Source organism: Cucumis melo, chromosome 5, assembly GCF_025177605.1.
Source record: "Cucumis melo cultivar AY chromosome 5, USDA_Cmelo_AY_1.0, whole genome shotgun sequence".
Lineage (NCBI taxonomy): Eukaryota > Viridiplantae > Streptophyta > Magnoliopsida > Cucurbitales > Cucurbitaceae > Cucumis > Cucumis melo.
The window spans coordinates 23,877,103-23,932,342 of NC_066861.1; the positions used below are offsets into that span (position 1 = coordinate 23,877,103).

At 32.3% G+C, this 55,240-nt stretch overlaps 3 protein-coding genes across 3 annotated transcripts; 1 reads left to right on the forward strand and 2 right to left on the reverse strand.

Annotated features, from left to right (window-relative positions):
- The first annotated feature begins 7,633 nt into the window (after positions 1 to 7,633).
- Positions 7,634 to 23,446, forward strand: LOC103492868 (adagio protein 1). The gene is made up of 2 exons (XM_008453416.3): positions 7,634 to 8,561; positions 21,158 to 23,446. The coding sequence occupies exons 1-2, from the start codon at positions 8,335 to 8,337 to the stop codon at positions 22,764 to 22,766; spliced, it is 1,836 nt and encodes a 611-aa protein (XP_008451638.2). The 5' UTR covers positions 7,634 to 8,334; the 3' UTR covers positions 22,767 to 23,446.
- A 1,258-nt stretch (positions 23,447 to 24,704) lies between these two features.
- Positions 24,705 to 29,127, reverse strand: LOC103492873 (VIN3-like protein 2). The gene is made up of 5 exons (XM_008453421.3): positions 28,850 to 29,127; positions 28,608 to 28,685; positions 27,225 to 27,894; positions 26,437 to 26,756; positions 24,705 to 26,250 (listed from the first exon to the last, which is right to left on the reverse strand). Exons 2-5 carry the CDS (start codon positions 28,630 to 28,632, stop codon positions 25,067 to 25,069), a joined length of 2,199 nt encoding a protein of 732 aa, XP_008451643.1. The 5' UTR covers positions 28,633 to 28,685; positions 28,850 to 29,127; the 3' UTR covers positions 24,705 to 25,066.
- A 21,666-nt stretch (positions 29,128 to 50,793) lies between these two features.
- Positions 50,794 to 52,952, reverse strand: LOC103492879 (40S ribosomal protein S8-like). The gene is made up of 6 exons (XM_008453427.3): positions 52,862 to 52,952; positions 52,329 to 52,377; positions 52,161 to 52,233; positions 51,449 to 51,779; positions 51,106 to 51,275; positions 50,794 to 50,999 (listed from the first exon to the last, which is right to left on the reverse strand). The coding sequence occupies exons 2-6, from the start codon at positions 52,330 to 52,332 to the stop codon at positions 50,918 to 50,920; spliced, it is 660 nt and encodes a 219-aa protein (XP_008451649.1). The 5' UTR covers positions 52,333 to 52,377; positions 52,862 to 52,952; the 3' UTR covers positions 50,794 to 50,917.
- Between the last annotated feature and the right edge of the window lie 2,288 nt (positions 52,953 to 55,240).

Genomic DNA, 55,240 nt, shown 5'->3' on the forward strand with positions numbered 1-55,240 from the left:
TGGGGTTGTTAGTCAATTTTGAGTCAAGGAAGATAAAGTTTAAGCTGAAGAAAGGAGGAAAGGTCGTTCCCAAAGAGAATATGAGCAAGGTGCACTTTTCGAAAGCCACAAGACATATTCATGGAGTGTTGAGCTAGACTTTTGAGGTAAGAAAGTTAGAGAATTCTAAGAAAGTTTGTAGAATGAAGTTTTCCATTTTGGGGTTGGGATCAAAAGTTATAAGTGTCAAAAGTTGATAGTAGAATTTTGGAAATTTCATAGTTTTCAGTCAAATGCTAGGTGGCTGAGCATCATCGTAAGGAAAGACCAAGTGTGCACGTGCAAAAAAGGTATGGAGGTTATTTTGGTTAATTAAGACACTGTAATACGACCATGGTATAGTCGAGTGGCAAAGATGCGCTCAGGCTGCGCGCATGGCCATGCACGTAGAGGTTAGCACGCATAGGATGGTGCGTGCAAGACAAGATGCGCGAAAGGCATGCGGCCATGATGCATAAGGTGCAAGCCCAGGAAGCGCGCGACACCTCATTGTAAGGTTAGCACGAGGCAAGCTCTACCCATACCCTGGGCACGCGCAAAGCCCTGTCGTTGTGCCACTACAGGCCAACATGCCAAAATGGGTCATTTTTTCCTGTGTTTGCTAATTTTGGAGTCTCTTGATCAATTTTTGAATATTTTCCTTGGTTAAAAGGTTGATTAGGATTGAACTATAAATTTTTTAAGTCAAGGAGAATTTAGAAAAGATTCTAAGCCAAAAATCAAACAAAGTGTTGTGAGTGACACCTTGTTTAAAAGTTATTATTTAAGCATGGTTTCAAGCTACAATATTGTGAGTGATTAAATGATTTCTATAATAGTTTCTTAAAGCATGATTTATAAACTATTGCTCAAAACATGTTTTAAGAAAAATGTTTAAGCTTACCGATTCTTATTGAGTTTGCAAAAGTTGAGTGTAAGTATTTACATGTTGATTTCCAAAGTCTATGTTATGTTCAACGGAATGCTATGACTACATGTTATGAAAGAAAAAGTATGTTTCAAGATTTTCAAATATGTTTTATCCTAGCCCAAATATTCCATGAAACCTATTATGCATATGTGGTTAACTTCAAATTGATGGTAGAGGCCTACTTCAACTATGGGCCATTAGGAAGGGTATAATTTATATACCTTAAAGGAGGAGGATAACGGTGAAAGTTGTAACCTATCGATTGTTGCGTCTTAGGACGAAGAGGTTTAATACTGCATGTGACAATGGATCATGTCTTACGAAAGCTCTATGCAATGTTATTAAAAGTTCAACGTTTCCAAGTACCATGTCATAAAATGAATTTCTATTGCTAAATGATTCTTAAGCCAAGATTCTATGTTAAATTTTTTATGAAACATGTTTTATAAAACCGTCATTCACTAAGTCTTTTGACTTACCTTTTCCAAATATTTTCCTTCTTCAAGGTACAGATTGTGCATCCCCAAGTGCTGAATTTACTACTACCGAGCCAATCATGTTTAAAAGTTTAAAAGAGTTATTGGAGTATATTTTATATTATGCTAAGGAAGTTTTTAAAGTACTTTGCTAAAATTAAGAAGAATAATGGGTAATTTTAGGGGTTTCAAGATAATCTCAATCATTAAATGTTTCTGTAAATTGTTGAGATTATAAAAGTTATTTTACTAAATGGGTTGCATCTCAGTTTTGGGTTAATAATGATGTTATTGGCTTACACTTGCAAATTCTTTGAGATTGAGATTAAGGATCAGCTGGTGTCGTTTAGAGGGGAATGATATCGGTGGACATCATGCCGTCTCTTGAGTCTAGAGTAGGTAATCTGGGAGGGGGTGTGATAGAAACCTTCACACTCTCTACATTTGAGCTTTAGGAGTTGTTTGGGCCTCCATTTATCACTGTGCATTTAGGTTTCCATAACACTAACCCTTGTTTGGGGCCCAATTTATGGAAACCCTAGTTTTAGGGTTTCCATAATCCTTCAGAATCCTTTTCACACTACTTCTTCCCTCTCTCTTTGGCTCTAAGTAATACCCCCTTGAAATCGTGGTACTCCTTCCCTTTCTCTCTGCCTCTGCCTAATACTCCTTGAAACCAGTAATCTTTGTCAAAAAAAATTCATCCTTCCTTTCTTTGTCCAATTTTGTCTTCTTCCTCTTTCACCATTTCTATCTTCATTTTCTTTTTCCTCTCCAAACCACAAAGAAGATCTACTTCTCCTAATAAATCTTCTCCTCCATCAAAGTACTCTTTCTATGCCGACACCGTCGCCGCCGCTTAGGTTTTAAAAGAAACTCATTAGAACAACAAAAATAACGGGGAAGAAAAAGAAAAAGAAAGATATGTAGTTTGAGAATTTGCAAAAGGGGAAGAGATTTATGTGTGATTGAGGTGTTTTTCGTTTTTTTTCTTGATTTTTTGTTTTTTTAGTTTGGAAAACTAAAATCACTCTCTGATTATACATATGGAGTTTTAGGAAGAGGGTGACTAAATTTGTATCTAAAATGTGGATTTTGCCTCCTCTTCTTGTTTTTAAGACTGTATTTTCTTATTCTCTTTTTTTTCTTTTTTACCTTTAATTTTTTGGGTTTGATTTTGATATATTAGATGATAAATAACATTGAGATTTTACTATATTTCATCAATTTCTACAATGAGTGTGTAGAATTAGTCATTAATTGACACTAATCTACTTCAAAATGACCTTTCTTAACAAGTTTTTATACTTACCTTAATAAGTTTTTATATTAATTGACACTATTATACTTACCTTAATAAGTTTTTATTTAATAAAATTCCTATTTGTCATTTTCAGCTTTTCTTTGTCTAAAGAAATTTTGATTCATTCTTTTTTTTTTTTTTTTTGTTCATTTTATTTACAAAATTGTTTGAAAAAGGCTATAAAATTAGTTTACTGAACCATCTCACAATTATGTAATAAGAAATGCATAATCGATCGTTAATTTTGTTGACTGCAAAAGAAATTTGGAAAAAAATGTAAAGGATGAAGTTATGAGTTATTATTTCAATTATATATATTATAAACAAACATAAAGCTGAATTTAACAAATGACATTCAGAACTTAATGAAAAAATTAGATTAAAAATGTGAATGGGAGAGATTAAATTAAAACAAAATATATACAAATTTCATTTTCAATAATGAGGTTGTAACATTTATAATATCGATAAAAAAAAATACATTCCTATCGAATTAACGTCAATAATGTTGTAATTAAGAAAATTAAGACAAATGATTTTAAGAAAAATAAAATTATTTAATAGTTTATGTTTGTACCGACCTGGGTTACTTCTTATTTGCTTACTTTTTTTCTGTATGACGTTGACTGTTTATGTTTTTGCTATTGTAGACAACTATTTTTTCCTTCATAATGTTTATTTAAAATTAAGGAAAATAGTCACAATTTCACGCAAACGTTATAACAGGTAATTATATAGTTCAAAATAAGGGGACATCGCTATCGCCAATTACAAATAGGAAATAATTAATTTGTCTTCCTAAAAAATTAATTTTAATAAAATTTTCACAATATGTTCAGAAATTATTTCTAAATTGGACAACTGTCTTTACTAATTTAATAACATTACACATACAATAAATTATTTGCAATAAGACGGGTTCGACGTTTTCGTAAAAAAGTATGCAATAAGATTTTTTTTATCATATTTACAATCTCATTTAAAAAATATTATACTGCATAAAAAGAATTTATTAACTCAACCCATATAACACTCTCCCCAAATAAATTTTATCATAAATTTCACATAAAACTACCCACCTAACCCTTCCCCAAACACATCTTATCATAAAATCCCCATAACCCTTCTTACATAACCCTTCCCCCAAACATATCTTATTCATGACACTATCATAAACCTTCTCACATAACCCTTCCCCAAACACCTCTTATCATAAAACTACATTTCTAAATTCTTCCCCCAAACAAGGGTTATGATAAAACTAGGTTATGAAAACATAACACTAACCCTTCCCTAAATCAACCCCCTTCCCGCATACGCACCCTTAGTATTTTTGTTATTTGTTTGCTTATCATTATCTCTTGTTCTACTTGAGAAGTTGTTTTGATCTTTGTTGTTCTGGTTTCTATAATTGCTTGAACGCTTATTGAATCACTGAATAACTTTAGAAAATTGTTTTGCTAGCATAGCAATAGATTTAGTCAAATTTTCTTCAGCACATTTTTCTTTATTGAGAGGAAGCTATTCATTATTCATAGTGTGAAAGGCTATAGCTTTTCCTTTTTTATCTCCTTTGTTATTAATAGCCAGTTTGATCCAAATATTCATCTAATTTTAATGTTGTAATATCATGACCTTCTTCTATTGCAATAACTTTCATATCAAGATGCCCTATAGAGAAAGTAAAACTTTTCTAACAAGTTTTGATTCAGTAATATTTTCTTCTAAAGAAAATTACTCATTGGCAATATCTAAAACTCTAACATTGAATTCAACAATTGTTTCATCTTCTATCATTTTGAGTGATTCAAATTTCGAGCGTTTCAAATTTTGAGCTCAGAATCTTTAATCGTGAAGTTTTAACTTTTGATGTTCCTTCATAGGCGACTTCAAGAATCTTTTAGGCTTCTTTGGCAGAAATACATGTGTGTATTAATTTAAACACATTTTGATCAACTCAATTGAAAAGAGCATTTAGTGCACGAGAATTTTCGAGAGAGGTTTAATCTTCTGCATCAATATATTGATATTCTGCATCAGTCCATTCTAACTTAGGCTTAATAGTTGTTTTTCCTTCAACTGTTACACTAGGAGGTTCTCAGCCAATAATTGCAGCCTTCCATATATTTCTATCAATGGATTTAAGAAATGCGATCATACGAGCCTTCCAATAACATTAGTACAAATTTGGGTTTTAATGACACTAGTAATCAAAATATTGTGTCGTTAAAAATAAAAAAAAAGGTGGGGTGGAAGTAAAATGTGTCGTTAAAAATAACAAATGTGAAATTTTTAACGACACATTTTTTGCGTCGTTATTTAATTTTTCTTGACAAAAATTTTACGTCGCTAATTAATGACATAATTTATGTATTATAAAAAGTTATTCGAATAAAAAAATAATTTTACTATTTCTTGACACAAATTACAAGTGTAAAAAAAAGCCATAGTTTTTTATCATTTACGTCCTCTCTCCACCCTATCGAAAATATTCCGCCGCCGTCGTCTCCCTTCGCTATCCATCGCTCGCATTCGATTTTCGGCCGCCGAATCACTCGAACAATCCAACTGATCGCTATTTCTCTTCAAAAGGCATTTAATCTTTAACTATTAATTTGAATTGTTAATCCCTTTTTCCATTTTCCTCTTCTTTAAGTTTCCCTTCTTCCGCTGGTTACAAGTTGTCAAAACATTTTAATTTCATCAAGTGTTCCTTTTAGTTTGATTTGCATCAATCTCCTTATCGGTTTAGATTCTTCTTTATGTTTTTTCTAGGCACTGGAGAAAGTCAGTCGATAACTAGCTGAGGCTGAGGCTGCAGCTAAGATGCACCACAAGCTTGCTGAAGAAACAAACCCGAAAATTGTTGGTGGAGGACTGGTCCTCAATGAATGGGTGAGATAATTGATCTATTGTCCACATCTTCTTCAAACCTTACTAAGTTTTACCTGATTGTTAGTGTCGTCTAGTATTAGACGCCTGATTGTTGATCCACCTTCTTTGATAAGATTCATCATACGTAACCTTGCTTTGATACCAAATGAAAAAAGAAAAATAGATTATGTTTCCAAAAAGTTATTACCAAATTCAAAAGCAAGTTTGAAACTAAAGGAACAGTAAAAGGAGAGAAGCTTACCACAACAACTTCGATAATCCATTTCGGTAAAAATCACCTACATTTGGAAAGCTTTTATGCTTTTATAAGATTCAAATGAGTACAAGTTATAAGAATATTAAAATAAAATAGATATTTAGCATAATATTTGAAATCAATCTAGGTCTTCCGACAATGCTCCCCAAATTGGTGCTCTTAGTAACACTTATATTACTAGTTTTTAGGGTCCCCTAACATCAATAATTGAATTTTCAGATCGACTAAGTCTTCTTTAATCTCTTGTCTTTCTTCATATTCATGAATAGAACTGAAGTGTTCAACACGACATATGATACATTCTGCAATTAAAGGTAATGACTTACCTTGTAACTGAGTATTTTGAACGATAACTTTTCTTCTTGATTTTCTCGATCATTTTTTCATGGTAGTCGAGAAGTTGTTTATAGGAAAGGTTCGTGACAAACTAGATGTCTTGCTATGATTAACGCCAAAGATTTCTTCATTTTATTTTCTTGGAATGTAAGCTACAAATGAGGGAGTTTTGTCTTTTGAAATGGGCTAAAGGTGAAGTGGGCCTTGGACCATGTATCACAGATGAGCTGTACATATTGATGAAGCCCAACTTTTCTTTCAAAACATCAAATGGGTATTCACTTCCACAACCTTATTCAAGATGTCTATTTTTGTGTTATTTTATCCCTTTTGCATATTCTGTTGGTAATTCTGTTGCACTTAGAGGATTCCACTTCCAAAAAAAACCATTTATATGCACAAGTACATTTATTGTCACTATCTTCTATTGCCTTATATAGCAGAAGGCACATTCCATTTGCAAATTTGGCTTTGTTTAAATTCTCACTTTTGGGTTATATATAGTCTTTTAGAGTAGTTAATGATAAAAGGGTGATATTGCATCATTTTAACATTTTCCTTCAAATTCCTTTTGTTGTAAGTGCAAAATTCACATGCTAAAGTAGTAGACAGTATTTCATAACTTTACCATGTTAATGTTGCAAACGCTTTCTTTTCAATTATGTATATGTATATATATATATATATATATTAAAGTCCACATTTAATTTGATAATGATTTAGATTCGGTAGTAATTTTGTATTTATATTTTCTTAAAACATATTTCTTTTCATTTTCATGCCCCGGTTTTCATATTTATTAAATATTGGAGTTAAATTTTTAACCGAATTTAAAAAAAAAAACAAAAGAAATATAAAAACATCAGTAAAAAGTAAATGACAAATAAAAAATTTAGAGGTGAGATGAGTTTATAGATTTAATTTTCAAAAACTAAAAACTAAATGGTTTCCAAGAAAACCTTTGTTTTCATTTTTCTTTTTTTTTTCTTTTGAAATTTATATTTGTTACCTCAAATAAGTTACCACGTTGTTTTAAGAAAATAATCATTTGAATTTTTAAAGAAAATTATAAAAAACAAAATAACTTATAGATACAGAGGCAACAACAACATTTGAATTTATTATTATTTTAAAAAACACAATTTATTGACAGATGGTATCTTAATTAACTAACGGTTCAAAAGGTATATGGATGTTTAGTTACTCATATTCAAATCCCCTACCTCCAATTGTTTCAAAAAAAAGCATTTATCGAGTACATAATTTATTTTTTGTTCATAACAACACGTAGAACTAAAAACATTCTAATTTATATTTGGTATCATATTTAAAATTTATATTAATAAATTTATCCTTGAGTTATATTCATATTGTATTTGTGATGATATATTCACACAAAACAGCGAACTAAAATTTGGTAAGACATTAATTTATGGTCAATTACCCCACATGTGAGAAGTGGCGTTTGAGTAGGAGGACCCCAAACATCCAGCGTGGGAAAATGAAAGCAAGAAAAAGGAAAGAAAAAAAATGGTGGAATGAAGATAGAAACAAGAACACAATGAGATGCCCTTTTTTCTTCTCAATCTCAAACAAGAGTTAGCGTAGACCTAAAGCTCAATGAAAGCCAAGCCAAGCCAAGTCAAGGCTTGCGTTGTGTAGCTCGATTCTTTGGTCCTTAGCCACAGTAAAATCCAGATTTCATAAAGGCCGTTCCTTTGCTTTAAGCCTTAACCACCCAGTTTCTCGTCATCCTTCTGATTTTTGTTCCATCAGAGGGCGGTGAAGAGCGAACACGAAAGACAAAATCAAGTTTTTATTAACCCCATCAAAACCCAAAATCAACTTTCTTCTTCTATCTATCTATACCAGAGCTGAACTTTTAGCTAAAATTGTCGAACCCTTTTCAACCACTCGTTTATCTTTTTTTCCCTCTGCGAAACCGTCTCAACTTTCTTCAATTTCGGTTGTCGAGTGTTCCCACCTTCTAATTGGTCGTTTTTTTAGCTAAAACCCTGTTTTTTGGGCTCCGATCGCCGGAATCTTTTCTGGGTTTTCTTCCTAATTGGATATCTGTAAATGGGTTGAAGATAATATTTGGGTTTTGGAAGAAAGGAAAATGGAGTGGGATAGCAATTCGGATCTGAGCGGAGACGAAGAAGAGGAGGGATTCTTACTCAACGATGGTGGGCCTCTACCTTTCCCTGTTGAGAACTTATTTCAAACAGCGCCATGTGGGTTCGTCGTTACCGATTCTCTAGAACCTGACCATCCCATCATTTATGTCAACACCGTCTTCGAAATGGTTACTGGATATCGTGCGGAGGAAGTGCTTGGTCGCAATTGGTTAGTTTATTGTAAAATTAGTTGTGTTATATTGATTCAGTGCCTTTTTTTTTTGTTCTAATTCTAGAGCTTATTTAGCTGTTGAATGCGTTTTTTTCCTTCTTCCTTGGGTAAAATTGAGATAGGATGGCATTTGTTTTCTATGTGTCCTGTAGTTGTGTCTTGTGGTTTCTTGGGCGGATAGGAAGTCTTGGAACTAGTTTTTCTTTAATTGGTTTAAATTGGTCAGTTAGCTTAATATTGGATTGGATGAATTGGCAAGTTTTTGGTCTGTGTTTATAGCTGATGGGCAGGTTTCTGGAAACCATAGTGTGTTCTCTGGAAGGTATGATCGATATTTATGCAACGTTCTACGTCTTTGCATTTCATTTCTTGTGACAATTTAGATTCGTTGTGAGTTTTTTTTTTTTTGAAAAGTAAATAAGTCTCACTTATTATAAAAAATGAGGCATTGTAGAACTAGAGATTAGTAGACGAGTCCAGACATTTCAACTAGGTTGGCACCCCCTTAGTGTCCTTATTCTGGAAAATAGAGATATGAAATGACATTGAGAAAGTAAAAATGGTCCAAACTTAAAGACCTTTACATCAGCAGCCTCTCATTAACAAAAGTAAAGACAACTCTAAACCGGGCAGAAACAAGGCCCTTGCTTAAATCTCCTTAGGTGGACTCAAAATGATCAAACAGTAAAAGCTTGCCAGTTGGACTCGTTGTGAGTTTTTGTAATCAGTTTGGCAAAATTCTACTCATACATGTTTCCATAAAGTGTCTCTTTGCTCAATATGAGATGTATCTTCAAAGAATGGAGATACTATCACCGACGGATTTAGTATAGGCCCAGGGGTCGAGCCCCCAACTTTATCGTCTTTATATAATATATATAAAGATAACTATTAAATTTTTATTACTTGTAGGTAGCTTAGTGGTTATCCTATTTGTTTGTCTCCTTCCAACCTAGGTTCGAATCTTACCTATGTAATTTATTCCAAATTTTCCTTTTTTCACCGGATCCGCCACCGGATACTACGATAGGGTGCATGGGTAATATTGTGCCTATGTAAATGAGCACTCCTTTACAAGTAGAGCAGAAGTATCATAAATAAAAGGCTTTCCGACAATTATGGATATTTTGTTCTCTTACCATGAAGTGATCGACTCTGAAAGGAATTGATGAAGCTAGTGCAAGTTTCTTAAGAAATCATCCTGCGCCTTAACATCCATATTGCAATTTCTATCAAGTTGTTGCATCAAAGAATGACCTTTTTGTTCTTGTATTCTATTATTCTCATTTTAGCTAAGCAATCCCATTTAGGTTTCCCTTCTCTGTTGACTTGACGGAGGTGTTGAATATTGGCGCTTATTTTAATGCTTTTTCCTATCTTGCAATAACTACTTTCTACCCCCAATTATATGGCTAAATTTGTAAGAATGTCAAATGGTTTGCATGGATAGTGAGAAGCATATCATAGAAATCTTTTGAGGCTAAAGTTTTTCTATTCGCTAAAATTTAGAAGTTTGAGTTTGAATTGCATTTGAGGTATTAGGAAGCACCAACCACAGGATTTTGTACTGTGACAGTATTCTTGGAATGAAGGATCAGGCTTATTGTTGTAATTGTACTTGTGCTGCAAAGAGGGGGAGGTATTTTGACTGCTTGTGAGGCGGTAAAAGATGCAACTTTTAGGATTCTTATGATTTCGAGGTGCAAGCTTTTAGATATTTTGGAGATCTAGTGTGTATTGCGCTCTGAAGGCTGGACTGTGATCTTCAGTGCTGTAAAAGATGCAATTCTTAAGATTCTTATGATTTCAAGGCGCAAGCTTTCAGATATTTTGGAGATCTAGTGTGTATTGCACTCTGAAGGCTGGACTGTAATCTTCATGCTTAGTTTGGAATCTTCGGTGCTTGAAGTTGGTAGAATGAATTATATAAAAAGAGGCAACTTTAATACTTGATTGTAAAATGGTTCAAATAAAATACATGAACTGGAGTCTTCAATGATTGGTTATTGAATTTCAAGAAGTCTAGGGATGACCAACTTGATGAATACTTCTTGGTATGTTTTTGGTTGAGGACAGGGAGAAGAGAATCATTCTCAAATAGAAATTTGTGGAGAAGTCACAAAGAGGAAGTCTCTTTTCCAAAAAGTCAAAAAGGGGAAGTTAGATTTCTACAGTGGTAAAAAAGTTGGTTGACTTAGTGAGATGACAATTTAGCAACTTTCCATTGCTTATGATGAAGTTGTGTCTTTCTTTAGCAAGCTCTACACTACAAATAGATAGTGCAAATTTATTTGGGAAATGGTGTTGGCACCCAAGCTTCTAGAATGAAGTATTTGGCTCTTACCTTTTGAAGCAGGTGATGTTTTATTGGCTTTGAAGAGTTTATACAAAATCATTGATCAAGATGGGTTCAACTTTCAAGATGACATTTTTCACAAAAATTTGTTTTTTCCCCTCAAGGATGAGGTCATGGAGGTGTTAAAGGATTTTCCAGTGAATTGTATTTTAAGTTCCCCCATACGAGGACTTCAATTGCTAAGGAGTAACAAGAAGTAGAAAAGGTGGGAATTTTTGGCCAACCAACTTGGTTATTAGTATATTGAAGATCAGACTCGAACCCGTCTCTCACTCAATCAATATTAGTATATTGAAGATCTTTCTTTAGTGAAGAATCAAACTCATTCAGAACAAATAAAAGAATACAAGGCGTACTAGAAATTTAGTTCACAGAAAGTGAGCGAAACTTAACAAATGTGCTCCAGTCAAGCACATAAGACTTAAAATGATGATTACTTGAGTCCCTATCGACACCTTGAAAGGCCTTATTATTCCTCTCTCCTCAAAGGGTTCAAACCTCCCGTTCATTTTTGTTGGAGAGGTCAGGGCCAAAACCCTCTTTCTAGGTAAAAGAAGCTGAATGGCAGCCTTAAAGGTAATGTAATATCCGATTACCTTGTAAATAGGGCAGTGCCCACATGTTTATAAAGGCCTTGAATCCATTCTGGTATGAGTAATTCCAAGTCTGAAAAATGGACCCACCAGCATGGACCATTGCGTACCATCTGTGCTTGAGAAAAAAATGTTGAGATATTCAAACAAATCAAAGAAGAGCATGAAATAGCATTTGTATGTTGGATGAAGCAATCGAGAACACACAAACACAAGAAGTGTATATCCTATTAATTCATCTTACGTGTTCAATTACAAGGGAAAGTAAGATTTGTGATGAATGTTTGAAATTAGTTGAATATTGAATCATAGAGGTAGAAAATAGAGAAACGGAATGAGACCTGGATGGAAGGCACAATAAAGTGCAATTGAAGGAGATTCGTTCTGATCAAGTAACATAGGGAAAATTACAGGAATATAACAAAGACAAGGCAACTTTCCTTTCTTCTGAAAAGGCGGATGGAAGAGGAGCACCCTAGATCATCTTTTTGCAACCACTATGTCTGGCAAACTGGAAGCTAAATGCCTAAAACAAACAACTCCAAACCGCTACAGTTCCAAAAATTATGATCAAGTTATTCTACTACCCTCCAACAGAGAATTTATCAAACCAACTTTTGCTAAACTGGGCAACTTTGTCATTAACCCATCCACGGTGTAACTTTTTCTTGAACGCCCATCACATGACAATTTTAGAACTTTTTTGAGGGGAGAATTTCACCTCTGAAACCATTAGAGGGACAGATTCCCTAGACATCAAAAGAGGAATCTACTATGAGGGATTTGGACTTTTGAAGACAGATGTCTCTTCTTGCTCAACTAATCCTCAAGTCCTTGATCAAGAATAAAGCAACTGTAATGTCTCGTTTCCTATTGGACAATAGGCGACAAAACTCCAACTATAGAGAAAGAGAGCTCGCAAGATGAGAGTGGACATCTGCCACCTAATTTCTCATACATAGAACAAAGATCTTCCAACCACTTATCCCATCAATAATAAGTATCCCTCCCATCACATGTGGAACATTAAACAAATTGAAAAAGAAGGGGAGCTCATTGGAAATATTTTTTTCAAAGATTTTGACCATCTACTCCATGGTGAGGATCACATTTGGTTGAGATATTTTTAGTAGAAGAAATATCTTATTGATAAGTGAAATTAGGGGAAAGTCCAAACACGTAAAGGTGATTACAGAAGAGATTGCCAATTACCGACTAAAAAGGATAAGCTAAAATGAAAGAAAGGGTGTTTTGTTATACACCATTAAAAAGCAGTAGAAAAAGCATAGTAATATGGCAGATTGTGACTTTTTGTTTATGATTTTCAAGGAAAAACAAGTTTCAGGTGAAATGGATTCAACAGCTTAAAGGGTTGCACTTTTAACACAAAATTTTCTGTTTTTCTTAGTTCTAGTCCAAGGGATGGGCGAAGGACCAAAGGTTACACCTTAAAGATGTACTCTCACCTTGTTTTTTCTTTTTTTGGAATTGTTGGCGACATTTTGGATTAATTGAACACGAACTCGATACTTGGTTTATAATTGGTTTGCAATGGTTTTTCATAGCAAATAATGGAATAAACAAGGACATGTAATGCAGAGGGATCCATCCTATCCCACGGATCCTCCTAGAAATTGAATTGCACGAGGGTTTTCTTTTGGAGTTTTCAGTTTGAGTGAAATGGTCGTATCTTCAATGACAAAAGCACGACACTTAGATTTTTATAGATTCTATAACCTTAACTTGATTTTGAAGTGAGTTCCTTTTTGTAATTACAACTTAATTACTTGTTAAAAGCGGTAAAGTAAAGTAGACACCGAGTTACGTGAAAACCCAAGTATTGGGAGAAAAATCATGATTGACTTTCTTATTAATTTCTCATATTAACAAAAGATACAAGAGGGAAGATAAATAGGTTACAACTTATGATAAAAAAGGAAAGAATATTATGGTAAATCCTTCCTTAGGCCAACCCATTATTTCTAACAGTCCCCCTCAAGGTTAGACGTAGATATCAATAAGACCTAGCTTGCTAACACAAAAGTCAAAGTTCAAGCCCCTTATTGAGAACATCAACAACCTGTTGGCTTAAGGGAATGTATGGAATGTGTATGCTACCATTGTCCAATCTTTCTTTAATGAAGTGTTGATCAATCTTCACATGTTTAGTTCTGTCATGTTGAACAGGATTGTTGGCGATGCTAATAGCTGCCTTGTTATCACAAAATTATTTCATCGATACCTCACAATCCTGATGAAGATCAGATAAAATTTTATGGAGCCAAATTTCCTCACATATCTCCGAACTCATAGCGTTGTACTCTGCCTCAACACTACTTCTAGCCACAACTCCTTGCTTCTTACTTCTCCAAGTTACAAGATTGCCCCATACAAAGGTACAGTAACCGGAGGTGGATTTCCTGTCAACAACAGACCCTACCCAGTCAGAGTCAGTATAGGCCTCAATAGCTTTGTTGTTTGTCTTTCTGAGCATCAATCCTTTATCAGGAATTGTTTTTAAGTACATTAGGATCTTGTTGATCACCTCCATGTGTTCCTTATAGGGAGCTTACATGAACTAGCTAACGACACTCATAACATAGGAAATATTTGGTCGAGTATGAGACAAGTAAATCAACTTAACCACAAGGTGCTAATATTGTTCTTTATCAATTGGAACGACCTAAATTTCTCAGTTTACAGTTGAATGCAATGGGAGTATTAGCAAGGCGACATCTCAGCATACTTGTCTAGGTCTACAAATCAAGGTATACTTCCTCTGGGATACGAAAATACCTTCTTTAGATCTAGCTACCTCCATCCCAAGGAAATATTTCAAATTTCTCAAGTCCTTGATTTCAAATTCGTCGCCCATCCTCTTTTTCAGTTGGATGATTTTAGTAGTGTCATCCCTAGATATAATGATGTCATCAACATAAACAATTAATACTGCAATCTCCCCAGCCCTGGAGACTTTTGTAAACAAAGTGTTGTGAGAGTGCCCCTGACTTTATCCTGGGGACTCGACAAAGGTAGTGAATTTATCAAACCATGCTCTTGGTGACTGTTTCAGTTCATATAAAGATTTATGAAGTTTACAAACCCAAAGACCAAATTGGGTTTCAAACCCTGGGGGAGGGAGGGGGTTCATATAGACTTCCTGTTTCAGATCTTCATTCAAGAACGCATTCTTAACATCTAGCTGATATAGAGGTCAATCTTTTTTCATAACAACAAATGTATTTAGTTTAGCAACTGGGAAAAACGTTTTCGAGTAATAAACACTATAGGTCTGAGTAAACCATTTTGCAACTAACCTCGCCTTGAGTCTGTCAAGGGTTCCATCTGCCTTGTATTTGAGTGTGAACACCCATTTACATCCCACAGTTTTATGTTCCTTAGGGAGAGCAGACTAAGGGTATGGTTTTGAAACTCCCGACCATTATCACTCCGAAGAATCACAACTTTTGCATTGAACTGTGTTTCAATGGCATGATAGAAGTTATGAAAAACAGAGGAAACCTTGGATTTATCGATGATAAGAAAGACCCAGGTATGACGGGTATGATCATCATTAAAAGTCACAAACCACCGTTTCCCATAAGAGGTGGTGACCTTGGATGGACCTCAAACATCACTATGGATAAGGGTGAACGACTGGTTGGCCTATATGGTTTTGAGAGGCCTGATGTTGTTTAGCCCGATTACACACATCACAAGATAAAGAGGACATCAACTTTAGAGAAGATATGAGGAAATAAATACTTCATATATGTAAAGTTCGGGTGGCCCAACCGAAGATGCCACAACATACAATCTTGTTTGGAAATAGTAAAATATGAAGACGATAAGCTAGACCTAGAGATACTACTAGCAGAGGTATCATCATCAAGGAGTTAGAGTCCCTTGCTATGTCGGGCAATGCCAATCATCCTCCCCGAGCTTAAGTCTTGAAAAGAAACAGATCCAGTAAGAAAGTAGCTTTGTGGTTCAACTCACAAGTGATCTTGCTTATAAATAGCGAATTATAGGAAATCTTAGGCACATGCAAAACATTCTGGAGGGATAGCCTTCAAAAGTAAAAATTTGTCCCTCCCCAGCAACGGGAGCTAAAGAACCATCAGCTATTCTGATCTTTTCATTACCAGCACATGGAATATAAGAAACAAATTTCTCAGAGGAACCTGTCAAGTGATTTGTAGCCCTCGAGTCTAGGATCCAAGGATTCTTCCCATCAACACTGATAAGACTAAGAGACCGAGGTATACCTGACTGAGCAATGGCTTTTAGAGTGGAGGGTGGATTAGGATCGTTCTAGTTTGCATTAGGGCCAAATGGTTGAGAAGTGCCAGCAAACACATTCATATAAGCATACTCTGAATTATGTTTATCATTGGAGGAACGTTTCTTACCTTTGGGGGGACGACCATGAAGTTTCCAACCCTGATCCTTAGTGTATCACTATTTCTTGCAATGCTCACAGATAGGGATTGGTTTTCCGTTATTCTTCTCACTGTCATGGTCGAGGATCTAGCACTGAAGGCAGCGGAGTTATTAGCAGAAGTAGTCAGAACACTCATGGCATTCGTATGGTCTTCTTCAAGACAGACTTCATAAGATACTTACATTAAGGAAGGAAGAGGTCTATGTCCAGGTATACGACCACAGACAATGTCAAACTTGGGGTTGAGATCGGCAAGGAAGTCATAAATCTGATCAACTTCTTCAAGTCTAGCATACTGTATACCATCATTCAGAGTATCCCATATTGTCTCTCTGCATAGTTCCATCTCTTGCTAAAGTAGAGAAAGTTTATTGAAGTAAAATGTTACATCCAGAGTTCCTTGCTTGCAAACATGGACTTATTTCCTCAGTTTATACAAAAGAGAAGTATTTTGACGCTTTGAATAGAGTTTCTGAGTTGTGTCCCATAGATCCTTCGCAGGTGCTGCATAAAGTAAAGGCTTGCCTATTTGTGATTTCTTACTGTTAATCAACAGTGATCGAATAAAGGAGTCCGCTCCTCTCTAGAACCGTTCCAGGGCATCATGGGTGGAGATGGAGAGTCTCTCCTGTCAGAAAATCGAATTGGTGATGACCCTCAAGAAACATCTTGATTGATTAAGACTGAGAAAAGTAATTCTAGCCATTCAGCTTCTCTCTTGGAAAGGCATTTGTAGATGGTGCCAGATAACTAGTTATATAATTTGAGGGTAAGTTAGGGAGCAAAGGTACCAAATTCTTGAAATACATTGGCAAGTCGGTTGGTTTGTATAAGATTCACCAACTTCAAACCTAGATCTATCATGGACTTGATTGATCCACGGTACCATGGACGTGCAACTGCTATAAACAATCAAAGAATATCGGTGCATAAAACAATGGCAGTCCATAAACCAAAGGCGGCGGCGGCGCGTGGAGGTGCGGCTAATCAGAAGGGTATTGCAGCTGGACTTGGGAAGACAGGTGGGAGTACATCGGCTAAGCAGTAGAGGTGTCGGGTGGCGACGTGTGAGCGTACGTGCCTGGCAGCTTCGGCGGGTGGATAGTTAATTGAAGCGTGTGCCGCTGGTTTCCGCCACTAGGCTACAGGTTGACTCCAATGGTAGCCTTACTATGACTGCTAGCATCTTTTGAAGCCGGTGGAGCAGCTTTTCCATGGTGGCGACAGCTGCAGCATCCACAGTGGTGGCGCTAGCGGCGACCATCTCTGTTTGGGTTTCATCTACACCTGTGTCTAAGGTTCCGTCTTTACCTCGCTTTGATATCATGTTAAAAGCAGTAAAATAAAGTAGACACCAAGTTATGTGGAAACCCGAGTACCAGGAAAAAAACAACGATTGACTTTTTTTTGTTGATTTCTCATATTAACAAAAGATACAAGTGGGAAGATGAATGGGTTACAGCTTATGATAAAAAAGGAAAGAATATTGGGTAAAACCTTCCTTGGGCCAAGCGTACTACTTCTAACACTGCTCACAATTGATTTCCTCCTTTTATCTGTAAGTGTCCGAGTCAATTTGGGCACATAATCTCATAGGATAACCTATTTGACACCACAATATTTGGATATCAAGGAAACACGTAGGAAATTAATTCTCAGGTAGGTGGCTACCGTGGATTGAATCCATGACCTCTTAGTTAGTTATTGAGGCTATGTCACATTTTTTGTTACTAGGCCAACTCAAGATGGTTAATTGGTTCCTTTAGTTGGATTTCTTTTTGTTTTTAGACTTGTCTTTTTGTATGTCCTTGTATTCTTTCGTTCTTTTTTTCCTCAATTGTTTCTATAAAAAAGAATAACTTAACTATTCTCACTATGCAATGGACTAGCTTCTTATAAATACCTCTTGACAGGACCTTGTGTATTTATTTCACCACACCCATGAATTGTTTTTGTTACCTATCAAAAGGAAAAAAAAAATGATCACTTCTCCAACTCTCACTAATTGGTATCGTTTCAAGACTTCTTCCATAATGCTTTTGTTAATTGCCAATTCAATGAAAAGCTTGTTTCAAAAGAAGAAGAAGAAGGAAATTTGCTAATGAGTCGGTTGAGGAGTGGAAGAGAAAATGGACGGGGTTTGTCTTCAACTAGAACCTCAAGTATGCTTTGTGGATGGGGATAATGATTTATTTGTTGCCATCCTCGTAAGGGTTTGATGGAAGGCAGTGAAACTGGATTCAAGGATGTGTTGTTATGTTTACAAGGTTTTCTATTTTTGTTGGTGGGAAGCCTAAGGAAAGATGTATGCTTACTAGAAGACAATCCAGTATTTCATTCTCTTTAACTAATGTAGTCGATTGTTGACTAACAGCACAATGGACAAACTATAGTCTATTGTTGACTAACAGCACAATGGACAAACTATAGTCGATTGTTGACTAACAGCACAACGGACAAACTATGTTTATAGTTTTAACCCTGGAATGGAAAATTTTCCAAGTCGTTAGTCTGTTTTGTTCTATCAACAAGTTTGCTATAACTTGTTTGATATTATGATAAGGTAAGAGAAGGATGCCTTTCATGAGTGCCTCCCCCCACGGGTGCTTCGTACGAAAACATAGAATCACCTTTTCCTGCTGTGTGAGTTTGCCCAACAGTTTTGAGGAAGGGTCCTCTCTTTCGGTTGTTTTACAGCATTGACAAGTTACTCATCGCACCTTTTTTAAACTCTGGTTGGACACCCTTTCAAGAAGGAAAAGAAGACTATGTGGATGTATTTTGTTAGAGCTTTCCATAGGATGAACAATATGGGCATAAAGGAAACAAAGGACTTTTTGAGTAATGGAGCACTCTTGTAGATGTATATGAGAGTAAATGCTTTGAGTTCTCAGTAATGGAAGTTGCTAGTATCCAAGGGATTATTAGGCTTGCATTGAAGGAACATCTGGGATTGTTAGGCTTACATTGGGTCAACTGGTATTACCGAATCTGCTTTCCTATTTTCTCTTTTTCCCAAAGTTAAATGAGCATTGTGAACTTGGTTTATAACATTTTAAAATAACCTGAAGCTAAGAAGACCTCATACTTGGAATCAAGTTTGGCCCTTCCATTCGTAGATACTTTTTTGTTGTTCTTGAACGGCCAGGTTATCGTGTAGGTTGCCAATGGAAATGTGAATCCTGTGTGTCGAATTCAATCTTCAAGTTAATCCCTCAACTTTGGTAGATTTTACAGGATTGTAGCCTCCTTACTTCATTTTGTTAATCGGAGGAAGCTGGTTCATTTGATTGATAGGAAAAGGCAAAAGTCCAACCGAAGACCACCAATAATATCTAGGTTGGCTAGTGTTTTATAAAGTAGGTGCAACAGTGGCACCTTGCTCCGAAGAAGTGAGGTGCTGTTAGGAAGGGACGTTTGAAGCAGGTGCCTTTCATGGAGTTGAAGCTTTGAATCGCACTCTCCTGTCTTCAGAACTTCTTTTGGATTTTTTTTCCAAGTTCGTTATTTGTTAAACTTTTAAGCACATAATAAAACAAATATTTTAAACCTTAAGTCAATTTCTATCACCATTTTGCTGCAAACACCCGCCTCTTCTTCGATTTCTTTGCTTCTTTCCTAATTAGCCACTTGCTTGCCCTGCCACATCTTAGATCCTTGGTTAGCGCTCTCTTCCTTTCTCTCTCTCTCCCCCCAATTTTTTCTTCTCTCTTTCCATTTCACTCTTACTAGGTTCTTCTCTCGTCATCCTATTTCAATTTCAGTTTACAATTACTCTTTCTTTCTCTAACTCTTTGCATTTGCTTTAGTTTAAGTCTAAGTTTCTAACAACGAGACAATTGATTTGATCAATTAGGTTGGTAATTGGTTACAACTTACATACATTACCTAGTTGGTGAGACCTATGTCAATACTCTTATGAAGACTGAATTCTCATAATGTGAGGAGAACTCTTATTCTTCTAAATCTAGCTGAAACATTTTCAGATTGATATGGTCCATTCTATCTCAAACTTGTTCTCTCTATCTATTTTTGCAAGGAGAGCCTCTATATAGCCTTTTTGTATTTTTTTTCAGCAAAATATTTGTTTCCTGTTCAATGAGATTGGTGTGTGAGCGGGGTTACTTGATTGGAACAATCCTGGTTAAAAGAATAATTATAGGGAATAGGAAGAGCAAGGAACTTTTCATTATTTTTAGCATTCCTGGTTAGATAAGTCCTTGATCTAAGCAAAAAGGTCACTCCAATCGTTTTTATCCCTACAATCTTGAAGAACCCAATTTTCCTGATTACTTAAATCAAGCTGGCATTACACTTGTTCTTATCAAATGCAAGGGCAGGTATGGCATTTAAAATTTCCAAAGGCCTCGAAGTTTCTAGTCTTTCCTCTCATTCTTTTGTTTGCTGATTTTAAATTTTGAGCTCAGTTTGTTTGTGTGTGTGAGTAGTTTCTGTGTTCCTCTTTTGGTTGTTTTGGTTAGCTCATGGATCTTTCATTGGTCTGCTTTTGGATTCTTTCTTCTGGGGATTGCTGTTTTAGGCCATTTTATTTGGTTGGTTTTTTGCTGTTTGTTTTTCTCTTTGTAGGAGGTAGTTGCCCTTGACTATTATCTTTTTCATCTACAATGCAAAGTCGTTTATTGTTGAATAGGAAAATCCAGCTCACAGACCAACCCTTACATTTCCCATTTTTTCGAACTCAAGAGTCCAAATAGCCACCAATATAAACCAATAATCAATTTTCAAGAGACTGACCTTGCAATAATTGGAGTTGATAAATTTCTCGTATTTACCTTGAATTCATCATTTTCTCGAGGCCAAAGGAATCTAAAGTTTTAGCTTAGTTATTTGATTAGTGAGTCAGACATACCCACTTCAGCGATGCCTCAATCTTGTGACCACTCCCAATTTATCCCACACCTGAGGACCTTTTACTCTCACCAGCTGCAACTTCCTCCTTGGTGAGGGCAACTACCCCTAAGAGGTTTTTAGGTAACCCAACTTCTCTTATTTCTGTTTTGACAGCCTTAGTGTTCTTCTTGGTCATTATTTTGCTAAGACCGCATTTGTTGTTTATTTCATTCATTTTTCCTTTCTTTTCTTTATTTTGTTTCTAGTCTATTGTTTCTCTCCATGTTGATATTTTGTATTCATATATACTTGATAGTTGATTATTAACGCTCTTGTGATGTTCTTGCAGTCGATTCTTGCAATGTAGAGGTCCATTTGCAAAAAGAAGGCACCCACTGGTGGACTCATCAGTGGTTTCCGAGATAAGAAGATGTCTAGAGGATGGCACTGAATTTCAAGGCGAATTATTGAACTTTAGAAAAGATGGAACCCCACTAATGAATAAATTGAGGTTAACGCCTATCTTTGGAGATGATGAAACGGTTACTCATGTTATTGGTATCCAATTCTTCACAGAAGCCGATATTGATCTGGGACCAGTGACCAGTTCTACAACAAAGGAGTTGGCTAAATCATCTGATAAGTTTTGTTCCGGACTTTCATCTTTTCGCTTTACATCTGTTGGGGACCGAAATATTTGTCGTGGTGTATGTGGTGTTCTCCAATTAAGTGATGAGGTGATATCTTTGAAAATACTTTCACGATTGACCCCCAGGGATATAGCATCAGTGGGATCTGTCTGTAGGCGGTTTTATGAGCTAACAAAGAATGAGGATCTCTGGAGAATGGTCTGCCAAAATGCTTGGGGTAGTGAAACAACACGTGTTCTAGAGACTGTGCCTGGTGCAAGAACACTCGGTTGGGGCCGGTTAGCTAGAGAATTGACAACTCTTGAAGCTTCTGCCTGGAGGAAGCTGACGGTTGGGGGATCTGTCGAACCCTCACGTTGCAACTTTAGTGCTTGTGCAGTTGGTAATAGAGTTGTGCTATTCGGTGGGGAAGGTGTTAATATGCAACCAATGAACGATACCTTTGTACTAGACTTAAATTCTAGTAAACCAGAGTGGCAGCATGTTCAAGTTAGTTCGCCACCTCCTGGTAGATGGGGTCATACTCTTTCTTGTGTAAATGGTTCTCATTTAGTGGTCTTTGGAGGTTGTGGTAGACAGGGATTGCTTAATGATGTTTTTTTGTTGGATTTGGATGCCAGTCCTCCTGCCTGGCGTGAAATATCTGGATTGGCTCCTCCGCTCCCAAGATCGTGGCATAGCTCCTGCACACTTGATGGCACCAAGTTGATAGTCTCTGGTGGTTGTGCAGATTCTGGAGTACTTCTTAGTGATACATTTCTGCTCGATCTCTCGATGGAGAAACCCATATGGAGGGAGATACCTGTATCTTGGACTCCTCCCTCTCGGTTGGGGCACACATTATCTGTATATGGTGGCCGGAAGATTTTGATGTTTGGGGGTTTAGCGAAAAGTGGGCCTCTACGGTTTCGATCAAGTGATGTCTTCACAATGGATTTAAGTGAGGAGGAGCCATGTTGGAGATGTGTAGCTGGAAGCGGAGTCCCGGGTGCTGGAAACCCAGGAGGGGTAGCACCTCCGCCTAGACTGGATCATGTTGCTGTGAGTCTCCCAGGTGGCAGAATACTAATTTTTGGTGGCTCAGTTGCCGGACTTCACTCTGCATCACAGCTTTATCTCCTTGATCCAACAGAAGAGAAACCAACTTGGAGAATATTGAAAGTGCCTGGGCAGCCTCCAAGGTTCGCATGGGGACACAGCACATGTGTCGTTGGGGGAACCAGGGCAATAGTCCTTGGTGGTCAAACTGGAGAGGAGTGGATGCTAAGTGAACTTCATGAACTATCATTGGCCAGTTCTGTCATCTGATTGAAGAGAGTGTAGAATCATGAAGGAAGTTATTATGGTGGGAAAAAGAAAACAAAAAAGAGAACAAAAAAAAGAAACAAACACTTGAGAGAGCCATGAAATTGCAAGATTGTGGGATCTTTATGAGAGATTGATGTGTTGGCAGAAATGCTGTTGCTCTGGTCAGGACTCTATATTAGATGTTTGTTCCAAAAGTGCATATTCTTGTAAGGAATTGTTCTGACTCAGAATAAAACTTTAAATTCAGTTTCAACGAGTGACGCCGATACCCGTTTCTTGTGTGTGTTCTCTGTGAGGTTTAGCAAGAATCTTTTTCTTCTTCTGTATGCAGAATGGAGTATATTCTTCTTCCATAGTAGGTTAGAGAGATAGGTTAAATGATCTTATATAATATAAGTAGGGCATATTCTTATTTATATTATAAGAATAGTTTGGTCTCTAATTCAGATTCTATAGGATTTGGAACAAGGCAAAAGAGGGGAGTTTGAGTCCATGTCTGTCTGTAATAACTTTCTGCTCAGGTTGGCCTCAAGAAGATGTGAAATAGAAGCAAAAACACATTGCCACACTGAAGGAAGAAGGAAAAAAGGCATCATCCAAAATCCCCCCTTCTCTTTTTCTGTAAAAGTAAACACTGCTTATCTTATTTATATATTTTGCTGTCTTTGGTTGGCTGTGTAGTTTCACTTTTCTCCATTTCTTTTCTTGCTTTTATCTTTCTTTTCAACCTTCACAATGAGAGTTTTTTATGTGTATGTTAGGAAAAAGTTCAAAAAATTGTCTTCGTGTTATTTTAAGGGTAATGATAAAACTTTTGAGAGTTTAAAGCATTTTTGCTACAAAATACAAACAGTTTTTGAAAAAAGAAATTAAAGCTAAGATATTTTTCAATTTTTTTAGAGCTCAAGTGTAATAATGAAACTTTGGAGTTTGAAGGTGCATTTGAAATAAAGTAAAATCTCGTGAAAAGAAAAATATTTGGTTATGCTACTCTTACTGTGCCTAGTTGACTATTTTCTTTAGAAATTTATTTGTGAACTCACATGACAGGTATATTAATTTGTTGACATGAATATAGATATTTTAAACATTTCGACCTTCCTCTTGGATCTTAGTAGATGTAATTGAAAGTTGGAACCAATATCGACTACTATTAGTAGTTAAATCTAAACTATTTTTAAAATTCAAGGATAATCATAAATCAACTTTGAATTTTGATATTCCATGATAGTAGGTAAGTTATTTTATGATTATAATTTGTCAATACTTACCCAAATTATTAGACACTTAAATTTGAGAGATTAAATTTGTAATATAACATTCATATAAATATAATTTATATGTATTGATAAATAATATATAATATTTAGATTAATTTGTGTGTATGTTATTCCATCAACCAAGATTTGAATGTTGGACAATCTAAAGTAATAACAATATATATTTTAGAAAAAAAAGGATAGAGAAAATACACTTCAAAAATTGGGGAGGCTTAGCATCTTATACTTTTGCATTTTGTTGAGAATATGTAATGGTTATTATGTTTATATCAAAATCTTGGAGAGAAAAACTTATGAATGAAAAGAAATAGCTGAAATTTGAACTCAAAACAATTTAGAACAAGATGGACATCTGTCTAACAAAGGACTTTAAGAGAATATGAAGCAATTTTAGATCAAGGATTAGAATGTTGTGGTCTCGTTCTATTGCTATTATTTATTCATTTTAGTTCAATAATAGCAAGTGGGTACCTATTTGAACCCAAACCACTCTTTTCGTCCATAAATAATAGGACAATCGATTATTATAGTCACTTTTTAGATCAAAGCCGGTCTAGGTTAATATCACGAAATAAACAAAATAATTTTTTGGTTCTAAGTCATTTTGTTCCCAATAGAGGAAAAAATGGTATGGAGAGTATAATCTGTATATCCATGATTGGAAAAATCAATAATATCTACTAAATTCATGATTTGTGTGTACAACATATGGCCATTGAAATATTTGGCCAAGCCGACCAATATGAAAAAAAAGTCACTTTTGTGTACCAAAAAGAAATGCTAAACTTAAGGGTCAAACAATAATTTCAAGAAATTGATCCTCACATCATAACCAAATCCACCAGACCATATAGTGAAATGAAAAATACCAATATTTACATGGTCACAAGTATGATGAACAGAAATGTTGAGTCTGAACTAAGAATAAGAATACCTTTCTGATGTCCAAAGAATTGCTACCATTATATCTTTCAACACTTTTGGATTACAACTTCATAGCAGATTGCAAGAGTGGGTAAATCAGTGCCACAGCTTCATGCAGAACCCGGGCGGTGTAGTCGGTTTTTTGCTTGAAATGCATTCTGAAAATGTATCTACAAGTTGTTCTGCAAGAGATGCTGGATCTTCAATAAAGGTATCAACAAACACCTTCACAATCTTAACTTCTTGTTGAGATGCTCTCAAGCTGTACCAAGTGAGAAATTTCTGTCTGAAATTCTTTTCGATATAACCCTTGCACTCCAACCATCTAATTACCTTCACATAATGCTCGAATTCCCGATCTGAAACACCGTTTTCAGCACATTTGTCATCCTGTCTTTCCCCGGTTCTCATCTTTGACGTACCACCATCATGGGGCTCCCCTACTTTTCGAGTTCTGTTTTCCTGGTCCTTGCAGCTGGATTTCGGTCTTTCACCCCTACCAAGACTATCCTTTAGCACTTCAAGCTTGCAGGGAGTAATAGGCAAACCATCTTCAGAACAGCCAACAAACTGTTGGCCCTCCATTCCAGACCGAACAAGGGTGCTTAACTGATTATCGATGTTGAGTTTTGGGGCAGCTGGTCCATGCCTGTTCTCGAGCTTAGATCCAGCAGAGTTGGGAATCAAACCAACCAATCCTGCAGCAGTTGCTTCATTCAGAACAGAAACTGTTCCTGCAGGCGTTCCTTCTTCACCATTGTCACTGAGGTTAAAAGCATCAGTGGATAATATAGCTGAGGAAAGTATTTCGATGCCCTTTAAATAGGCAGGGGAGTTTTTTCCTAGGTTATTGGTCTGATCACCATAGGGAAGAATGTCAGTAGTTTCGTCTTCAACTGAAGAAGGATTAGAAAGGTCGCTACAGTTAGTTGCATGACTTTGGCTTCTCTCAATTTCTAAACAGCCTGGGTTCTCTTCTACCTCCCCAATCGTTGAGAACTGAACTTCAAATTCTCTCAACTCCCTTGTCCCCTCAAACTGAACAATTTTGAAATAATATTTAGTAGCAGGTGATAGTCCCATCACAACACACCTCGCCTTTGGTTGTCGTAGAATACATGTTGGTTCTGCCGGGTAATCTGCATCATCTGCCCTACGATGCCATAAGGTGAACCCGATCTGGTTCTCAGAGGATCCATTTTCATAACTCAAAACTAGAGTGAGGGATGTTGACTGAACATCTTCAAATCTAATCATGTTTGCAGGAACAAAATTTGCATCTGCAAAGCTAGCTAACTAAATCAGATGCTGACAGAAAACACTTAAAACAGAATTGCATGGGAATAAAAAAAGATTAAAAACTTTACAAATTTTAAAAAGAACAATAAATTTGCAGCAGAAGAATTGAAAACCTATTAAGAATATGTTTCAGATTTAAAGAAAGGATCAACCTAACATAATTTTACCTTGAACGTCAGGATTAGGTGAAAGATGCAAGGATTGGCTGGAGACCATCGAGTCCAATAACTCAATAGCAGAAGCACAGAGTTCTTGAACTTCAGGGCCAGACGAAAGCCTGTTTACAATACCTCTACCCATCTTTACTGGTACACCGGCTATTGGTCCCACTTCCTCTTCAAGCTTCCTCACAGACTCACCAACAATCTGATAAACCACTTTATACTTTTCAGTTCCATGGAGAAGCTTTTGGCTCAGAGAGACACGATAGCACAGTATGTCGACCTTTCTTGTATCTTTTGCATGAACAAGTTGTTTTCTACAGCACCTGAAGAAAGGAAAACAAATCAAATCCCCTTGCTTCTTTCTGTGAACAGAAGGCAATCCTAGCCAATTAACTTTGGTTTTTCATCATTCAATAACAAAATTGCAATTCGAGAAGATGCTGATCAACACGAACAGAAGGCTTACAAGACAGCCGTACTCATCAAGAGAAAGAAGAATGTAGAAACCGCCACTTATTTATGAAGTGAAGTCCCATTTACTCAACAAGAATATACAACTACATCAATTCAGCAAGAAGAAATTTGATAATATTTTAGAAGAATTGGATTAGGTCCGATAACATGAATGTAACGAAGAAGTTATATTATAAGGTCTCACAGTTGAAGGATCTGTGGAACCAAAAAAAGCTCCTTTCTTATTTGTCTGAAAACTAGAAATACGGAAAATATTTCAATTCAACTAATGATTCTGTGACTACAAGAAAAAAAAAATCTATAGAAGAGATTATTACCCAAGCAAATCATTTACTTTCCCACAAGACACACAGTAGAAGCTCCCATCAATTCCCTTGCTTCGTCCAGCTTTCGAAATTCCTGATCTTGCATCTTTCAAAGCACATTCAAGATGACATGACATGTTGCATGAGTCGCCTTGAAAAGGAGGCTCTGCACTGCAACTTATCCACAAGCTAGGATCCTTGTTGTCATCATACTGACGACAGATGCAGCATGAACACCTTCTACAAAATGCATCTCCTGGATTTAGAGTCGCTCGACAAGCCAAGTTTTTGCAGCAAGCCGTACGAACCAAATCATTATGAGAACTGCTGGTTGGAAAGTCAGTTGCAGGAACAGAAAGTTGAGCTACATGCTCAGATTTCCTCTGCCTTTTGGTAGTTTTATGACCACCTGAAGGAGACTGTGGCTCAAGATTTTTCAAAACCTCAGACACGGATGACTTCTTTTCGGATACGAGTCTCAAAAGATGCTCAATTATTTTCTGCTTCGTCAAGCCTGTATATTTTCTTTCTTTCCCCATCTCTGCACAAAGGACCTGTAGAATATCTTGACGGCTCCATGACTGCAGTGTCTCACTTGCACCGTTTGACTTTGAAATTTCATGTACAAGTTCTCTCTTCTCTTGCATAGTCAACTTACTACTTCTTGGCAAGTCGATAGCACCTAGAATGTAGTATAATCAATATCCAATGAATTCCAATTTATTGACACTTGACTACAACATAGCTAAATGGCAAAAACAGAAAAACAGCCAGGTTTAGAGGTAAAAAAACACACACGAACTTTTATGCATAGGATCAAAAAATGTAAAGAAATTCAACAGCTGCATGTAAAAAATTTGCCAAATTACCATACTAGTCATTACATTTCTGTTTGATTTTAATTTGATCCCTATATGATTATAAATAGCTCAATTATGTCTCTATGGTTGGGTTAGATCTCCCAAAACCCCTACACTATATGACAAATTTTCCTTAAACTTGGCATACAAGCTCATGCCCCTCCCTACCATGGGATAACATACACTTCTTCTCTAACTTGACCAACTCAAAGATAGATAACTTGGAAGTTCTAGGTATAAGAAATAAAAACAATGAACTATATAGCCACAAAAACCAAATTTTGGGTCAAATCCAACCTCAAGGACACAGAAAATTCTCCTTGTAATAAAACTCTAATGCAAAAACATAACCTTCTCATCCCGGAGAAGCCTAAAAAAGAAAGCCATCAGTAGATACCACTAAAAACAAAAACCCAAAATCAGACAGATACCGAAACCAAAACCAAAACAGCACAGTACAAAACCCCAGAAGAATTTAAATGAAAGAATTAGAAACACAAAACAAAATCTGGAAGAAAATGAATCAAAAGGGTACCATCAAGGGAAGAATCCGCAGCCATGGTGAAAGTACTCAAGCCTCCACATTACCACCAAAAGACCAACATCTTTAAACCTGCAAAAAAGCAAAAGTAATAAGGGAAAAAAAAAACACAAACACATAAAAAATTCCTGAAAACAGAAGAGAACAGAGAAAAAAGAAAACCATAAAATTAAGAGAAGTAGGAGGGGGAAAATTAGGTATATTCAGAGAGAAAGAGAGAGCGGAATCACAAGTACCAATAAAGGACACATTGTATTCCGCCACCATCAAAGATCCCATCATGAAGGTTGAAGGCTGAGAAAGCTCTCTCTCTCTCTAATTCTTTTATGGGTCCTTTTTTATCTTTTCAGAAACCAAAACCCAGGAGAGAGAGAGATTTACAGTGAGGAAAGGAAAAAGAGAGCAAAAAGGAAGGACCCAAAGTGAAAAAGGGTCCAATTTGTTATTAAAGATGCAATTTTTTTTGGGTGGCAGTTTGAAAAGTTGCAAAATTGAGGAGTTGGGGAAATTTGTAATGTAAAACCCAAGCACCCATCATACAATTTCTTTTCTTCCACAAATTTTTTGCATTTGTTATCAATTGGCCAATGTAAGAACTAAGAAAATGGATCAAAATGAGGCAAGATGAGATCGAGAATATTAAGACATAGATAGACTTTCTTTAATAAAAATGAGATATTTTCATTTTAAATGAAAAACTTTTATCCGATAATATTTAGGTAAAACTTTAATTTAATGCATTTTCTTTAAATACATAGTAAAAATGAGTTAATTTTTATTTAAGGAAAACAAAGATTTACTGTGGAAAAGATAGATATGATAGTTGGGTTAACAACGTATAGATGAATGAAACCTAAAATGTATCAAATATTTTTTCTTTTTATTGATTTGATAAAAAAAATTGTTATCAATGAATATAGAATAATATTAATTTGCAAAAATTGTAAATTAGAAGGATGACAAGATGAAATAATCCATTTTCATTGATCTACACTAGAACAGAAAAAGTTGACAATTTTTATGGACTTTATAAGTAAAAACAAAAAAACAAAACAAAAGAGTTCACACTCGAAGGCTAGAATTCTTTGTTCATTGTCACATACACAAGTAAAACTACCATATTTTCTTATTTGCAAACTATTATATTTTGCTAAGAAAATTTAAAAATCATAAGATTTAAGAAAATTTTCATAAATATAATAAACGGGTAATTACATAAAGTGTATGATTTTTTAAATATTCTAGGTTTAGTCTTCCATATTTTTTCTCTCTCCGTCTATTTTGATTTTTTTTCTTGCTTTTTTACATTTTCCTCTGTTATATCGTCTTTCTTTTTTCTTCTTTTTTTTTTCCGAACTTTTATTTAGTTCATCGTGTATCAAATATAAAAAATTTATTCTTTTTCAAACTTTTTTATTTGGCTGTTTAAAATATAAAATAAAAAAATAATGATTTGGGTAGCCAAATCTAAACGATCCTGTATTAAAAAAAACAGTCAAATCTAAACGATCTTGTACAAAGAATCTTAAAAAAATCGTTTAGATTGAGTAGTCAAATCTAAACTGTACAAAAATATAAATGATTATATACCAAAAAAATCTTTAAAAAATCGTTTAGTCAATCTAAACGATCAAATCTAAACGATCCTTTAACCAAATCGTTTAGTCAATCTAAACGATCAAATCTAAACGATCCTTTAACCAAATTAAACAATTGTTTACAGAGAATTTAAAAATAAATTATTTAGATTTAGCTAAACGATTATGTAACTAAATCTAAACGATCATGTAACTAAAGCTGAATAATCATGTAACTAAATCTGAACGATTGTCTAACCAAATTAAAGGATTGTGTATAGAGAATTTAAAAAAATAAATTGTTTAGATTTGACTATTCAAATCTAAACAATCAAATCTAAAACGATCTTGTAACTAAACCTAAACAATTGTGTAACTAAATGTAAATGAACGTATAACCAAATTAAACAAACAATTTAAAAAATAAATCATTTAGATTTGACTATCCAAATCTAACTGATCATGTACCAAATAAAAGTTAAATATAAACGATCGTGTACCAAATATATTACACGCATTGTTGACGACGTGGTTGACGAGGCATTTTTAGTATTTTTCAAAGTGGGTTTGTGAACTTTTTTCGTTTTCGAAATTGTTCTATACAATCTAAATTTGTTATATATATATATATTTTTTTTTTTTGAGAAATACACTTAACATTTATCTTAAAAGAAAAATAGTGTATATTATTATATTGTTTATCAAAGTTGTTAGGTAGAGGTACAGGTTCATTATTGATTGCAACTTATTTTTAATTAAAAAATCCTTTACATTGTAATGTTCATCTTTATAGTGGAAACCCATACATCAGATGTTGGACATAAGACATGGCTTTATTATAAATAAATTATATAATTTTTGTGTGGGTTATTCTCTCTTTAATTTATCATTCATTCATTTGTGAGGGGATGAAATTTTCACATTCTTGACTAGTAGTAATAGAATGATGTCAGAACCTAGTAGTTAGATGAAATTTTCAAGTGCAAAACAAAAGTCGTAGTTGGTGTTTGAGACGATTTCTGTGAAAGTATGAATGAAACTTCATATGTTAAATAAAAACGATATGTGATATGTGTATAGTAAAATTATATTTGATTAACGTTATTCTCTAGATAAAATTTGAGGAAGATATTTGAAAAAAAAAAACTTGTTATGAAGACTTCTTGATGTGTGTATGTATATATAGAAAATTATGTTAAAAGGTGAAACGAATAAAGAGCGGTTAAGAATATGATATTTATATGTTTGAGTTCTATGAAAAACAAGTAACGTGATTCAAAAAAACAGATTTAACCTAAATGATAAAAGAAAATTTAAATTAATATCAATAGGAATTCTCGGTGATATTTTGTGTCGAGAACAAGCATTATTAAGAAACAAAATATCATGTTAGGATTTTTTTAAAGTAGCTAGAATCCAATAAGATATGTCGTGCTTTAGTCTGAGCATAGACAATATATTTTTCTTTAAAAAAAACGTAGACTAACATATAATAGAAAGCTCTATTATTGTCCTAACAAGTTCCAAATAGATCTAATTCAACAAATATCAACTCATACCATTTTCAACATCATTTGAACATTTACCGTAAATACTTTTGTGACATTTCATGTATGTTATGATTAAATGTATCTATTTGACATTGAAATTTGATATTGAAATATATATTGTAATCAATCAAATTTCAATGACTATAAATTAATGTCAATGAATGTAATTTTGTGACAAATTTGATAGATTATAATAAATGTCAATTAATATTTGTTGTTTACTATATTAAAAAGACAAAAAAAAACCAATAATGATATATTTTAAATGTGTCATCTAATACAATTCTATAGATAGTGGATTCAAGGATTGCAAGAAAAAGAAAAAGAAAAAAAAAAGCAATAAATTTGTTTTTGACAACATTTAAGAGTCGCGAAAATCTATTTTTATTGTAGTGAGCCAAATTGAATCAACTCCATCAAATGGTAACAAAATTTTGAAAAATCATCAAACCTATTTCTTCTCCTTGAAAAGTCTAATAAACAATTTTTACAGTTGAAACCTTATCAAACACAAAAATAATAAATAATTTAATTAAACACATACAAAAATTTGAAAAAACCAATTAGATATAAACTTCAATTATAACTAAATTGAAATACAAAAGTCGTCTTTACTTCAATAACTATGGCATTAACTTGTTCGTTGATTTGATAATATTTTCATGAATTTGATATCGACATAAAGAATGAATTAATATACCAATTATATCATTAAAAAGATTACTCATTAACCACGTAAAAAAGAAAAGTTGCAACATAACTTCTAATGAAAATTTATTTAGACATTGTGTCGATATTTTTATCGACATTTCTATTAAACGATACAGGAAGAATTCAACCAATAGAATAAAATAAACGTAAAAAGGGAGTGGGTGGATTGCATAATGTGTAGACAAAGCAAAGCCAAATTGATAATTAAATTCTATACAACGGCTTCAAATCTATCTTCAATCTGTCGGCAGTTGTTTTGGCTTTCATTACTCCTTTATCTTTTTTTTCTTTTCTTTAGTCATATATTTTTCTTAGGCATATTTCAATTTTTTTTAGTTTTTAAAATCCACGTGGCTCCAATTCTTTTAAATATTTGTAAAATAATTTAATTCATAGGTTTTTCAAAGACAAATTTTTTTTCTTAAATAAAATTGTTAGAAATGTATTGGAATTGGTATATGATTTTTGGTTTAAATGGATATGTAGAATTAATGACTTAAAGAAAGTTTTGTGTTTTTCTAAAGACAATTAATTTATTGTATCAACCATCTAAAAATATGGAGACCGACAAAAATGAAATATAAAAATTTTGCTATTTTATTTTTAAATTTTGAATTTTATCACACTTTAGTTCTTTAACATTTAAAAAAATATATAGGTAAATATATATATATATATATATATATATATTTTAACCTCGACTTTTCATTTCATGATGTTTTGTTTATTAATTAGTTTTAAAAAATTTCATTAATTTTGTATTAATATTTAAAATAATTTTAAAAAATTCACATCATACAAATTTAAAATTAGCTAATTAAAAGTTAAAAATCAAACACTAAAATGAACTTTCGTATAAACTCAGAAATAAAAAATGGTAAAATGTTGATTTTAAAATACTAAATAAAAACTAAACGTAAAATTTGGTAGGTATTTTTTTCAATATAAAACTTAATCAATAAACCAAACTTGAATAGTAAATATAGTTCTAAATTGAATCTTAATTTGTTTTCGTAATTGCATGTTATTAAAAGGCACGTAATATTAATAATTGCACAATAATCTTATATACTTTTAAAAAAATAATAATAAAAAGAAGAATCTAAAAGTTGACATTTTAGATGAAAAAACAATGTTTTTTACCCAACCAACAAATCCTAAAACATATAAATTGAGTTCACCATTTTTGGATATATGATTGATATATATATATATATATATATATATATATATATATATATAGGCTAAGCTAATACATCACAAAGAAAGCGAATATTTTAAGACAAAGAGTGAGTCATCCAAATTCTAATTATTGCAACTACAATTTCTATTTTCAAATGAGGAATATAAAATGCTTTTTCTTTTTCATAATTCTTTAGATTATCTTTTTCTTTTGCAAAAAGATTAAATTCTCCATGAGTACCCTCACAATGGTTGACTTTGAGGCAAATACCTCCAAATAGAATCATTACTCACAAGTTAGAATAACCTATTTACACTAATTATTTGAGTTTAGTTTTTTTTTCTTAATTTATGTGAAAGTTTCAATTTAATGCCTAACATTATTCAACTTAGCTTTGATGGTTTGTTGTTATTATTATTATTATTGTTATTAGTCTCAAACTTCACAAATCTTCTATTAGTGTTAAAAAATTAAATTGTAAAAATACTATTGAAGAATGGTATTAGTTTCAAATTTTATTTTGAAGTTTTTACTGTTTTTTTAGGACAATCCTTCAAACCTTTTAACACTTTCTTTTTAGGTTTATTAGGGTCCGTTTGGTAATGTTTTCGTTCACTGTTTCCTGTTTTTGTTTTCATTTTTTAAAAAATGAAGATGTTTGGTAACGTTTCTTGTTTCTCGTTCTAAAAAAAAGTAGAAATGTGTCTAATGTTATAAGGAATTATTGGAAACAAAAAAAGTAGTTTCTTATGTTCTGTTACTCGATTATTTCTATTGGTTTCCTTTTTCTCAATTTATTTCAATTTGTTTCCTTTTCCTTTTTCTCAATTATTTTTATTGGTTTCCTTTTCATTTTTCTCAATTATTTTTATTTGTTTTATTTTCTTTTTTCTCAATTATTTTATTGGCTTCATTTTCTTGTTTCACAATTATATTTAGGGCTAACAAGAACGATAGCAAAATTAGAGGCTTACTTTGGATAAATGAAAATTTTATTTTTAAATCGACAAAATAGCAAAACATAAGATTTTTAAATAATAAATGGGAGAACAATGCCTTAAAAAGCCTCTACTTAATTGACAAATGTGATTTCTAAATACATTTGTAACAGAATCCACAAATACCCTATAATTAATACAAACTATGCACCTACACTTGGGACATGACTGCTCGAGGACGGAGGTTTCTTCAACGGCGAGGAGATAATGCCTTGATGCGACAGCGTGCTATGGAGAAAAGGATGGATGGTGCAACAAGCTCCACGCGAATGGGAGATCATGACGACGGCGACTAGGTTCGTGAAGATGCGACGACGGCGGTCGGAGCTTTGCAAACAAACACTGGTTGGAGCAGACATAGTCCGCTTGCTTCAAATTCGGACGTCGCGACGCAGAGGAGATTGCTGACGAAAAGGGAAGCAGCTCGGGGTGTGACGACTTGGCCTAACAACGAACAGAAGCCTGACAGAGAACTAAGGTGACGATGGTGACTTCAATGAACGGAGGGAGATTGTCTGCTGGAGATCTCGGTGGAGAGAAGAGAGGCAGGGGCGGCGACGACCGTGTGATTTCGAAGAAGAAGAAGATGAGAGGGGGGGGCTGCTGCTGAGATGAAGAAGAAGATGATGAATTTAGGGTTTTAAAAAAAGATATATTAATAATAATAAACAATAATATAATTCATATTATATTATATTATATTATATTATATTATAATATTATAAAATTTATATCCTCTTTTTTTTTTTTTCCTTTCCAAACTTAAATAACTTTGACACCCAACAAAATAAAATCTTAATAACTATAAAAATGTTAGAAATTTTTTACCTCAAAATTTTAACATTAGGAATTCAAATTAAGAATCTAAACTTGATGTATTATGTGTGTTTTTTTTAAAATAAAAATGGTGAAATTAATAGATTATCCATCATGTTTGGTATGATTTTAGAAATTCAATTTTGAATCTAAAATTAATTAATTTATGTATATTTTTCGTAAATAATTTGAAAAATAAAAAATAGTGAAATTAATGGATTATCCATTATCTTTGACATAATTTTAGGAATTCAATTTAAGAATCTAAAATTAATAAACTGTATTTTGTATACTAATAATTAGAAGATGTTGAAACTAATGGCATATCTTTCAGGATTGTTAGAACAATATAATATTTTTTTGATTTAGTTAAGAATTATTGTTTACAAATACACTGTATTCGTGATATGTGATATTTTGTTTGATTTTTTTGTCTCAACAAATACATCGATATGACATAATCTTAGGAATGCAAAATTAATGATTTTTCATAAATAATTTAGAAAATAAAAATGTTCAATATCAAATTTTCGATTGCGCGGTCATGTTGGTTCTTTCCTCCGTTTCAGTTGATTGATAAGATCGCATTCCACCGTTGCTTCAAATTGAATCTTTTAATTTATTTTTCCTTAATTTCTTAATTTTTATCCTAATAATTAATTATTGCATTATATTTGTCCTGATTTTAGGAAGAGATTGAATTTTGAATTTAAACTTAACTAATTTATGATAATTCTTTTGTAAATACTTTAAAAAAATACAAAAGGCTACTTTTGAATCTAAAATTAGTTAATTTATGTATGTTCTGGTAAATAATTTAAAAAATAAAAAAGGATGAAATTAATAGATATTGCATTATCTTTGGCATGATTTTAAGGAGGAATTCAATTTTGAATCTATAATTCGAAAAATAAAAAATTGAATCTTTGAAAAAAAAATCGTTAATGTCTTAATTTTTAGGGGTCTTTTCAGAAATATAAAAAAGCGGCAAAATATTTACACTGTATAGAACAATTCCAAAAACGGAAAAAACCCAAAAGCCCACCGTGTAAAATACTGAAAATGCCCCGTCAACCACGCCGTCGATAACGCGCGCGTAATATATTTGCGATCGTTTAGATATGGCTACAATTTATACGCAATCGTTTAGATATGGTTTAATATATACGTCATCATTTAGATATGACTAATTTATACGCGATCGTTTAAATATGGCTACAAAACGATTGCTTAGATATGGTTATAATTTATACGCGATCGTTTAGATATGGTTCAATATATACGCGATCGTTTAGTTATGGATATAATTTATACGCGACCATTTAGATATATCTATAATTTATACGCGATCGTTTAGATATGGCTACAAGGCGATCATTTAGATATGGTTATAATTTATACGCGATCGTTTAGATATCGCTACAATTTATACGTGATCATTTAGATATGACTACAATTTATCTTTTTAATTCCATCATCTAATTTTGTTACACGATCGTTTAGATTTGAGGACCCAAATCTAAATGATTTTTTTTTAAATTTGATGCACGATATTTTAAGTTTTTTGTACATAATCGTTTAGATTTCTTTACACGATCATTTACTTTTTTTAAACGATCGTTTATATTTGGCTACTCCAATCCAAATGATTTTATTTTTCAAGCTTTTTTATACACGGTCTTTTATTTTTTTATACGATTGTTTACTTTTTTAAATGATCGTTTACATTTGGCTACTCCAATCTAAATGATTTTTTTTTTCAAGATTCTTTATACACAATCTTTTATTTTTTTTACATGATCGTTTACGTTTAGCTACTCCAATCTTAAATAATTTTTTTTCAAGATTCTTTGTCTTATACACAATTTTTAGATTTGGTTAGCCAAATGTAAACGCGTAAAAAAAAAAAGAAGAAGAAAGTCGATGGAAAGATTAAACGACGTAAAAAAGAATTATAAAAGAAGAAGATGTAAATATTAAATGATATAAAAAATAATCAGAAAAGAAGAAATACGATGAAAAGAAATCGTGGTGAAAAAAAAAAAGAAATACGATGGAAATATTTAACGACGTAAAAAAACAATTGAAAAATAAGAAATATGATGAAAAGAAATCGCAGAAAAAAAGAAGAGAAAAATCAGAAAGACGATGAAAGAAATCGAAGAGGAAGACGATGAGAGAAATCGCAGGGAAGAGAAGGGCAAACTTGGAATATTTAAAAAGTAGTTAACTTTATGGGCTTTGTTACACGGGTCGTAAATAGTTTAGTGTTTTGTTACATTTATGTAAGTTTCCCTAATTTTTATCCTAATAATTAATTGTTGCATTATCTTTAGCATGATTTTAAGGAGGGATTCAACTTTGAATCTATAATTCGAAAAATAAAAAATTAAATATTTGAAATTCTTTTTCGTCAATTTCTTAATTTTTATCTTAATAATTAATTATTGCATTATCTTTGGTATGATTTTAGGAGGGATTCAATTTTGAATCTATAATTCGAAAAATAAAAAATTGAATATTTGAAGTTATTTTTCGTTAATTTGTTAATTTTTATCGTGATAGTTAGGGGATGTTGAAACTAATGGCATATGTTTAGGGATTGTTAGAACAATATAATAATTTTTTGATTTAATTAATAATTATCATAAATGAGTGTATTTACAAATATACTGTATTCGTGATATGTGATATTTTGTATGATTTTTTGATCTCAACAAATATACTGTATTTATATATGGACAATTGTCATTCGTGGAGGGGTAATTTTGGGCCAAAAAAGTGGAAAAATATTTATGACAGTTAGTTTTGCCATAAATCAAAATAATATAACAATTTGCTAATTTTCCTTTTTATATCCTCATATTTGTTATTTCCACGGATTCCCTTATTTTTATTGGTTTCCTTTTCCTTTTTCTCAATTATTTTTATTGATTCCTTTTCCTTTTTTTCAATTATTTTTATTGGTTTCATTTTTCTTTTTCTCAATTATTATTATTTGTTTCCCTTTTCTTTTTCTTAATTATTTTTATTGGTTTCCTTTTGTCTCTTATCTCCATCGTCTTCCCCTTCGCCTCTCATCGTCTTCCTCTACAACATGGATTCTTCCTCTTTGCTAGATCATTCCTCTTCGTCGAATCCATAGTTTTTTGCCTGATTGTTCCTCTTCTTCGAATTCATAGTTTTCGTCTGACTCTTCCTCTTTGTCGAATCCATAGTTTTCATCTTCCTCTTTACGCGGATTTGGGTTAAATTTTGTGTAGAGTTAAAGGTTAAATTTTATTTTGTTTCTTTCAATTATGAATATTGAAGATATAATAATTTAAAATTAATATTATGTTCTAGGTGTCACAAAATATCGATGGGTTGTTGAAATTGATGGATTAAGAAGAGAGTCGACATCATGTAAGATTTGAAATGGTCCGAGTGAGAGATGGTCCGAGTGAGAGATGATATTACCAATCAAATTTGGTAACATTTGAAGGATAGATACAATTTTATGTTTATGATATTATTTTTATTTGTGCATAAGTACTTCTCGTATTAAATGAATAAACTTTTGATAATTTTATTTTTTATGTTTGATGAATGACCTATATTTTTGTTTAATGTTTAATTGAAGTAGATGTGAAAAATAAAAAATAAATCTAGAAGAAAATCAGAAAACAAGAAACAGTTATCAAACATATTTTTTTGTTTCTGTTTCTTTTTTTTTCTGTTTCAAGAAACAAGAAACAAAAATAGTTATCAAACACATACATGTTTCTTATTCTAAAAAAAGAAGAAACAGGAAACAGGAAACAGGAAACAAAAAACAAGAAACAGATAATAGAAACGTTACCAAACATGCTCTTAGTTACTCAAGTGAGATTTAACTTCATCCCGAAAGTAAATTTGTTTGTTAGTATTATAGAAAATAAAAGAACAGAAAATTGGAGCCATGTGATAGAAAAAGAAGCAGAAGTGTCATTACCTCTAACAACAAAAGTCTACCATTATTACTCGAAACAAGCTTTAAACTTTAAATGTTACAATAAGTCTATTAAATGAGTATTTCCAAATATAACAAAATGAATCAAAATATTTATATAAAAGTATAGTAAAATTTCACATTTTATCAATAGTAAACATTGATAGACACGATAGATTTCTATCGGTGTACGATGACATTAATGGAAACACTTGCTGAAAACAGGAATCGAAAAATAGAAAATGGAAAATACGAAACAAGAACTAACCTAACGAGTCTACATATCGGAGAGTGGGATCGTTGAGCAAGAAATGCAATTGAAAATATGTATTGTCAAGCAGAATTGTTACATAAAACTCATAAACCCCACACACCTGTGTACACCTAAAAAAAATTAACATCGAAAGTGTTTTTTAGTCGTTGATTGATTTAGTTATCATCATAGTTTGATAGTAACTATTTAGGAAACTTACTATTTAGCCTCAACATAGTAATTTAACTTGAGTATAAAATAGAACAAAAAACAAATATATAATATATAAAAAGCCATAATAAAGAAAAAATTGGACACATTTACCTTTTACCTTTTTAGAATATACATCTATTAAGTTTATATAATATATAAAAAGCAAGAATCCAAAGAAAAAAATATTTTGACACATATACTCTTCATTTTTTAGAATATCACATCTATACCATTAATTCAACCACTTTAAATAACTAAGCTAAAATCTATTAATTTCATAAATAACTAAAAATTTTAAAGCAAATGATTAAAAAAGCGTTCAAATGTAAAATACCATTTTGATTAATGACATATTAATATAATAGTTAATAACTTTAAAAAGATTTTCTTATTAATTTACTTTGACTTTTAATAATCAATTGTTATTCCTCAAACCACGTTAGAATATCATTTAGTCGAAAAGTTATAAATTAAATAGAGGTTTTAAAAAATAATAATAATAAACTATTTACATTTCATAGAAAAAAATACTAAAAGAACAAAATTTATTACATTAAATTTTTTTTATGAAGTATAAATATTTTATCAATTTTATTGTTTTTGACAATTTTTCAATTAAAGGAGGTTTTCCAAGTAGTTTTCTTATATTAAAATAAAATTTCATATATGAATTTGTTTTTTAAATAATGTAATTTGTAAAAATATTGTCAAAAATAGAGTGGTTCAAAAAGAAATGCCAAAAATAGAGTAGCAAAGTCGTATAGGTGGATCGGATACACAACTTCGGTACAGATGGCAGACTGCCATTTAACGCGAACCAAATGGTAGTCAACAGAAACATTTATCGCCAATTTTGTCTCGTAGCGGGAAAGTCGTGTACCGGATATACAACTTCGTTCACGTGCAATCTGTGCACTTGTACATCATGTAGGGTACACCACTTGCCCTCTATAAAAACTCTAGCTTTCCTTCATTCTGCCTCATTCGCGCATCCCTCATTTTTCCTTCAACCTTCGAATTTCTCTTCTCCTCTCTTGCTGGCTACGGAAATCTTCTTCTATATTTCAATTTCCTCTTCTCTTCTCTTCTCTACTTGCATTTTATTTTCTCTTAAACCTCCATTTAAATATTTTCCAACAAAATCTTCTTCTACATTTTCTCCATCTCCTCCATTTTCTTAAGAAAAAATTACCTCCATTTTCTCCATCTTCATTCTTCTTCCACTTCCATCCTTAGAACTAAATTGGTGTTCACTAAGGTATATTATTTAACTTAATTTAATTTTTATTATTTTGTTTTGTTTTTTTTTTTTTTTTTTTTGCTAAATTTCTCCTAATTTTTTTTTGAAGTTGGTTTCTTCAAATCCTCGATTTTTCCTTCCTCGCGAAGGTATGTATATTTACTAAATCATAGATCAAGTTAGATTTGTTATTTAGTTTCATTATTTTTTTGAAAAAATTATTTAAATTTAGTTATATTGTTTAAATTTAGATATAATAATTGGATTTATGTTGTATTTAAGTTTGTTTGTTTAATTAAAAAGATTTGAATAATAGTAATATTCTTTGAATTTATATGTAATAATTGTATTTAGGTTGGTTGGTTTATAATACTTGTATTTAGGTTGGTTGGTTGCTTTAATTAAATTTATGATATTAGAATATGAGAATAAATGTAGGTTGATTTCTTAATTTCTTTTGTATCATTTTCATATATACATTTGGGATACTTTGATGATAAATTTAAAAGTTGTGACTAAAATTATTGTGGATTCATGTATACTTTAGTTTTAAAAATAATGTATCATTTTCATGCTAACTAAATTATGGTTTAATATATACTTTAGCGGTTGAGTCTTCCATAGTTGGCATAATATTTTCAAGAGTTGCCACCAAATGCTGACGTTGTGTGCGTTTAGAGATACGCTTGTGCATACATCTTACAGTTGATTGGCGACTTTCTATTTGCCGACAAGTCAAACACTCTGGTCCATTGTATCTTTCTCTCATTCATATTTTATTTTGACTAGTTTGGTACGTATGCGTGGGGCGCTGCAACTCTCGCATGGTTGTATAGGGAACTTTGTCGAGCGAGTTATGCACAGTCCCTAGAGATCACTAACCCATTAATGCTACTACAAGTATCGGCATATGACAGATTTCCTATTGTGGCGCCACAGAGAACGCTGCAGGATTCTGATGGTCGACCTTTGAGTTTCAGGTACTATTTCATGTACATGTTTTTTTAATAGAATTTTTACTATCTATAGTTTATTAATGGTTTATTTCACAAATTAAATGGAGTAATGTTCTACCTTCATCTGAACAGTCAACAAATATGTTGCTGACCTATCGATGGATATTTGATCGGCTGATGCAGTCTAAGGTAGTAAAATATTATACAAATGTTTTATAGCTCTATTTTTTGTTGCCTAATAACGTTTATTTTTTTAACAAATTAATTGGACACCATACGCGCCCAACATTATGGCATCGCTTTCTGTTCGATATTGTAGTGGTCAAGCGGTGTGGACTTACGTTGGTCCCATGATTTGTTTTCATCTAGTAGAGAAGCATCAACCAAATAACGTGTTATGACAGTTCAATATGTTGCAAATACCACCAGAGATTAGTTTCACAGATCCGAGCATGCACCAAATAGATTTAAGGAGCAAGCATGATCAAGATTGGCGTTAGATTCATGTGGAACATATCGAAATATGGAATTCGCTATATAATTTTCGGGTTGAAGCACCCAACACACGCCAACCAACAGTATCAGAGAACTATTTTCCCTGGTACAAGTCGGTTACCAGACGCTTCATCACCCCTAAAGGTGCTTTCTATCATCGCATAGCGCTTTATTTTATACATTTAATAATAATAAAACATTAATTTTGTTTGTATTACTTGAAATCTTTCAGTATGATTTTGTTGACGACATACGTACTTTCTCTATGGGTTAACACGTAGAAGTTTTGGACGACATGTGTGACACAACCACAAAAGACCTAGCACAAATTATTCAGCAGACTTGACGACTCAATGTTTCCAACACATATCGTAGACACATGTGACGTAGATGACGATAGCAAGGTGATAATGTCATAGAGGGTGATGAAGAAAATTGAAAGTTTGTAAATTAATTTTTAATTCTTGTTAAATTCAATTTTAAATATATAAGACCTCGTTGATTAATTAGTTAAATGTCTAACTTTTAAAAAAGTAAGGTAGTTTTTTACTAAGAAATTAGATCCTAATAATCATAATATGAGTTTCAACGGAAAAAAAAACCTAGTAATCAAAGAGAAACACGCCCATTACCTAAATCACAAACAAAAAATAGATAACAAATGTAGACAAAGTAGGAGATGGAAAAAGAATGGTTGATGAAGTTAACTAATTAGGTCCATAATGGTTAATGTTTGAACAATAATCTCATATACACCTTTAGTACACAAACTTTTATTTCAAATGTATTTCTCCAAAAATCAGTTAATCATACTATTGTAGAAAAGCTTTTATTTTATATTCAATAAAAAAATGTAATAATACTCTCAAGTTTTCATCTTATAAAATCTAACGCCTTTTATAAATATAACTTTCAAACAATTTCTCTTGATCCATCTATTATCAAAATTTAAAAAAGATTGAAATTTAGAACATATCATTTATAGACTTCTCGATGCATCTACTACATCGGGATTATATTAAAATTTTGATAAAGGAAGCTAATATAATATTTAGTAAATATAATTAAATTTGAAAAAAAAATTGTAAACATACAAGATTTGAGAATACAAAAATCGTTGTGTACTACTACTACTATTAATAACAACAATAACAATAATAATAAATAACAATAATAACAATAATAACAAAAACAAAAACAATAACAACAATTATTAATATGATTACGTGGGTTTTTTTAAGGCTTCCGTACATTCATTCCACATGGGATGGTCAAATGTTGGTCATATGTTGACCTGTTCAATAGAAGTCGTGTAACTGAACACGACTTCCTTCGAAAAATCAAATTTACCTTATTTTTTATAATAGTTTGCTCAACTACCCTACATTTACCTTTCTTCTCAACCTATCCTACTTTTGTCCATATATATCTTAAAATTCATGGTTTTGCAAAAAAACAGTTTTAGACTACAATATTCATTCTTAGACTACAATATTCATTCTTAGACTGCAATACTTATTTTATATCTCAAAGTAAAAAAAGAGAGAGAATACATTTTTGACTATTTAATTAATTATTTAATGAAATACATGTGGAAATATTTTTTTTTTCAGAAATATATGAAGCAAGAAAAAATCCAAGCACGGTTACGTTTAAAATGAATTATTATTATTAATGGCTAATTAATTTCAATAACAACACACCTCACCATCCTATTATTAATATTTCATTTAATTAAAAATCAAATTTTAGAGACTATAGAATTGAAAAGGTATTGTAACTCTCACATATCTCCCACTATAAGATGATTATTCTTGATTACCGTTCTTAACCAACATCTAGCACCTTTCTTCCTTTTTTCTTTTTCGATTTCAATGTTTTTGTTCTCGTTTGATTAGCCATTTTTAATGGTAAGCTTCCCTAAGACCAATAATCGTACATTCAAGTTGGAAAAAATGTGCATAATAACGTGGTATGTAATATCTCAATTTTAACTTTAATTAATAAAGTTGAAAAATGAGTTTTTGCTTATCAAAAGTTGTAGCAAATCCTATTTGAGAAAATATATGTGTGTATAGCTAGTTTTTTTTTTCACTTTTATAATCAATGTATTACTATTACCTTTTATTTGGTTTAATAAACAAAAGTTTAGTGTTTTAACATTTTGTTCATTGAGTAATTGTATAACATATTGTCTCACACAATTTGAAATATCTAATTATCAACGGTAATTTGATTGGATTATGAAAAAACAATGTGAGATAATCAATTAAACCTTCAGTTAATACTAAAGCTAATAACAGTTGTAATAGCTAGAGGGACAGCAGAAGAAAATAACACAAGAAACTTTGGTAACCCAGTTCGGCCAATGTTGTCTCCGTCTGAGGAGCTGCGCACAACCTTGATGAGTAATTTTATTAAGATTCACTTTAGTCAATATACATCGATACAGCATATGTACTTTGTTCAACTATATGACTATATAACATGTATCTCGGCTTCAGACTTCCAGCTCCCCCTGAATGCATGAGTAACTCTCTTCAATGATGTCTGACTTCTAGGCTCCCCCTGAATGCATAAGTGAATGTCTTCGACGATATCTTTATATACTTCTAAAGATTACTATGATCACGCAAAGCACTGTCTCGTCCTTTTCATTACTCATCAACAATATCAACTTAGATCAACATGTTGATCTTATAGACATAAGATCATACTGCCTTTTCGTTCCTACAGCTTCTACAAATAGTTCTTCGTTAACCTTCAGCCGTGAATAATCTTTTTCATATTTGTCGGCTGTCGAACCTTGTATTCGAAAGTCCTATTTATACATATAAGATTTATATGTATAAATCCTATTTCTTCAAAGATAATTAGCAAAATTCCTAAAACAAAGGATGATATTTTATCCTTTAATTATCTTATCTTTTAAAAGAATAATCTCAGAATATCTTTTAGATAAAATCCATTTTATCCTTTAATTATCTTATCTTTTAAAAGAATAATCTCATAATATCTTTAAGACAAAATCTTCAACAAACTCTCCCTTTTGTCTAAAAGGAATTTCTTTTTTGGTTCAAGACAATGCATCTCAGAGACTTTTCATAAAAGAACAGTCAGCAAACATCCATATTCAACCACATAATTAACACAGCAGATCAACACAACCATCATTTCATTTCTCTACCTTGTAGCCAGTATTCAAAACGGCTTCACAACTTCAACAGAAACAACAACATAAACAGCTTCAAGATATTAGCCTGCAACAGACTTCAAAACAACATCTAAACTGCATAGCTTCAATAGCAACAACTTCAGGATATCCAACATCAAAACTGCATAGCTTCAACAAAAATAACTTCAGGATATCAGCATTCAACATTCAGCAACACAGTCATCATTTGGAGTTACAAATTGAATGTTCAGTAATACCCACATCATTCCAAGCATAATACATAACCACTCTATTAAATCTTTGAGATCTTCTTTAAAAGATATAGATAAAAATTTCTATTTATGAGAAAGATCTTTTATCTTTTATCTTTTAAAACAAATATCCTTTTAACCTTCTTTTGAATCTCATTAATTCGTTTTGACAAAAATCCCAATAAACTCCCCCTTTTTGTCAAAAATAGAAGGATTATTTTTATGTTCAACTAGGTGCTCCATAATAAAATATCATCAATAGGAAATCAAATAATCGATATAAAACCATCTTGAGATACAGAGACTTCCAGAGGCATATGTCAATAAGAACTAAACAAACGCCATCAAACTGATAGTAGTCAAAACTGAAACCATTGCAGAAATCAAAACATACATCATCAGAAACATCATCACTAGAAGCATAAAAACGTAGGGCACATCACAGAATAAGCATATCTACCACAAACTCCTTAATCAATCAAAAACAAAATCTGCACTAAACTCTTCTCCCCTATAAAAGAATGTCTACTCTTGAGATTGATCAGCTGCACTGGGAGCACGTGACGAAGGAACCAGTTTGTAAAGTCAATCTTGTGGAGTATGACATATTTAACACTAAGGGATACAACAGAAATCTCATAGATAAACGCAATAGATAAACGCAATAGATAAAAAGCCAAAACATCAATAGATAAACGCAAAGACTGAGAGCTTGCCACCACAATGATTCCCAGAAATCCATGATACTCAAACATGAGTGATGTTCATCTGATACATTCACTTCATCAGCAATGTGTCTGATCTTCTTTAGATAAATGACATGAATGATTATTATTAGACACATAGTGATAGCAATTATCAATCAGTCTGGTGCCACTCATAAGAACACTTTTATTAATATTAGTCACAATGCATTTTTCCTTGCTAAAATTAACAGTATAACCTTGATCACATAGTTGACTGACACTAATTAGGTTTGCCTTGAGCCCTTCAACATATCGTACATTTTTTTCCATAAGATCTTGAATTCTTACTTTTTGTATTGCTCTAGCTTCAGTATCTTCTTTCCACATTACTTTGAGTTCCTCAAATGTCAACTCATTATCATAATTTTTTTCAAAACTTTTGCTTTCATCATCAGAATCAGTTTTTGTAATGTGTACAGTGAATGCATTCATGTCATTATCTTCTTCATTATCATCAATGCCCTCATCTGACAATGTATAACAAAAAAATTTCTGAAAGTTTTTCTTTTGTCTTCTTAAAAATGTGGGACATTTAGCCTGATAATGGTCAACTCCCTCACATTCTCTACATTTGAAAACTCTTCCTTCACCCTCTTTTTTTCGTCCATAATCACTATTCCTCCTGTTTGAATTTTCATTAAACCTTCTCGTATTGTTCTCACCATCTTTTCTTTGATAGTTAATCAGATTTTGAGCGTTTGATCCTGTGGTATTCAAGTTTTTTAATTTCTTGACCACATTAGAAAATTGTTTGATCAGGAGGTCTATTGATTCGTTCATGTTTTCTTCCTTATCAGACTGATTTACCGTTGTCTCGTCTTCATATATTGACTTGAAAGCGACGCCCTTGCCTTTCTTGTTTTCTCTGTGAGATATAGTCATCTCAAAAGTAAGCAGAGACCCAAATAATTCATCTAGTTTTAATTTGGTTATATCATGTGCTTCCTCTATTGTAGTGACCTTCATGTCAAATTTTCTTGGTAGAGATTGTAATACCTTGCGCACAATCTTAGAATAAGGAATTTTTTCACCAAGCAGCAGTGATTCATTAGCAATCTCTAGAACTCTCTCATTGTACTCTGAAACTTATTCATCTTAAGACATTTTCAAAGCTTCAAATGTTATCAACTGCAATCTGGATATCTTAACTTTAGAAGTCCCTTCATAAGCATCTTCCAATATTCTCCACGCTTCTTTAGCTATACTGCAGGAGTTTATAAGTTTGAACACATTTAGATCCACACCATTAAATATTACATTTAGAGCTCTAGCATTCCCAACTGATGCTTATTCTTCAGCATCTGTCCAGTCAAACTCAGGTTTCGGAACTGATACACCATCCACAGTAGTCACCGGAGGCTTATATCCAACCACAAGAGCTCTCTAAGCACTCTCATCTAATGTTTGAATAAAAAATATCATACGAGGTTTCCAATATGAGTAATTTTTACCATCTAGTACAGGAGGACGAGAAGCTGATGGTCCCTCTCTGATTATCTCCATGATCTAACAACCTGCTCTGATACCAATTGAAAAAACAATGTGAGATAATCAATTAAACCTTCAGTTAATACTAAAACTAATAACAGTTGTAATAGCTAGAGGAACAGCAGAAGAGAATAACACAAGAAACTTTGGTGACCCAGTTCGGCCAATGTTGCCTACGTTTAGGGAGCTGCGCTCAGGCCTAATGAGTAATTTTATTAAGATTCACTTTAGTCAATATAAATCGATATAGCATCTGTACTCTGTTCAACTATATGACTATATAACATGTGTCTCGGCTTCAGACTTCAGGCTCCCCCTGAATGCATGAGTGAATGTCTTCAACAATATCTTTATATACTTCAAAAGATTACTGTGATCACGCAAACCACTGTCTCGTCCTTTTCATTATTCATCAACAATATCAACTTAGATCAACATGTTGATCTTATAGACATAAGATCATACTGCCTTTTCGTTCATGCAGCTTCTGCAAATAGTTCTTCGTTAACCTTCAGTCGTGAATAATCTTTTTAATATTTATCAGCTGTCGTACCCTGTATTCGAAAGTCCTATTTATACATATAAGATTTATATGTATAAATCTTATTTCTTCAAAGATAATTAGCAAGATTCCTAAAATAAATGAGTATCTTTTATCCTTTAATTATCTTATCTTTTAAAAGAATAATCTCATAATATCTTTCAGACAAAATCTTCAATAGATTATGAAAAATTAAAATATAACAAATTTTATCCTTTCATTCTACTCTAAGTTAAAGAATATTTCATTATTATATAATTTATTATTAACTAAACAAAAATCAACTAGAAACTAAAAAAGAAAACATTAACTTTAATTAACTAAACAAAAATCAATTAAAAAAGATGTATAAAAAATAAGTTTAATTTAATTGCAAAAATAAATTTTGTTTATAAACAAATGATTGGGATAAATAACATTTTACACAACTTTTTTTCCTTTTAGTAGTCACACATAACATTTTAGAATAAAGTTCTTTAAATATAAAAGATATACATGGATGATTAGAAAAAGACACAATCCTCAAGCAAAAAGGTACTATTATACATTTACGTCCTTATTCTATAAGAATTTTGAAATTAGTAGTGTTTTTAAATTTTCCTCTATCCACGATACTAATAAAACTGGTAATATTCTATTATTCATGTGTTAAATAATATGTCGTGTAAATTTAATATTGACGATTTTCTACCTTCCCTATATTGAGATATTAGATAAAATATATATTTTATATAATACAGTCATTAAAATACTAAAATAAACTAAAATTTAAAACATGATCAAATAAGTAATATTTCATTCTAATTATTAAAGAGCTGGTGTGTTTGAAGAAAAATTTTGACAATTTTATCCTTTTTATTTTCATTAATTAGGAAAATATCACTTTCTTTTATTCAAGACTAGGTAGTTTGATTTTTGTATTAATTAAGAATTTTATTTAACCATACAATCTAATTTCTCTAAAGAATAAATTATTTATTTCTGTATTGTTTTAAATTTAAATGAAAAATTTCTAAAAGAATACCATAATGTAATAGCTACAAGTTACTCTTTTATCTCGAAAGTTACTTAATATATTTAATGATTAATAATGATATTTCTTTTCAATTTACATTAATTTTAATGATTTTGTATTTTGTTAGAATTTATAAATATTTTTTAAGTATTAGACACAGCAAAATTAATTAAAAACAATCGTCAAACTTTCACTCTATTTTTTAGAAATTCAAAATAGAATTTCTAATGAATCTATTAGAAAAATAGTAAGTTTTTTTTTGTTTTTTTTGTTTATTAATTTTGTAGACGCCAATTGGAAATTTTTATGCATCAATCAACAAACAATTATATTAAATAATTTAAAAAGATCAATATGTTTACCAAAATAATAAATTAGATCATGCACTCTACAAATACAAAAACTACACTGAAAACACTCGAAGCTTCAACCTCACACTCATATTTATTCATAAGAAAAAAAAAAGCTCATTACCATGATGGTGTGGATTAGAGGTTATCTTTTTCATAAAGAAAATATGTAGTGCAAGGATTTTTTTTACAGCAAAAATGAAAACAACAATTTATTCAACGCGTAACCTGATAAAAATAATTCATTAATTTACATTAAAACTGGGAAGTATAAAGCAATTCCCTAAAATTTAAGCAGTGACTATTCGTAGTCTAATGTCTATATTTGAAACCTAAAAATATTTTTATAAATTTAAACATACTAAAGATACCATAATTCAATCCATTTTTCCAACAAATCAAAGAGTGAATTTGAGTGTAGATATAAAGAAGAATTGGAAACTTAGAACTTTCAGACATAACAAAAATTATAAAGTGGGAACTTCAGCGAAATTGGTTTAAGAGAAGCAATGGGAGTTTAAATCACTCTATAATCCATTTGTACTTCTATAAATTCTAGATCAAACAACCAAACCAACCCGCTTACATAAATTGACTAAGAATTTAGAACTTAAACTCAAGCTAATAAGCGAACTGTTGTTAACATGAAAAATGTCAAAAGTACTATAATTAAACTATTACCAGCAAAATCAAAGTTCCAAAATAGCTGCAACAACTCGTTGTCTTCATAAGAAAAAGAGTGAAAACAGAAATACTGGCTGAAGCCATAACAAAATTTAAGCAGCACCAGCTCCTTTTCCCTTCTTTCTTTGGAGCTTCTTCATATAGAATTCGAGCTCTTTGCCCTCCAAGATATATCTGTTAAATTTTACCAAAACGTCAGGCAACACACCACAATGATTGTGCTCATCAAGTAAGAAAGAACATGAGAAAAAAGAATCATTAGGAGCTTCGCAATCCTTACCCATCTGCTCGGCCGCATTGACCGGGCCTTGATGAGATACAAGCCATTAAACGACCACTGCTGAATTGTTCTTCAATATGTGGGTCGAGCTTACGGTCCTGCTGACGTTTCTCTATTTTGCGCTGGACATGGTTACTCTTTTTTACCTCCTCAGTGCCAGCATCGCCTTCCTATCAACCATAAAAATCAAGCTGTGATATCGATCAAATGTTGTGTCCCATTCAACTATCTGTAATGGTTACAAATGCACTAACTTCTCATAAGAAACTTAATTGCACATAACAACTTGTACTGAAAATTACATGAACCAAATGAATTATTTAATCCATGAATTGTCCTCTACCTCTTCCTTCTTAGCAGATGCAGAGGTCTTCTTCTTCCTGCCAATATCCACTCCATAATGCTGAAGATACCACTGCTTAAATGGTGCTGCATCAACTTGAACTATGGCACTCTTCACTAAGGTTTGAGTACGAACAAGCTCATTGTTAGATGCATTGTAGACCACATCAAGAATACGGGTCTTTCTAGTCACGGCCTCACTACCCCAAGAGTAGTTTCCAGTATCCAGCCTAAACGCACGCCACTTCACATTACCCCCTCGAACTCTAATCCTCCTGATTGACTTGTCACTGGATAACTTGGTGTTGGCAGGTTGCCTTCCAAGCTCATACCTTCACATACAGCGAGGAAACAAACAATAGCAGATTAAAGCAGTATCTCGATTTGAACAAAAGAAATCATCTGTGATTGTTACATAAAATTAAACAACAATCCATCTGAGAGAATCAGAGAGATAATGCAGATTAATAAAGCATAAACACCCGATTTAAGAGAAGATTAAATCTATATTGGAGACGAAAACAAATGATATTTCCTTTCCGCTAACTAAAAAAATTCAGCCTAACCTACAAAACTACAGATTCGTACCAATATTAGGCAAAGAAAGGATATACGAACTTTCCATTGAAACTATTACCAGTTAATGTAAGGAAATGAAAATAAAAACTGATTGTTAAAAATATACTCAGTGAAATAAAATAAGTGGTAGTTACTTTCTCTTCTTCCTCCAAGCCTTCTTCTTGCCTCCAGTTTCACGCCTTTTGTGCATAGAATCACGGGAAATACCTATAAAAAAGAAGAAAAAATCTCAGATTAACAAAAAGAAAACACGTGCAGAATTTAAATGTGTGTTAACAATCTTTAAAATCTATCTGACATACCCATCTTGATATGACGAGAGCTCTCGGAGTAAAGACGAGTCTAGGGTTCCTGAAAAAATATCAACCAAACCAGCAATCTAATGCACATCAAACCAAGGCAACCCAAAAGAAAACGAAAACCTAAACAGTAGCACCAAAGACGAGTAAATAAAAAATCAATAACATAAATGTTAGAAGAAAAACCATCAACATCACAGGTAACCTCTGAACCATTCGAACAAAAGCTTACAATAAGTCAACCAGATTTTAGAGCTAAAGCTAAAGCAAACTGATAACCAAAATTCAATATTGAAATAGCCATTGCATCAGTAATAAATAAAACTGCGATAATAACCATGAAATCACCATGAGCAGCAGAGAGAGAACACCCATTGTTAATTACAATTCAATATCTAACAATCAGACAAAATTATGGAACTGTGAGAAGGAGTAGTGGGTAAAATTAAACAAACAAACATTCAATCAAGATTGCGACAATGGTAAAACACAAAGAAATCTAGTAAAGAAGAAAACAGATTCAGTGAGGAACGAACCTTGAACGATGGAGAGAAGGTCGAGAGAGAAAATGGAAGGGGACTCAAAGGGGTTTTGATGCGGCGAGGGTTAGGTTTAATTTGCTTTCAGTTTGTTTCACTTTCTTCTTAATGGTTTGGGCCTATTGTTGGGCCTATTGTTGGGCCTTGTTGGGCCTTATTGGGCCACCATATGTCTTATTTAGATAATTGTAACTCGAAAATTGCGTAAAAAAATAATTATTATGTAGCACTATTTTTAAAATGAGTAAATATAACAAAATCTATTAACTATAGATTTCTTATGGTCTATAGGTAATAGATTCTCCAATAGATTTTGACAAATTTTGTTGTATTTATAATTTTTTAATGTTGATATATACTTAATTATTTTAAATATAATTGTTATGTTTACAACTATCTTTTGAAAAATTGGTATTTAACACTTTTAAGTTTAATAATTAATGTCACGTTTACCAAAATGTAGTGAAATTTAGTTTAATCGAAATGAGACTATTGATTGATGAATCATACTAGACATAAGTTGTAAACAAAATTGGATTGTTTTTATAGTATAACAATTGAAGGTTGTGAGACTCCAATCTCCCTCTCTAGAGTGGATGATCATGTCAAATTATTGTTATGTTAAACTAGTTATGGATTGCTTTTAATCACATTTATCGAATTTGTCGCATTTATTGTTATTGTTACTGTTACGTTATTGTTATTGTTTGACTCTATACCGATAACGATAATAGTAATGGTAACAAATAAAAAATCATAATTTTCATATTGTTATAGTAATAATATATGTAAAGATAGTGATAAAGGTTCAAAAACATTTTCAAATCAAATAAATAATTTAATCTACTATTTATTGGAACAAAAAAAGCTTGGCTAGGTACTAACCCCAGACCGTGGAACTAAAAATAAAAATAAAAGGGCTTTTGGATGAAATAAAATAAAAAAGGTAGTTTCTTTTTATTTATAAATATTTTTACGAATCTTTAATATATAGGTATTATTTATATATTAGGATAGAAGATATCTCTTCCTTTGAAGCCTTATCTAATTAAATCTAATTTATCTAAATGAAATTTCTAATAAAAAAAGTATATATTTAACAGATATCTATCGATATACATAGATAATTATCTATATCAATATAATGAAATTATATATCTACAAAGGGGAGAAAAAGATAATAAAGAGAGATAAAAGAAGGGTTTTTTTTAAGCCTTTATTTTCTATTTTATTCTTCAATGTGATTACAAAGTTTATTAACAAATTTCAAGGCGAGCACTACATCTCATTACAATGATGAAAAACATGTAAACAACAAATAAAAATGATCAAGTAAGTCTCACTCGATGGATTACTTTTCAACAATGTAAACGTGCCTTAGCGTATTAGCATCCATTTAAAATGAATTGAAAAAAATAGAAAAATCTATTAGGGATAGATTTCTATTAATGATATTATATGTTACTGATAGATTTCAATTACTTGTATAGTCCATCATTGATATGTTCGAAGAGTTGAATCTAAATTTTGTTATATTTAATAATACTTTCAAAGTCATATTTGAAAATTCCTATATAATAGAATATGTATACTTAGTTTTTAGGGAGATTTTTAAATATAATAAAATGAACTAAAATATTTACAACATATAGTAAAATTTAGAAATCTATCAATGATAGACCTTAATAGACTTCTATTACTGTCTATCAATATGACTGATAAAAAGCATATGCGTGTCTATCAATGGGTATCATTAATAGAATATGAAATTTTGCTATATTTTATAAAATTTTATCAAATTTGCATTTTTGACGATTTTCTTGATTTTTATTAGGACGGGAGTACCTTTGTGTAGAATTTTTAAACTTTAACTCAACTAAAATAAATGCTACCAAATTTGAGCATATTAGGAGAGAGCGATCAAGTTGGGTGGTTTTCAAAAGACCTGACCATTCTAAATAACTTGTGGATTTATGAGTAGATCTAGTTTTGATGATGTTACTACAACTTTTAAAGATGGAATATATTATTTTATCTAAAATAAAACTGACTTCAAAATTCCTTGGTCGGAAATTCAAGCTTTCAAACGAGGCGTATGATTACGTTGAAAGAGGGCTACGTTCAAGTGACTCGAATAGAGAAGTCTAACTTAATTCTAACCTTGTCACTCATAATTTAACTTCCTATGCTCGATATTTTGGGCTATTTACCTTGTGATTTGAAGTAAGTAGATCCTACCAAACTAAGGCAAATGATACTTTGGATAAGTGATGATATACCTAGATATATTTTGTTTCTTGAATTCTTGCACATTAACTAATAGATAAAAAAAAACCATAATCCTTTTATTTTTATTTTTGTTTTTTAATACATCAT

What these genes read in the sequence shown, in the direction of transcription:
- LOC103492868 (XM_008453416.3), top strand. Translation starts at nt 8,335, where the DNA reads ATGGAGTGGGATAGCAATTCGGATCTGAGCGGAGACGAAGAAGAGGAG. An exon ending in GAAGTGCTTGGTCGCAATTG is followed by an intron (nt 8,562 to 21,157) that starts GTTAGTTTATTG and finishes ATGTTCTTGCAG; the next exon opens with TCGATTCTTGCAATGTAGAG.
- LOC103492873 (XM_008453421.3), bottom strand. Translation starts at nt 28,632, where the DNA reads ATGGCTGCGGATTCTTCCCTTGATG. An exon ending in TGCGGATTCTTCCCTTGATG is followed by an intron (nt 27,895 to 28,607) that starts GTACCCTTTTGA and finishes ACTACATTCTAG; the next exon opens with GTGCTATCGACTTGCCAAGA. An exon ending in AAAGTAAATGATTTGCTTGG is followed by an intron (nt 26,757 to 27,224) that starts GTAATAATCTCT and finishes TCCTTTCTTCAG; the next exon opens with GTGCTGTAGAAAACAACTTG.
- LOC103492879 (XM_008453427.3), bottom strand. An exon ending in CATCTGCTAAGAAGGAAGAG is followed by an intron (nt 51,276 to 51,448) that starts GTAGAGGACAAT and finishes TATGGTTGATAG; the next exon opens with GAAGGCGATGCTGGCACTGA. An exon ending in CAATGCGGCCGAGCAGATGG is followed by an intron (nt 51,000 to 51,105) that starts GTAAGGATTGCG and finishes AAAATTTAACAG; the next exon opens with ATATATCTTGGAGGGCAAAG.